This window comes from Salvelinus alpinus, chromosome 3 (genome assembly GCF_045679555.1).
Source record: "Salvelinus alpinus chromosome 3, SLU_Salpinus.1, whole genome shotgun sequence".
Taxonomy (NCBI): domain Eukaryota; kingdom Metazoa; phylum Chordata; class Actinopteri; order Salmoniformes; family Salmonidae; genus Salvelinus; species Salvelinus alpinus.
The window spans coordinates 20,396,719-20,467,709 of record NC_092088.1 but is presented as its reverse complement, the minus strand read 5'-3'; the positions used below and the strand labels follow the sequence as shown (position 1 = coordinate 20,467,709).

General features: G+C 43.1%; 4 protein-coding genes across 16 annotated transcripts; 1 reads left to right on the top strand and 3 right to left on the bottom strand.

Annotated features, from left to right (window-relative positions):
* Window positions 1–34,780: 34,780 nt before the first annotated feature.
* Window positions 34,781–37,370, bottom strand: LOC139570224 (ADP-ribosylation factor-like protein 4D). The gene is made up of 2 exons (XM_071391919.1): window positions 37,070–37,370; window positions 34,781–36,085 (listed from the first exon to the last, which is right to left on the bottom strand). Exon 2 carries the CDS (start codon window positions 35,957–35,959, stop codon window positions 35,354–35,356), a length of 606 nt encoding a protein of 201 aa, XP_071248020.1. The 5' UTR covers window positions 35,960–36,085; window positions 37,070–37,370; the 3' UTR covers window positions 34,781–35,353.
* A 3,106-nt stretch (window positions 37,371–40,476) lies between these two features.
* On the bottom strand, window positions 40,477–47,320 carry LOC139570223 (transmembrane protein 106B-like). Of its 6 annotated transcripts, none has more exons than XM_071391916.1 (8): window positions 47,153–47,320; window positions 46,165–46,396; window positions 45,847–45,907; window positions 45,533–45,686; window positions 45,282–45,422; window positions 44,906–44,949; window positions 44,407–44,460; window positions 40,477–42,309 (listed from the first exon to the last, which is right to left on the bottom strand). In XM_071391916.1, the coding sequence occupies exons 2-8, from the start codon at window positions 46,346–46,348 to the stop codon at window positions 42,183–42,185; spliced, it is 765 nt and encodes a 254-aa protein (XP_071248017.1). In that variant the 5' UTR covers window positions 46,349–46,396; window positions 47,153–47,320; the 3' UTR covers window positions 40,477–42,182. The 6 variants fall into 6 exon arrangements, 5 of the variants coding, with proteins under 5 accessions (XP_071248017.1, XP_071248016.1, XP_071248015.1 ...); XM_071391915.1 differs by having other exon boundaries at window positions 46,165–46,371; window positions 47,153–47,319; XM_071391914.1 differs by having other exon boundaries at window positions 46,165–46,368; window positions 47,153–47,318.
* A 1,824-nt stretch (window positions 47,321–49,144) lies between these two features.
* LOC139570220 (next to BRCA1 gene 1 protein-like) lies at window positions 49,145–58,177 on the bottom strand. Of its 3 annotated transcripts, XM_071391904.1 has the most exons (21): window positions 57,920–58,177; window positions 57,619–57,681; window positions 57,395–57,413; window positions 57,184–57,206; window positions 56,875–57,063; window positions 56,474–56,551; window positions 56,102–56,349; window positions 55,827–55,946; window positions 55,418–55,687; window positions 54,954–55,113; window positions 54,414–54,662; window positions 54,025–54,159; window positions 53,800–53,875; window positions 53,551–53,661; window positions 53,075–53,242; window positions 52,703–52,870; window positions 51,985–52,531; window positions 51,647–51,732; window positions 51,240–51,321; window positions 50,741–50,840; window positions 49,145–50,486 (listed from the first exon to the last, which is right to left on the bottom strand). In XM_071391904.1, the coding sequence occupies exons 1-21, from the start codon at window positions 58,019–58,021 to the stop codon at window positions 50,307–50,309; spliced, it is 3,174 nt and encodes a 1,057-aa protein (XP_071248005.1). In that variant the 5' UTR covers window positions 58,022–58,177; the 3' UTR covers window positions 49,145–50,306. The 3 variants fall into 3 exon arrangements, 2 of the variants coding, with proteins under 2 accessions (XP_071248005.1, XP_071248006.1); XM_071391905.1 differs by lacking the exon at window positions 54,025–54,159; XR_011674032.1 differs by lacking the exon at window positions 51,240–51,321 and having other exon boundaries at window positions 50,349–50,486.
* A 57-nt stretch (window positions 58,178–58,234) lies between these two features.
* LOC139570222 (proteasome activator complex subunit 3-like) lies at window positions 58,235–63,669 on the top strand. Of its 6 annotated transcripts, none has more exons than XM_071391910.1 (11): window positions 58,235–58,564; window positions 59,017–59,049; window positions 59,175–59,237; window positions 59,332–59,436; window positions 59,531–59,576; window positions 59,854–59,972; window positions 60,109–60,177; window positions 62,406–62,473; window positions 62,554–62,608; window positions 62,791–62,877; window positions 62,985–63,669. In XM_071391910.1, exons 1-11 carry the CDS (start codon window positions 58,523–58,525, stop codon window positions 63,063–63,065), a joined length of 768 nt encoding a protein of 255 aa, XP_071248011.1. In that variant the 5' UTR covers window positions 58,235–58,522; the 3' UTR covers window positions 63,066–63,669. The 6 variants fall into 6 exon arrangements, with proteins under 6 accessions (XP_071248011.1, XP_071248009.1, XP_071248013.1 ...); XM_071391908.1 differs by having other exon boundaries at window positions 58,300–58,564; window positions 59,528–59,576; XM_071391912.1 differs by having other exon boundaries at window positions 58,361–58,564; window positions 59,362–59,436.
* The last annotated feature ends 7,322 nt before the right edge of the window (window positions 63,670–70,991 follow it).

Here is a 70,991-nt window from a genome sequence, read left to right as displayed (position 1 = left end):
AAAGGCATTGCATGGTGTCCCAATAGCTTTTCTAACTTCCATAGCATTTTATCTTGGACTGGCTGATTACGTCCCAGCCCAATATTTCATTGGATTTAGTTATATGTTTTCTCTTTCCGTACGGGTTTCCTCGTGATTGTCAGTCATTATGAAAATGAGCCGGCCATGTTCCAATGTTCTGTGATCCACTCTACGTAAAGATATGAAGATTTGATTACTAATGTATTTATTTTTAACACTGGACTGACTTTGAGCAAATCACTGTCGAACCATTTGCAAGGGTAGCTGTAATACATTGTGTTAGTTAATTTTTTTCATTTGTGACCTCTATGCATCTATTTCACGGTACCTTTAGTCTATGCAATAGGATCCCGTTTGTTAAATATAGGCCATCCCACCAGAGCCGGTCCTGACCTCCCTGGGGCCCTAAGCAAAATTCTGCTAAGTGGCCCTCCTACCTGACCCGTGAGCTATGTAAACCATTTGCAATTGCCACACACTCACACCCAATGCTTCCACTACAATCCTCCCTCCTTTGAAACAGTTTGGTCCATCTGTCGGTCTAAGAATAAGTAGACAGGTACAGAACAGAATGAGGTATAAACAACCAATATTTATTGAATAGAATATTTTCTATAGAATCTTAAGATAAGTTAATATTAACATAAATAAGAAATTGTAGAAAATATAAAATGTGGAAAATAATCAAATATAACACTGAGCTTTGGCTCTGCTGCCTGGTAATTAGTCCAGTCCTCACAATATTATACAATTAGCTTTGTCTATACAATGTAAACATAAGCCTATAGGCTATGGCTGTAGCTATATGTCTTAAAGTAGTCAAATAAAAGCTATACAGCTGTGCGTTTAACTTTGGTTCCCTCTACAGCCTGGGCATTTTCAGCATCAGCATGGACACCAGTCTATCTGGACTGTCTGGAAGAAATTGAGAAAGTATGTCACATAGTTAGTTAAGCAGTCATTTACACAAATGCACTTCTGCCATACAATCTTAAATGTTATTAAGTGTGTAAACATTTGAATGTTTGAATTAAAATCTTAGCATCTGCACTTTCTTGAGGCAAAATCATCAATGATGTCATCATAGGACATGTGTTTCCCCACGTCATGATTTATGCTCATGATGGCCAGACCACTCAAACGTTCCTGTGACATGGAAGACCTCAGGCAGCTTTTGATGAACTTTCATTTTGAAAAGCTCTTCTCTGCCGATGCTACTGTTACTGGTAGGGTGACTGCAATTCTTAGGGCTGTCCAAAGGTTAGGATAGAGTTCCTCCAGGTTTTTCTCACAGAGAAAAGAAAGCAGCTCAAAGGCAGTCATCTTGTCTGATGGCAGATCAGGTCAATTCTGAATCTAGTGTGCCAGATCCATTCCACTGATGTCACAGTCATCTCTGAAGGTTAGAGTGTTTTCGACTTCCATGCAGTGATCCTTTAAAGATTCACTGGACATCTGAGAGGCAGTGCTGAAGTTCAGCAGCACTCCATATTTAGTTTTCACCTGGTTGAGTGTTTCAAATCTCTCATCCATGGATGTCACAGCAGAGTCGACCACAATGTTGAAGTAGTTGACTTCAAGGTTTTTCAGTGCGTCAGTCACTGGTTCATCAGGAGCCTCATAGCTGAAATGCCTCTTGCTGTTTCTCAGTCTCTTCTCTTTCAGAACAGTCTCCACATTAATTTCTTCACAACTGGTTTTGGCTGTTGTCTGGGCCTCAGAGAATCCACTTTCCCGGTATGTAGAGAGGGAGGCCTTTGCATTTGAGATTAAATTCACTGCATTGAGGCAGATTGGAGGAGCTTGTTCACCGTGTTTGTCATTGTCAGTATCTCACACCATACGACACAGCAAATCAAGAAGCGGTATGACCCAACTTCCTCTGCAAGTGCCTCCACTTTGGCCACAGGATCATTCATCATCTGTCTAGCTTCCAGTAATCCCTCCCGAACCTCAGAAGCCTGATACCTGATTGCATGAACACTTTGGAGCCTACTCTCCCATCTTGTGTCACTCCATGACTTCCTGGTTATGTTCACGTGTTGAAAAGCTGAAAAGAAAGTGAAGAGCTTTTGCACATGCCCGAAAAACCCAACTGCATCTTTTGAAAATTTGGCAGTATCTGCAATGACAAGGTTTAGAGTATGTGCTCCACATGGGACGAACACAGCTCTGGGACTTTTTTGGAGCAGTCTGGCTTGTACTCCTTGGTGCTTGTCCTTCATGTTGGCCCCATTATCATAAGCTTGCCCTCTGCAATCTTCAAATGGAATCTTCAGCTCGTTCAGTTTATCTAAGATGACAGTGGACAGATTCAAGCCTGTTGTAACCTCAACATTCACAAAGCCAAGGAAGTGCTCCTTGATCTCTGGCTTTCCCTTTAAAGCCACGCTTCTCAGAATAATGGACATTTGCTCCTGGTGACTAATGTCAGGTGTACAGTCCAAGTTAATGGAGAAGTACTTTGAGTCACTATTGCTTCCAGAATCTTGTCACTCACAATCTGTATCAGCTCATTCTGTGTGCTGGTAATGAGCATGTGTCTCTCCATCTTTAATTTTGCTGGGATAATTTTCCATAACGGGGTCAAATTTTGCCAGTAATTCAACCTCTTTTAGGAAGTTTCCATTATCTGGTTGGAAGAGTTTGTCTGATGAACCCCTGAATGCTACGTTTCTTTCAGCCAGGGACTGGGTGATACTTATTAAACGTGTAAGGACATATTTGTCATATGTATCTGGTCAAGAGTCTGTCCCCGACTTTGGCGCAGATCAAGTTCTCTCCACTTAATCATATTGTTTGTGTGTTCAGGACTACCCTCATGGTGTTTCACAATGGCGTTGATATCCTTTATCCTTCCTTTATCCTTCCTTTATTATTTTGTAGTCTTTTGTAGAAAAGAGCTTACAGCGAAAACAATACACAGCGTTGTTTTGACTGAGTATGAAAGCCAGCTCCTGGTAATATTTTCCCTATTTGACAGCTGTCTCTGTAATAAGCCTGAATGGAAACCTGTTCTAGTGTCACGGATCCCTCTGGAACTTTCATTGCGCACACCTGGCCCCTATTCCCACTGATTGTATTTGTATATATGTGCCCTTTGTTCACCATGGTGCTGTCCATTATTGTTACAATGTCCGTTGGTGCGTGTGAGTACCTGTGCTGTGTGTTTTGGCTTTCGTGCCATTGTGGATTGCGCAGATGATTACGGGTCTCGTCCCGTGCGTTAATCATTGAGCGCGTGTGTTATTTATTCGAGGTACTCCTTGCTCTTTGGTTTGGGTTTCAACCCTGTGTTTTGTTAAGTGTTTGTTTGGTCTTCGTCCCCGTGCCTTTACACGGCACGCCGTCATTTGGGTGAAATAAAAAGAACTATTGCGCATTCCTGTGTCTGTCTCCCGAATCATTCATACCAAAGTGACATCTAGACTTGTATTTAGGGTAAGAAGAATCCAGTCCTGGTTTGAATGGACCTCTGCGCACTAACTCAGTCCTCATAAAGTATGTTAAGACGGGGCCAATCTGCTGGGTCATTTGGTGGAGCAGCAAATGTTCTATTTGGGTCTGAGCTGCTTGTATCTGATGCTGGCTGTACACCTCTGGTTGTGCTAGTACTGGCTGAGGCTGCCTGTACTTCACCTGGGTCTGTGTTAGTACTTGCTGAAGATGGCTGTATTGTGTCTGTGTTAATATTTGCTGAAGCCGGCTGTACTGGGTCTGTGTTAGTACTGGCTGAAGCCAGCTGTACTGGGTCTGTGTTAGTACTGGCTGAAGACGGCTGTACTGGGTCTGTGTTAGTACTTGCTGAAGACGGCTGTACTGGGTCTGTGTTAGTACTTGCTGAAGACGGCTGTACTGGGTCTGTGTTAGTACTTGCTGAAGACGGCTGTACTGGGTCTGTGTTAGTACTTGCTGAAGACGGCTGTACTGGGTCTGTGTTAGTACTGGCTGAAGACGTCTGTACTGGGTCTGTGTTAGTACTTGCTGAAGACGTCTGTACTGGGTCTGTGTTAGTACTTGCTGAAGACGGCTGTATTGGGTCTGTGTTAGTACTTGCTGAAGACGGCTGTATTGGGTCTGTGTTAGTACTTGCTGAAGACGGCTGTACCGGGTCTGTGTTAGTACTTGCTGAAGCCGGCTGTACTGGGTCTGTGTTAGTACTTGCTGAAGCCGGCTGTACTGGGTCTGTGTTAGTACTTGCTGAAGCCGGCTGTACTGGGTCTGTGTTAGTACTTGCTGAAGCCGGCTGTACTGGGTCTGTGTTAGTACTGGCTGAAGACGGCTGTACTGGGTCTGTGTTAGTACTGGCTGAAGACGGATGTACTGGGTCTGTGTTAGTACTTGCTGAAGACGGATGTACTGGGTCTGTGTTAGTACTTGCTGAAGACGTCTGTACTAGGTCTGTGTTAGTACTTGCTGAAGACGGCTGTACTGGGTCTGTGTTAGTACTTGCTGAAGACGGCTGTACTGGGTCTGTGTTAGTACATGCTGAAGACGGCTGTACTGGGTCTGTGTTAGTACTTGCTGAAGACGGCTGTACTGGGTCTGTGTTAGTACTTGCTGAAGACGTCTGTACTGGGTCTGTGTTAGTACTGGCTGAAGACGGCTGTACTGGGTCTGTGTTAGTACTTGCTGAAGACGGCTGTACTGGGTCTGTGTTAGTACTTGCTGAAGACGGCTGTACTGGGTCTGTGTTAGTACTTGCTGAAGACGGCTGTACTGGGTCTGTGTTAGTACTTGCTGAAGACGGCTGTACTGGGTCTGTGTTAGTACTTGCTGAAGACGGCTGTACTGGGTCTGTGTTAGTACTTGCTGAAGACGGCTGTACTGGGTCTGTGTTAGTACTGGCTGAAGACGTCTGTACTGGGTCTGTGTTAGTACTTGCTGAAGACGTCTGTACTGGGTCTGTGTTAGTACTTGCTGAAGACGGCTGTATTGGGTCTGTGTTAGTACTTGCTGAAGACGGCTGTACCGGATCTGTGTTAGTACTTGCTGAAGACGGCTGTACCGGGTCTGTGTTAGTACTTGCTGAAGCCGGCTGTACTGGGTCTGTGTTAGTACTTGCTGAAGCCGGCTGTACTGGGTCTGTGTTAGTACTGGCTGAAGACGGCTGTACTGGGTCTGTGTTAGTACTGGCTGAAGACGGCTGTACTGGGTCTGTGTTAGTACTGGCTGAAGCCAGCTGTACTGGGTCTGTGTTAGTACTTGCTGAAGCCGGCTGTATTGGGTCTGTGTTAGTACTGGCTGAAGACGGCTGTACTGGGTCTGTGTTAGTACTGGCTGAAGCCAGCTGTACTGGGTCTGTGTTAGTACTTGCTGAAGCCGGCTGTATTGGGTCTGTGTTAGTACTGGCTGATGATCCAGCATCTCCTCTACTGATAAACGTAAGCACAGCACCTGTACATTATAGATAACAATACTATTATACCTTTTATCAGCTGCATCAGGCCCATTCAAACTGTCTCCCCCAGATATCCATTTGTACATTTTCAAATATAAAATACTATTTATACTATGGCTTGGCTGAATACTTGATGGTTATTATTTACTGAGAGATGTGTATCCATATTGTCCAGTATGCCCAGCTAATCAACATTTGAAATTCTAAATCAATAGTCAATGTCAATCCATTGCTTTCCATCTTGCATTAGTCCAGAGTTGTAACGTAACCTTGACTGAGAGACTAGATAATCATTGTCTTGTTTTAAAATGATGTGCGCCTATGAGGAGTGTCATCACGCCCATATATTGTCTGGACTTGTGTCCACAGAGGTTGCTGCTGGAAAGCGCGAGTTTCATTTCGTGCACGCGCATATGAACGCATGTTCATGCGCGACGCGGTTATCTTTTCCCGAGCTGCAGTTTATAAACACCGTTGCCTGTTGATCAAACGTAATAAATAGTTGAATTTCACTCTCACTTTTGTCAGGCACAAAGTCACAGAACACAGCCCTGGAAGTGGCAAGCAAGCAAGACACAGACAGACCAAGAGATGCACTGCCCAGCTAGGTTAGCAAGACAGACAGACTAGAGAGAGATGCACTGCAAGCTAGCACATCAACTTAACGTTACTGTTATTTGCTGACATCAAACTTGGAGAGGAGAGAACACAAGTTTACCTGATTGCTGTTCCCGCAATTCACTATCATGGTGTTTTTTTTCTCTCTCATTTCATGACCAGAGGGATAGTTCCGAGTCATCCTCTCATCGAAGTTGTGAACATTGACACCTGCTTTGACACAAGGGGGAGGCGGGGCCTTTGCGTAATTTGCGGGGCCCTACGCAGCTTGCGTAGTGAGCGTATTGGGCCGCCCGGCTCTGGCGGTAACTGAGAATAAGACTGGAGTGGGTCAAAGGTGAGGAGCGACTGCTAGACAGCTATCTAAAACAAGGTGTCTGAGTGTTTCTAAATAAATATTAGACTACCTGGCCAACACATCACACCACCACACACCTCAGAGGTAGCCACATCATCAACAGCAGCCACATCATCAACAGCAGCCACAGGGCCAGACCGGTGTCAGACGGATTATCAAATGTTTACCACCATAGCCCGATTTTGGAGTTGTTCAGTGCCAGTTCAGTTCTATAGCTCCACAAGCTAATCCAAAATCCAAATTAGAGCATGACAGACGTAGGTTTACCATGTTGAGAAATAAGGTGATGAAAGAAATCAGACAGGCCAAGGCAAACTTTTTTATTAATATAATTGGTGAAGCAAAGGGAAATTCTAAATTGATCTGGGAGAATCTAAACAAGTTAACAGGGAAAGACCATAGTAACACTGCAAAAATACTAGAAATCATGGTGAATAACAATCTAACACAGGATGCAGTCGAAATAGCAATAGCCTTCAACTCCTACTTTATTGACTCTGTCAGGGTACTGACACAGAACCCCTCCACTGGTTTCTTGGGCGCAGTGCTAGTAAATGACACTCAACCTGTCTTCATCATAAGGGAGGTTTCTGAGTCAAAGGTGAACAAGGTGATTAGCTCACTAAAGAACTCTAAAGCCAAAGATGTGTTTGGGCTGGACTCTACCCTTCTTAAAAACTACAAAGAGTCACTCATTGGCCTCATTACTAAGGTCACCAACACATCTACTGGTCTCGGGGTGTTTCCAAGGGTATGGAAGTCGGCCATAATAACGGCCATCTTTAAATCGGGCAACCCTGCTGACGTGAGTAACTACAGGCCCATTAGTATACTACCTGTGGTGTCAAAGGTTGTTGAAAAGTGTGTAGCAGAACAACTGATTGCTCACCTCAACAGCCCCTTCACATTACACTCCATGCAGTTTGGCTTCAGAGCGAAACACTCCACAGAAACGGCCAACTGCTTTCTTCTGGAAAATGTGAAGTCCAAGATGGACAAAGGGGGCGTTGTTGGGGCTGTGTTTCTGGACCTAAGGAAGGCTTTTGATACAGTTAACCATGAGATTCTCATTTCAAAATTGTCCAAGTTAAACTTTTCCCCCGATGCCTTGAGATGGATGAAATCATACCTTGAAGGCAGAACTCAGTGTGTCAGAGTGAGCAATGAGCTGTCGCCCACTCTTAGCTATGATGTGGGCATGCCCCAAGGGTCAATACTGGGGCCGCTCCTGTTCAGCCTGTACATTAGTTTTTCCCAATTGCTAAAACACAATTTTGCAAACTAGGCTGGTTTTATCAAAATACTTAACACAATTTACAAAACCACACACCCAAACTGCAAAATACCTCATATATCCTGCAAAATGAAGCACTGCAACCAAAACTACATATAGCATTATCAAAATCAAACATTTGCACGAAATGGCACACACTTCATTCATATTACCAGATTGTCTAACCAACATAATGACAAGCCCAACAGTGTATGCTTTGCCATAATACTAAAATAGTTCAAATTGTAGAAAATTCTTCAGATGCACAGAAATATTTGCAGATACACACACATGCTGTTGAAATATTTTATTTTTTACCAAATAAGTCAGTGAAACATATGCACAGCAGATATATTTACATTGGACTGAACAAAAATATGCTCACAAAAAAACAGTAAACTGAAATAGAAAATAGCAGAAAAAATGTGCAGGAAAAAAATATATAGAAAAAAAGAGTCAAGAAAAATAATTAAGCAGCATCTTGCCGCACAGCTGGGTCTGGCCACAACGCCTCGTCCACAATTTACAGGCCACAGCTGGGTCTGGCCACAACGCCTCGTCCACATCCCAGGCCACAGCTGGGTCTGGCCACAACGCCTCGTCCACATCCCAGGCCACAGCTGGGTCTGGCCACAACGCCTCGTCCACATCACAGGCAATATCTTCCCTTGCCAGACATCGAGGGAAGAAGCGCCTTGAGTGCCTTATCCATCCCTGAATCGCACCCACATCAATCTCATCACATGCCTCTTCCATAGCCTGCACAAGAGGCATGCGCACAAAGGACTGCCGGTCGTATACCTTCGACCGCCATGCCGAAAATAACTCTTCTATGGGGTTCAGAAATGGTGAGTATGGTGGGAGGTATTGCACAAGAAATGGTGGGTGGTCAGCAAACCAGTTTTGGACTGGGGCTGCACGATGAAAGCTCACGTTGTCCCATACTACAACGTACCGGGTTCTTTGATGGTCTGCATCATTCATACGCTCTGGTGGTATGAGAATGTTGTGGAGTCTGTCCAGAAATGTGAGAATATGGGCTGTGTTGTATGGTCCAAGGTTGGCATGACGGTGGAGGACACCATGTGTATTGAGATGACAACGCACCTAGAAGTAGTGTTGCCCCTTGCTCTGCAAGGGCCGCGGCTTTTGTGGACCGATGGGTAACGACGCTTCGTGGGTGACTGTTGATGTGTGCAGAGGGTCCCTGGTTCGCGCCCGGGTCGGGGCGAGGGGACGGCCATAAAGTTACTACTGTTACATTGATGCTGTTGACCCGGATCACTGGTTGCTGCGGAAAAGGAGGAGGTTGAAAGGGGGGTGAGTGTAACGGATGTGAAGTGGTTAGCGGGTACGCGCTACTAGCGTTTCAATCAGTTACGTCACTTGCTCTGAAACCTAGAAGTAGTGTTGCCCCTTGCTCTGCAAGAGCCGCGGCCTTTGTGGAGCGATGGGTAACGATGCTTCGTGGGCGACCGTTGTTGATGTGTGCAGAGGGTCCCTGGTTCGCGCTCGAGGTCGGGGCGAGGGGACGTACTAAAGTTATACTGTTACACCAGGAACATCTATAATGGCTCTGTGGCCAATGACGTTTCTCCCCCTTCTTCTGGTCTTTGCTAGGTTGAACCCAGCCTCATCTATAAAGATGAACTCATGTGGGATTGCATGAGCATCCATTTCCAGTACTCCCTGAAAACAAAGAACAAAAGCATTCAATATGGTGTTATCCAGTACACTGGGAAACAATGTTGCGTGGAGTGTACTGCAGTCAATATTGTACTTACATCCACATATGCTCGTCTTACCTCTTTGTTTCTTTGAGAGTTTCTCTCAAACGGCACCTTACAAAGTTGTTTCATTCTGATTTGGTTTCGCTTGAGAATGCGAGCCAATGTGGACAGACTGACTCGTTGAATGTTGTTGAATATGGTGTTGTCTTGGATGATGTGGCTTTGAATTTCTCGTAATCTGATTTCATTATTTTCCAAAACCAAGTTTACAATGGCAGCTTCCTGTACCCCGGTGAACATTTGGCCCCTTCCTCCACCATGGTTGCGTCTCTCAGTCCTTTAGAAAAACAAAAAAAACAAAAATATAAGGCTTGGACAATGCAGCCTAAAGATATTTCCCCCACAGTAGAGTAAATTCTACAGGAAATTTGTGCAGTTAGTGTATGACATCAGCCATTCATGAAGTAAACAGGTGTCACCCAACTGATACACTATGACATGGGGTGTACTACATAGTGTGAAAGAAATTTTGGTTACATACCCGTACTCCAGTCTAAATGTCCGGATGAGACAGGCGACAGTAAAACGGCTCAAGTTGGGCTGCACTCTCTGTCCAGCCTCTCACATTGTCAGCCCATGGTTGATGACATGATCAACTAAGGTTGCTCTGATTTCATTTGAAAGTTGTTGTCTTCTTTGGCCATGAACTCCTCTACCAGCTCTACCCCTACCTCTCACTCTTCCTCCCCCTCTCATTCTCACTCACCCTCCCTCTTCCTCTTCCTCTCTCTGCAACGGCTTCCATTGTTGTTGTAAAACAAAAGGTGCTCACCTGTGGTCTTTTCATAGTGCTTACTTCCTGATTGAAGTGGTAACAATTAACCATTGAGGTGTTTGGCCAGGTGGCACATGTATTGGCCAATTAGCTCATGTAGTGTCATTTTGAATGGCAGTGTTTTGAAATGGCAAACATGTGACTTTATGTCAGATTGTTGTGTCTTATGCAGTGCATTTAAAAATTTAAAAATTTTGCAATTTTGAATTGCAAAATGTGTGTAAAGCAGAAAATGTGTTTAGACTTTTGGAGACTTGAGAAGAGGTTTTGCTCTCTGTGTGTCAGTTTAAATAATTGTGCTGTGCATGTCATTTTAGTGTGTTAGCAATTGTAAAAAACTGTAATGATATGCCTTCTGTCTGTACTGGGTCTGAAGTTCAAATGTATGCAGATGATATAGTGATATAGTGCATGCAAAGAGCAAACAACAAGCTGCACAAGAACTCACTACTGTAATGGTCCAGGTTACAAAGTGGCTCAGTGACTCATGTTTGCATCTCAATGTGAAAAAACTGTTTGCATGTTCTTCACAAAGAGGGCAACAGATGCTACTGAGCCAGATGTCTATGTGTCAGGGGAGAAGCTCCCGGTGGTATCTGCTTTTAAGTACCTTGGCATGATACTTGATTCCAACCTCTCTTTCTTTTAAAAAGCATGTGAAAAAGGTAATTCAACCTAGTTAATTTCCGATTTATACGAAATTGTTTGACTACAGAGGTAGCAAAACTGTACTTCAAATCTATGATAGTCCCCCACTTAACATACTGCTTGACTAGTTGGGCCCAAGCTTGCTGTACAACATTAAAACCTATTCAGTCTGTCTACAAACAGGCTCTCAAAGTGCTTGATAGGAAGCCCAATAGCCATCATCACTGTTACATCCTCAGAAAGCATGAGCTCCTGAGTTGGGAAAATCTTGTGCAATACACCGACACATGTCTTGTATTCAAGATCCTAAATGGCCTGGCTCCCCCTCCACTCAGTATTTTTGTTAAACAGAAAACCCAAACATATGGCAGCAGATCCACAAGGTCTGTCATGAGAGGTGACTGTATAGTTCCCTTAAGGAAAAGCACCTTTAGTAAATCCGCTTTCTCTGTGAGAGCTTCCCATATCTGGAATACACTGCCATCAGACACACATAACTGCACCAGATATCACACTTTCACAAAATGCATGAAGACATGGCAAAAGGTCAATCAGATTTGTGAACATAATCCCTAGCTGTGTATTGCCGCTTTCCATGTTGTCTGTTGTCTGTAGCTTGTGAGGTGTGGAAACACTTTGTTGCTTTTATGAATTTTGTGTACTGCTTTTTGTTCTATGTTGCTCTGTCTGTATGCTACGTCTTGCTTGTCCTATGTTGCTCTGCGTGTGCTCACTGTTCAATGATTGTTTATATTGTAATTGTTTTTAATAACCTGCCCAGGTTTAATAACCTGCCGGCTGGCTAAAACCGGCACTTTTACTGAAACGTTGATTAATGTGCACTGTCCCTGTAAAAATAAACTAAACTAAACTAAATCACAAGCAGGTTACGTAATATTTCACACAGCCAGTATCAGTCAACCATGTATACAGTCGTGGCCAAAAGTTTTGAGAATGACACAAATATTAATTTCCACAAAGTTTGCTGTTTCAGTGTCTTTAGATATTTTTGTCAGATGTTACTATGGAATACTGAAGTATAATTACAAGCATTTCATACGTATCAAAGGCTTTTAATGACAATTACATGAAGTTGATGCAAAGAGTCAATATTTGCAGTGTTGACCCTTCTTTTTCAAGACCTCTGCAATCCGCCCTGGCATGCTGTCAATTAACTTCTGGGCCACATCTTGACTGATGGCACCCCATTCTTGTATAATCAATGCTTGGAGTTTGTCAGAATTTGTGGGGTTTTGTTTGTCCACCCGCCTCTTGAGGATTGACCACAAGCTCTCAATGGGATTAAGGTCTGGGGAGCTTACTCAAAATATCGATGTTTTGTTCCCCGAGCCACTTAGTTATCACTTTTGCCTTACGGCAAGATGCTCCATCATGCTGGGAAAAGGCATTGTTCGTCACCAAACTGTTCCTGGATGGTTGGGAGAAGTTGCTCTCGGAGGATGTGTTGGTACCATTCTTTATTCATGGCTCAGTTCTTCAGCAAAATTGTGAGTGAGCCCACTCCCTTGGTTGAGAAGCAACCCCACACATGAATGGTCTCAGGATGCTTTACTGTTGGCATGACACAGGACTGATGGTAGCGCTCACCTTGTCTTCTCCGGACAAGCTTTTTTCCGGATGCCCCAAACAATCGAAAAGGGGATTAATCAGAGAAAATGACTTTACCCCAGTCCTCAGCAGTCCAATCCCTGTACCTTTTGCAAAATATCAGTCTGTCCCTGATGTTTTTCCTGGAGAGAAGTGGCTTCTTTGCTGCCCTTCTTGACACCAGGCCATCCTCCAAAAGTCTTCGCCTCACTGTGCGTGCAGATGCACTCACACCTGCCTGCTGCCATTCATGAGCCAGCTCTGTACTGGTGATGCCCCGATCCCGCAGCTGAATCAACTTTAGGAGACGGTCCTGGCGCTTGCTGGACTTTTTTGGGCGCCCTGAAACCTTCTTCACAACAATTGAACCGCTCTCCTTGAAGTTCTTGATGATCCGATAAATGGTTGATTTAGGTGCAATCTTACTGGCAGCAATATCCTTGCCTGTGAAGCCCTTTTTGTGCAAAGCAATGATGACGGCACGTGTTTCCTTGCAGGTAACCATCGTTGACAGAGGAAGAACAATGATTCCAAGCACCACCCTCCTTTTGAAGCTTCCAGTCTGTTATTCGAACTCAATCAGCATGACAGAGTGATCTCCAGCCTTGTCCTCGTCAACACTCACACCTGTGTTAACGAGAGAATCACTGACATGATGTCAGCTGGTCCTTTTGTGGCAGGGCTGAAATGCAGTGGAAATGTTTTTGGGGGATTCAGTTCATTTGCATGGCAAAGAGGGACTTTGCAATTAATTGCAATTCATCTGATCACTCTTCATAACATTCTGGAGTATAGGGAAATTGCCATCATACAAATTGAGGCAGCAGACTTTGTGAAAAGTAATATTTGTGTCATTCTCAAAACTTTTGGCCACGACTGTACAGTACATTCCTGAATTGTATACTGTAAGCCCACCATTAATTCTGTGAAGCCTACTCTCCGACCTGCAGTAGTTCTACATCAGCAATTCAATGAGGGCCCTCAATGTAGAAGCCGTGTGTGTGTGTGTGTGTGTGTGTGTGTGTGTGTGTGTGTGTGTGTGTGTGTGTGTGTGTGTGTGTGTGTGTGTGTGTGTGTGTGTGTGTGTGTGTGTGTGTGTGTGTGTGTGTGTGTGTGTGTGTGTGTGTGTGTGTGTGTGTGTGTGTGTGTGTGTGTGTGTGTGTGTGTGTGTGTGTGTGTGCTGTAACCTTGAGAGAGCCTATGGTCAGAGTGACTGGGAGCGCATGTGCTATCTTTAGCTTTTGTAGATTGTTTTTCTACTGGCCTCTTCCTCCTGTACTCCTCCTCCTCCATCTCTTTCCCCTTTAGCCTACATCACTCACTCGCTGCGAACAAGACTGAACTGTTACCGGGCAGATTAGCAGAAAGAAACCCACTTATGTGGGGAAACACGTGCCACATTATTATTTTTTTTTTCAGAGTGAATGACTCAGCACTCGCACTCACTGGCCTTGATTCCTGCCAGCAGGCATCTGTCAGGCCTGGCCAGAAGATCCTCCTATATACAGTAGGATCTGAAATTATTGACACCTTTGATAAAGATGAGCAAAAATGTTTTTCAAATACTGACATATATTGTATAATATATTATTTTATACTAATAAAATTGTTCAGAGAAAGATAAGTTGTTTAACAAGTAATCTTTTCTTCTTAAAAAGGTAGGGTTAAAAAATATTGACACCCTGTTTCCAATACCTTTCAATACCTCACCTTGATCTTAGGCCATTCCTCCATACAGAATCCTTCCAGATCCTTGACATTCTTAGTCTGCACTTATGGACTGCCCTCTTCAATTCAAACCACAGGTTTTCAATGGGTTTTAGATCCCGGAGACTGAGATGGCCATTGAAAAATGTTGATTTTGATGTGTGCTTGGTGTTATTGTCTTGCTTGAAGATCCACTTGCAGCCTAGCAGAGGCAACCAGGTTGGGCTAAAATGTCCTGGTACTGGGTAAAGTGAATGATGCCGTTGACCTTAGCAAGATCCCAGGACCAGTGGAAGCAAAATAGCCCCATAAACATCAAAGATCATGAATTATTATGCGTTTTCATTTCAATTCTAAACCCACCACTGGTGTGTGGCCACAGAACTCTATTTTAATGTCATCTGACCAACGCACCGGTTCCAGTCCAAGTGCCAATGCCTTTTTACAAACTCCAGGTGTTTGGATAACATGAAAATACAGCTCTTTGGCCACGCACACCAGTGGTGGGTTTGGCATCGAAATGAGAATGCATGAACAGAAAATAACCACATACCTACTGTAAAATATGGTGGTGTATTTTTAATGAACGAGAAAGGGAGACATGGGAAATGTCCAGCATCTCAAGGGGTACACATTATTTTACACTAGCACTACACAGCTGTTCCAACTATTTAAAGCTTAATGATGAGTTGATCATTTAAATCAGCTGTCTAGTTCTTGGGCAAAAACCAAAATGTGTACACCTTGGGGTCCACAGGACCGAGTTTGGAAAACGCTGGGCTAGAGACTGATTCATTTCCTATGCCCCCTTTTCTCTTTTCAGACCTGCCTGTCTGATATAAGTACTGCATTTCAAGTGGTTATCAGAATGTGTGTTACGAGAGCTTGACATTCCCCTGAGCTACATAACTTTTTTTCATGTAATGTCAATCTGACTTTGACATCCTTTCGGATATACAGTGCATTCAGAAAGTATTTAGACCCCTTGACTTTTTCCACATTTTGTTACGTTACCGCCATGTTTTTTCCCCCTCATCAGTATACACACAATACCCAATACCGACAAAGCAAAAACTGGTTTTTAGAAATGTATTAATAAAATATACAGTATATATGACATTTACATAAGTATTCAGACTCTTTACTCAGTACTTTGTTGAAGCACCTATGGCAGCGATTACAGCCTTGAGTCTTCTTGGGTATGACGCTACAAGCTTGGCACAACTGTATTTGGGGAGTTTCTCCCATTCTTCTCTGCAGATCCTCTCAAGCTCTCTCAGGTTGGATGGGGAGCATCGCTGCACAACTATTTTCAGGTCTCTCCAGAGATGTTTGATCGGGTTCAAGTCCGGGCTCTGGCTGGGTTACTCAAGGACATTCAGAGACTTGTCCCGAAGCCACAACTGCGTTGTCTTGGTTGTGAGCTTAGGGTCGTTGTTCTGTTGGAAGGTGAACCTTCACACCACTGAGGTCCTGAGCGCTCTGGAGCAGGTTTTCACCAAGGATCTCGCTGTACTTTGCTCTGTTCATCTTTCCCTCGATCCTGACTAGTCTCCAAGTCCCTGCTGCTGAAAAACATCCCCACAGCATGATGCTGCCATCACCATGCTGCACTATAGGGATGTTGCCAGGTTTCCTCCAGAAGTGATTATTAGCATTCAGGCCAAAGAGTTCAATCTTGGTTTCATCAGACCAGAGAATCTTGGTTCTCGTGGTCTGAGTTCTTTAGGTGCCTTTTGGCAAACTCCAAGCGGGCTGTCGTGCCTTTTACTGAGGAGTGGCTTCCGTCTGGCCACTCTACCATACAGGCCTGATTGGTGGAGTACTGCAAAGATGTTTGTCTTTCTGGAAGGTTCTCCCATCTCCACAAAGGAACTCTGGAGCTCTGTGAGAGTGACCATCGGGTTCTTGGTCAAGGCCCTTCTCCCCCGATTGCTCAGTTTGGCCGGTCGGCCAGCTCTAGGAAGAGTCTTGGTGGTTCCAAACTTCTTCCATTTAAAAATGATGAAGCCTGTGTCGAGGCACAGATCTGCTCTGTCAACTGTGGGACCTTATATAGACAGATGTGTGCCTTTCCAAATCATGTCCAATCAATTTAATTTACCACAGGTGGACTCCAATCAAGTTGTAGAAACATCTCAAGGATGATCAATGGAAACAGGATGCACCTGAGCTCAATTTCGAGTCTCATAGTAAAGGGTCTGAATACTTATGCAAATAAGGTATTTCTGGTTTTTCTTTTTAATAAATTAGCAAAAATGTATGAACCTGTTTTTGCTTTGTCATTATGGGGTATTGTGTGAAGATTGATGAGGAAAAAATGATTCAATCCATTTTAGAATAAGGCTGTAACGTATCCAAATGTGGAGAAAGTCAAGGGGTCTGAATACTTTCCTAATGCACTGTAACTAGTCGGAAACAGCTGAGCACGATATCCATTCCTGACCTAAAAATGACCCAATATCTATTTCAAGTACCTTGGTTAGGTGTCAATCATGTCGGTGTAGAATTGCATATCAGAGTTCACAGAGCAGAATAAGACCCTGTAGGTTTTCTGTATCAATTGGTAATACCTGTGATAATATGTTCCACTTCCTGTCTCTCTTATCTTCCCTCTGCATTGCAGTAGAGTGTGGAGCTGTCAAGAAAGCATATGCGCCGGCTGTATCTGTGGCCTCTGCCTGTCATCTCTGCCCTAGCCACAGACAGCACATCAGTAATATGATACACAGACCCTTTCCTTTGTCCTTTCGCTTCACCTTTTGAGCAGTGCTCCCCTGGCACGTATCTGAACTGAATTGTGAGCAGTACTACTTGCCGCAGTAGAGAAGAGAAAAGAGAGAGTCTTGTTTTGTTTTGTTGTTTAGCCAATCAAATCAAATCAAATGTTATTTGTCACGTGCACCGAATACAACAGGACTAGTAGACCTTACTGTGCTACAAATGCTTACAAGCCCTTAACCAACAATGCAGAGTAAGAAAATATGTAATATTTAAATAAATAAACATGATATAAATAAATTATATAAAGTAACACAATAAAATAACAGTAATGAGGCTATATACAGGGGGTACCGGTACCGAATCAATGTGCAGGGGTACAGGTTTGTTGAGGTAATTGAGGTAATATGTACATGTAGGTAGGGGTAAAGTGACTCTGCATAGCTAATAAACAGCGAGTAGTAGCAGCATGCCACAGTGGCAAAGAGAAAATAGATATTTGTGTTTTGTTGTTTAGCCACCCAGCTACTGTATGATTGTAGTATAGGTCTGTTGCTCTTCTCTATTGCCACACAATATAATAAGGTGTTTTAAAATGTCTGGAATTTTCTGGTGAATTCAATAGGTTTTTTTATAATATATTTTTTAACTGTAGTCATGGTGAATGGTACAGTGTAGACCAGGTTTGAGCTATTATCACAGTGATATTATTCCTGTTATGTTGAATGTCGCGAAAATGAGTTTGTGTCAGGGCAAAGCAGGTCATGTATTTCAGAGCACTCCACACCAGTGATTTACAGAGCTGTAGTCTGCCATTGACAGTGTCTCTGGGTACTAACTGACTTTCAATGGTTGCCAAGGGGGACTGTTTCATATCCTTTCCACTTTCCACTCAGGTTTATAATGAGAAAAAGAAGGGAAAAGTTCAGACTAACCATGTCACTAACGATTACAGCTCATTGGGCCTTACATGTGAGTGTGCAGGAGGACACGCTCAGGACATTCACTCAGAATGTCCAGAGGGTTTCCGGTAACTTTCTGTTCTGTTACAGTAATAGGGAAATGGCTGCAATAGACAACATGATGGTGCATTTTGTCTTAGGAAATGGCATATTGTAGTGATCTTAACCCAACACCTAGCAACAATGTTGACAATCGCTGGATTGGGCTTTGAGTCCCAGTAGGGGCTACCTCTTTTTTTATATACAATATGATCAGTGTCTACAAATGGCTGTCCCAGCATCAGTCCCTACCACTAACAAATACTGTGGATCCATGACATTTCTCACATTTTCCTTGTACTACAGTATCTTTCTGATGTTTGCCAGAGCTTTGGACTGCCTTGCACACTGTCTCGGAGAGTTCACAATCCATTGGTTCCCTGGTTTAATTCATGGTCATTTTTAACCCCTGGCCCCTGACTCCCTGCTCTGAAATCAGTGATGCCTGGCAACACTCATCTGTGTAATATAATAGGATTAAAGGAGGATGGGAGTGCTCTGTACATGTCACACATGGACACAGAGGTCAAATACCAGCCACACCCAGAATGCTAATGTATAGTATAACCATGTAAAGACAAGACGGATGAGGCCATAGTAGCCTAATGAGTGCTTTTATAATATCTCTTGATGCTCTGATGAAGGCGTAACTGCCAAAACGCATCAGCCTGCCCGGCGGAAAATAAAAAAGTGAAATGAGGTGACGTCTTGTCTTTTAAATTTTTTTTATTGTAGTTTCAATCGAAATCTTTTATATATAATTTAGTCATCTGAAATAAAATAATGAACAAACCCTTTTGAAAAACTAAAACTATGCTGAAACTATTATCTTTGACACCAAAACTAACTAAAATAAAATAAAATAAATCGTCATGAATTATATCAGTATTAGTTTTCTTGACCTTTCATCACATGACTTTTGTAAAGTTCATGCAGTTAACCTTTTATCCCCAGAATGCAACACACTTTGAAAGGCAGTGACCAATGATGGTCACCAACTTGACAAAAGTCATCAGCTCTACCATGGCCATTGAGATGAGCCACATGCAAGACTTTGCTCTCACACAATCACACAGAGTATCTGCGCATGTGCACAAGTGCACTGTCACAATGTGGTAGCTACGGGACCAAAACAGTGGAGAAGTTTAGCCTCACGCTTCAACGCTCGTGGTTGTTGTGGAAATCGACCCACCACTACTTCGTGCATCTACGTCCTCTCGCTGAGTCTACCTTTAAATCTAACTAAACCTATAACCTGTCCCATCACCTCATCACCTCATACTGCCCCACAGTGGCAAGAAGTGACATCCCCAAAAACACAAAAACGATACAACATATAAATGGCTTCTAGCCTCTCACTGTCACGTCCTGACCATAGAGAGCCTTTATTTTCTATGGTGGAGTAGGTCAGGGCGTGACTGGGGGGTTAGTCTAGTTTATATTTTCTATGTGGGGTTCTAGGTTGTTTTTTCTATGTTGGGGTTTTGGTATGATTCCCAATTAGAGGCAGCTGGCTATCGTTGTCTCTAATTGGGGATCATACTTAAGTAGCATTTTTTCCACCTGTGGGTTATGGGATATTGTTTTGTTTTGAGTTTGTGTTGTAGTCACGGTTCGTTAGTTGTTTGGTCTTTGGCTAAAGTTTCACTTCTTTATTAAACATGTGGAACTCTACGCATGCTGCGCCTTGGTCCATTAATTCTACAAATGATCGTGACACTCACATGTTCTGTCACTGACACTAAAACTGAAACTAAATAATATAAAAAAACAAATGTTTTGATAAATCTTAAACTAAATTAAAACCAGTGGTGGAAAAAGTAGCCAATTGTCATACTTCAGTAAAAGTTTTAAAAAATACCTTTTAATAGAAAATGACTCAAGTGAAAGTCATCCAGTAAAATCCTATTTGAATAAAAGTCTAAAAGTATTTGGTTTTAAATATACTTAAGTATCAAAAGTAAATGTAATTTCTCAAATATACTTACGTATCAAAAGTGAATGTAATTTCTCATATATACTTACGTATCAAAAGTAAATGTAGAAAATAGTCAAAATAAAGAAAACCCCTTGAATGAGTAGGTGTGTCAACTTTTGACTGGTACTGTAGATCACAGTCAACAGGAGCCCAAAAAACAGTAGAGTATGGTCCTTCTCCAGTCTAGGGTAAAACGTGATGTCCAGTCTCTGAACCGAACCAACTGGCAGTCTGTTCCAAAACCCTCAGTACAATCATTGACTGAACAATCAAAAAGGAGACCAAAACAGAGCTTAATGGCCTCTAAAAGACTGGAACGCAACTGTGATGAACAAAGAAAGCACTATGGATGTCTCCTTTGAGAGAGAAGGGGAGACAAGGGCCCAAATACCAGATCTTCTCCGCATGGATTCCCCTTCACAGTCCAGGCCAGAAACCCTGGGTCTTACCACAAAGTCTAATTCAGTCCTGACACGCTACACTCACAGGATGTAGAGCCACTGTACCTGAACGGTTGGTTTGTCTCCTGACTCAATCACTCAGTTACTCAAGGATGTGAAGGAGCAGTACTATTGTCAAATGATGAAAAGGTCATTTCAAAGAGGATAAAACAGGACAGCATTATTCTTTGCCTATCAGCGTAAGTTAAAGTGTTAAGAATTCTAACGTGCTTTTACTAGATGTTCTGCATTATCTCCTAGCGTGTTTGCACTTGGAGCTACTGTATTTGTTTAAATCGCAACAGATCCATAAGGCTGGTTTCCCCCATGTCAGGGCCCAAATATTGCCAATAATATATGTAAAAGCCGCTAGTTTACAAAACACCCCGATCGCTACTGCTACCATCCTCTGCATTTAGCTTTCATCTACAGAACACAGTGAAGGTCAGAAATAGATCTAGTCCGGGGCAATGGTAGATGTTTAAGTAACAGCGAGGCGGTATTTTTAATCTAACCAGGAAAGGGTGAGAGGTTCCCTCCAAAGTTGCTGACAGCCAGAGTTGTCCTGTGAGCTCCTCGGCTCACGTGGGCGCTCCTTCACACGTGCACTCCCGTTTTCAACAAAGTCCCGCTCACCCACCAGTATTCACGGCTGACGGAGCATGCAGAGGCGGAGTGTGCACTAGTACTACAGTGTGCATGGCTAGCAAGGCTGTAGCACTAATTGAAGTGACAGGATCCTGGGGGAGATGAGAGAAGTCACATATTTCTTCAGTCAGGGACGGTCGACACAGTAGAGGAGGGATGGAGGGATTACACACGGGATGCTGTGGTGAGCCTGATCTCTCAGACAGAGACCAGTGAAAACAAACGCCACGTGGAGAGGCACGGGATAGAGCCCAAGGCAGGTGCATTCATTTGGATTACATTCATTTGTCTCTGTGCAAGTCATTATGTGACTTCATTCATCATTGTTATGCACATACAGTGCTTACAGGTATATTATATGAGTAAAATATGTGTATGTACAGTGGGGAGAACAAGTATTTGATACACTGCCGATTTTGCAGGTTTTCCTACTTACAAAGCATGTAGAGGTCTGTAATTATTATCATAGGTACACTTCAACTATGAGAGACGGAATCTAAAACAAAAATCCAGAAAATCACATTGTATGATTTTTAAGTAATTAATTTGCATTTTATTGCATGACATAAGTATTTGATACATCAGAAAAGCAGAACTTAATATTTGGTACAGAAACCTTTGTTTGCAATTACAGAGATCATACGTTTCCTGTAGTTCTTGACTAGGTTTGCACACACTGCAGCAGGGATTTTGGCCCACTCCTCCCTACAGATCTTCTCCAGATCCTTCAGGTTTCGGGGCTGTCGCTGGGCAATACGGACTTTCAGCTCCCTCCAAAGATTTTCTATTGGGTTCAGGTCTGGAGACTGGCTAGGCCACTCCAGGACCTTGAGATGCTTCTTACGGAGCCACTCCTTAGTTGCCATGGCTGTGTGCTTCGTGTCGTTGTCATGCTGGAAGACCCAGCCACGACCCATCTTCAATGCTCTTACTGAGGGAAGGAGGTTGTTGGCCAAGATCTCGCGATACATGGCCCCATCCATCCTCCCCTCAATACGGTGCAGTCGTCCTGTCCCCTTTGCAGAAAAGCATCCCCAAAGAATGATGTTTCCACCTCCATGCTTCACGGTTGGGATGGTGTTCTTGGGGTTGTACTCATACTTCTTCTTCCTCCAAACACGGCGAGTGGAGTTAGACCAAAAAGCTCTATTTTTGTCTCATCAGACCACATGACCTTCTCCCATTCCTCCTCTGGATCATCCAGATGGTCATTGGCAAACTTCAGACAGGCCTGGACATGCACTGGCTTAAGCAGGGGGACCTTGCGTGCGCTGCAGGATTTTAATCCATGACGGCGTAGTGTGTTACTAATGGTTTTCTTTGAGACTGTGGTCCCAGCTCTCTTCAGGTCATTGACCAGGTCCTGCCGTGTAGTTCTGGGCTGATCCCTCACCTTCCTCATGATCATTGATGCCCCACGAGGTGAAATCTTGCATGGAGCCCCAGACCGAGGGTGATTGACCGTCATCTTGAACTTCTTCCATTTTCTAATAATTGCGCCAACAGTTGTTTCCTTCTCACCAAGCTGCTTGCCTATTGTCCTGTAGCCCATCCCAGCCTTGTGCAGGTCTACAATTCTATCCCTGATGTCCTTACACAGCTCTCTGGTCTTGGCCATTGTGGAGAGGTTGGAATCTGTTTGATTGTGTGTGGACAGGTGTCTTTTATACAGGTAACGAGTTCAAACAGGTGCAGTTAATACAGGTAATGAGTGGAGAACAGGAGGGCTTCTTAAAGAAAAACTAACAGGTCTGTGAGAGCCGGAATTCTTACTGGTTGGTAGGTGATCAAATACTTATGTCATGCAATAAAATGCAAATTAATTATTTAAAAATCATACAATGTGATTTTCTGGATTTTTGTTTTAGATTCCGTCTCTCACAGTTGAAGTGTACCTATGATAAAAAGTACAGACCTCTACATGCTTTGTAAGTAGGAAAACCTGCAAAATCGGCAGTGTATCAAATACTTGTTCTCCCCACTGTATATTCTACATTAATTTCAGTACAAATCCATGACGTGGATTAAAAGTGATTACAGGAATGCATACTTTCCCCACATATTCAGCAGATTTACAAACCTGCCTGTTCCAATAACACAACAACAACAAGATAAAAAATAGCAACAGATCACACCCAGTCCAGAGCAATCCTCTTGTGAATCAGCCCCTACAGTTCCTCCGGTCTGCATATAATTAATAGCAGAGATTAACAGTTGTGGTGTTTCTGCCAGGCAGCAGCAGTCCTACACACACCACTGTGGTAGCCAGGCAGGGCGGCCATGCTCCAGATGGGTTGTCTGTAGCCCAGTCGTGGGGAGATGAGACCTCTGGGGTGCTGGCTGGGTCCCAGCTAAATTTGGATTAAGTAAAAACATAATATCATAAACCTCCCAAAACCTCCCAAAACCATTATTCTAGGTAGCCTCAGCCAGACAAAGATAAGTCCCAGGCTAACAGTGTCTGAGTAAGAAAGCCTCCCCTGAGCGATGAATCACACCCAGCCAACAGTACGCAGAGGTACAAGTTGTGTTTATGAATATGAGTGTCTGTGCCTTGACTTCACGTAGCAATATCAATTATTCATATGAAAATATTTTGTGTCAGTTACCTGTGGCCAAAGACATGGAGAAGGAGACAGTTGAATCCATGTGTTGTGGCTCTGGGTAACCTATTTTCTTCCGCCGCAGGCAAAGGCAATGGGTTGACGCAAACATTCAATCTCTCAAGGAACATTGAAGTACCAACATTGTGTTAAAGCTCGTTTTTCAAGACCAATAAATATGGGCTTGGGTGCTTTCTCTTGCCTTCCTCAATAGACACTCAGGCAAAACATGTCATACGGAACATATAACGAATACGCTCATGGTGAATGTATGACCCAAGCTCCCAAGCTCCTTTGGGACTCTTTTTTTCCTCCATCACTCCTTCCCGTACTGGCTATAGTCCCTACACTCTTAGAAACGAGTCCCCGTAGTAGAACCCTTTTTTGGTTCCAGGTAGAACTCTTTTGGGTTCCATGTACAGTAGAACCCTTGTGGAGAGGGTTCTACATGGAACCCAAAAGGATTCTACCTGGAACCAAAAGGGTTCTACCTGAAACCAAAAGGGGTTCTTCAAAGGGTTATCCTATGGGGACAGCTTGAAGAACCCTTTTTGGGTTCTAGGTAGCACCTTTTTTTCTATGAGTGTACTCTCATTGAGCCCAGAGTGGCACTTTTATGGGCCTTTGGGGAAAAAAGCTAGGATTAATCCAGCCTTCTAACGTCAGCCACTGAGTGATGAACCTCAGTGTCCCCCTCTCACCCTGAAAACCCTTCACTACACACAAGCTGTCATACAAGACCACTTTCACCACCAGCTCTAGTCAGCATGCTTTCTTCAATTCCAACATCAGTGAAATCCAAGATATTTTCGCATAGATTTAGACCAATATTACCACAGGATGGAGGAGTAGGGGTTTGCGTATTGATTGGAGCTCATTGATAACCCCGACTGAAATGGACCATTTTGAAATCCAACCACAAAATCAATTCAACTCTTGCCTCTGCCCACTCAGATCACCGATTGGCGAGTGCCTCACGGTTGCCGTGGTAAATTAGAATGAGGTCTAGGCCGGTTGTAGTTTTTTTGCCGTTCCAAAGAGGGGCTCCTGTGAAACTTAGCAGCCTTCGTGTGATAAAACACTCTGGATAAAACACGGCATACCATTGAGGTGCTCAAGTTTACATGGTGTTGTCTCCAAATGCACACTGCTGTCTGGGAACTTAAACGCTGGACTTGCTGCACTGAGTAACTGCATATCCTTACAGAGCTTTTGTGCCAGAAAATGTATTTTATCTTAATTTCTTTATATTCGTTATTTACCCAGGTGAGTCCCGTTGAGATTCTGATACTGCATCTTGGACAGGCTTGTAGAAGACAGCACCACAACACAATGCAGTGAACTAAACCTGAGGGGAGAATACAGTATGACAGAGGTGGGCGATAGATGGGGAATACCAAGGTGAACCCTTTGGATATTGGATAAGCCGGTCTTCGAAGAGTACAAACTTATTTTAGGGATCCACCTGTCAGCTCGTGATTCCTCTGCTTAATCTCCCATAATCCCGCAAACACTTGTGTTTGTCCTAGCAAACGAGCCAGCATTGGAAAATGAAGGAGGTTGAAGGAGAGAGAACATATTTACATCCGCCGCAGGATCCCTTTCTCATTAGAAGCATTAACTAAGCCAGCCATGCGTATAATATTGAAATGATGCTACCTTTTTTAAGAGGCATTCATTTCTCCTGGATTTATATTAAAACTAGTCATATCCATACATTCAAAATGCTAATATTTGCCATTTGTAGTCATTGAAGTTTCCATAGTCGAGAAATACTCTGTGTCAGTTTAGCAACTTCCTTTCTGAGGTTAGGCTAATGAATTCCAGTTACCAGCTGTTGTGTCAGGATGACTCCACAAATACCCCTCAGAAGTTTTAATGAACAGATTGTTGTGAATAACTTGGTGTGTAAGATCATGCAGGTCACAGTCATGGTTTGTGTCAATGTGCAGAGGCCCAGACTCTAGAGACTGTTGTTTGGCAGCCAACAGACTTTTGCGTTTCAAATCAGCGTCCGCTAAGGTTGTTATAAGGTTGTGGTACGGTTGAAATAAGGTTGTGGTAAGGTTGCTGTATCTTACTGTATATCTACGGATGGTACATACTCTAACTCCTTATCAGTCGTTATCAGAGACACATGTACAGTGTTCTATAGAAGCTGGAACACTTAGTTGGCAGAATACACATGATCATTGCATGGGAATGTAGATTGTAGATTGGTTCATTGTTCATTGCATAACTTCAAATTTGGAAATTGGCCAATGGGCTTGCAGTACATTATGGAATCTGGGACAGACCCAAATGGATTTTTAAAAAAGAAACCCTTTAGGAGAAAACAGTGACAGAAAAGTCAAAAAATAGCAAACATTTTCAATTGGGAGTATTGTTGAGTTTGCTGGATTTCCCTCTAGAATCTCTATCTTGAGAAAACCTTCTTTAATTTGATCAGGAAATCAACAGCTTCAACCAATGTTCCATCTGCCAAATATTTCTCTATAGTTGAGTGCACTCAAACAAAACAACATCTTCGCAATAATTAGGACTGAATAATATGAAATATTGTTGTTGTTTCTTCATTAAGGACTATTTCCAAAATTGTAGTTGGATTAAGAATAAAGCATATTTATTTGGCAGCCAGTATGTATCTATATCTAGCACAGAAGGGGAGGGAGAATGCATGTTTGTTTGCTCCAGGCCTTAGAGACAGTAGTGTCTCTTCTTAATTGGACTTTCTCAGCAGGTGGCTTGTGTCTTATCCGCTATAAGATAACATTCAATTAGCTGGTCAATAAAATTTTACCCCTAGTTTTAAAGGTAATTTTCTGCTATTCCACACATTCTGCCATGAGGCTGAGAGAATATTTAGCCGTTTTAAAACTAATTTCCTGCAATTATACACACGTGCCCTGTGTGCCCCTGTCACGTTCCTGACCTTATTTCCTTTGTTTAGTCTTTGTTTAGTTGGTCAGGACGTGAGCTAGGTGGGCATTCTATGTTTTGTGTTTCTATGTTGGGTTTCTTGTTTGGCCTAATAGGGTTCTCAATCAGAGGCAGGTGTTTGTCATTGTCTCTGATTGGGAACCATATTAAGGTAGTCTGTTTTCACTGTTTGTTTGTGGGTGATTGTTCCTGTTCGTGCGTTCATGTTTTATATGTTCTCAAGTTCAGGACTGTAGCGGCGTTGGTTTCGTTCTGTTTATTGTTTTGTTCGTATTTAAGAGTATTCAAATAAATATGGATACATACCACGCTGCGCTTTGGTCCTCCTCTCCTTCAACCAACGATGAGTCATTACAGCCCCTTTCGGTAATCTGCCCCTGTCCTTAAAGTCCTCCTTTAATTCATTTTCACTATTGTATTTATAATTAAGTATACACAAGATCTAAAGTGTACACTTTCGTCTGATTAAATCCAAAGCCTCTACTTGAAGTATGCAATCTTGCATTCGATGCATATTGGTGAGTCAGATCTATAGACTGACCAATCACATTCATTACTGACTCAAGAGGTTCCCTATGTCACGACTTCCGCCGAGGTCGGTCCCTCTCCTTGTTCGGGCGGCGTTCGGCGGTCGACGTCACTGGTCTTCTAGCCATCGCTGATCCATCTTTCATTTTCCATTGGTTTTGTCTTTATTTTCTACACACCTGGTTTTCATTATCCAATTACATGTTCATGTATTTAACCCTCTGTTTCCCCCATGTTTGTTGTGCGTGATTATTTCTATGTTCGGTTCATGATGGCTGTTTTTTTCGACGGGTGCTGTGTTCACCCGTGCGTAATATTTACCGTTGGTTATTGGTCAAGTGTATTTGTTTACCTTGTGCCTTTATTTTTTGAGTAAAGTACGTTGCTCACTCATTTTGCTCTCCTGCGCCTGACTTCATGCACCAGCTACACGCACCTTCTGACACTATTGTAGCTCTGCCATAGTCGCCAAAGCCCACTGCTATCCATCTTTATTATTCCCCGAAGCTGTTTGATTCTGCCCACTAGTTGCCACAACCACACTACTAATTGATTTAATTACAATGTAAGCAGCTGTCACCCTAGCTGAGTGGAAATCAAAGTAAATGGATTTGGACTGGGGGTGGGTGCTGCTCTCCATAGCCCACTTTCTGACTCAGCCATTAATAGAGGAGAAGAGATACTTGAGGCAAAGAGCCCTTCATGTCATTATTACCGGTGTCTTTATGTCAAGGAATATAATGCAAATAGTGGAGAACATACTGGAGAGCAGTAGGAATGCATATGTAACAGTAAAGAACAGTAGCGCTTGTTCTTTTATGCAATATTACCTATTCTTTCTATGGGATTATGGTGAACTTTGCTCTTTCAGTGCTGGCTGATTTGCAGTAGGACATTCCCTTTTCCCAGGCACTGGTAGTGAGACTATCATAAAGAGAAGTTATATGACGATTACCTATAGTACAGAAGTGAAAACTAGTCAAGTTCTGTACATCACCTCAGGGCAGGATTTGAGTTTTGAATAACCTTTCCATCATGCAGCTCTCAGCACTGTGCATAAACCAAATTAGAATCATACCTGAAGGATATTTTTGCCTCAGCCTACTACACATTAAAATGTCTAGGGTCTAAAGTTCTGCTCTTAATTTGACCAGTTTGACCACAGCAGGAAAATAATCCTGCTGTCACGACCGTCGTAACTTTGAGGAAGAGTGGACCAAGGCGCAGCATGATAGAACGACATCTTCTTTTATTTATGAAGACGAACAAAAACAACAAACAGACGACCGTGAAGCTATTCAAACAAATAGTGCTAACACTACACATAGACAATTCCCCACAATAGCCTACTGCCTATGGCTGCCTTAAATATGGCTCCCAATCAGAGACAATGCATGACAGCTGTCTCTGATTGAGAACCATTCAGGCAACCATAGACTTACCTAGACACCTACACTCAACACAAACCCATACACTCTACCAAAACCCCCTATACCATACAACCACCCAATACAAGACAAATACACACAAACATACCCCCTGTCACACCCTGACCTAACCAAAATATTACAGAAAACAAAGAAAACTAAGGCCAGGGCGTGACAGTACCCCCCCCCCCCCCCCCCCAAAGGTGCGGACTCCGGCCGCAAACCTGACACAGAAGGGGAGGGTCCGGGTGGGCCTTCCTACGGCGGCGGCTCGGGTAAGGGACGTGGCCCCCACTCCACCATAGTTAATACCCGCTTAGGTGGCTCTGGCAGATCCTGGCTGACCGGCGGCTCTGGCAGATCCTGGCTGGCCGGCGGCTCTGGCAGATCCTGGCTGGCCGGCGGCTCTGGCAGATCCTGGCTGGCCGGCGGCTCTGGCAGATCCTGGCTGGCCGGCGGCTCTGGCAGATCCTGGCTGGCCGGCGGCTCTGGCAGGTCATGGCTGGCCGGCGGCTCTGGCTGGTCATGGCTGGCCGGCGGCTCTGGCTGGTCATGGCTGGCCGACGGCACTGGCTGGTCGGGGCTGGCCGGCGGCTCTGGCTGCTCGGGGCTGGCCGGCGGCTCTGGCTGCTCGGGGCTGGCCGGCGGCTCTGGCTGCTCGGGGCTGGCCGGCGGCTCTGGCTGCTCGGGGCTGGCCGGCGGCTCTGGCTGCTCGTGGCTGGCCGGCGGCTCTGGCTGCTCGTGGCTGGCCGGCTGCTCTGGCTGCTCGTGGCTGGCCGGCTGCTCTGGCTGCTCATGGCTGGCCAGCGGCTCTGGCTGCTCATGGCTGGCCGGCGGCTCTGGCTGCTCCTGTCTGGCGGAAGGCTCTAGCGGCTCCTGTCTGGCGGAAGGCTCTAGCGGCTCCTGTCTGGCGGAAGGCTCTAGCGGCTCCTGTCTGGCGGAAGGCTCTAGCGGCTCCTGTCTGGCGGAAGGCTCTAGCGGCTCCTGTCTGGCGGAAGGCTCTAGCGGCTCCTGTCTGGCGGACGGCTCTAGCGGCTCCTGTCTGGCGGACGGCTCTGAAGGCTCAGGACAGACGGGCGGCTTTGAAGGCTCAGTACAGACGGGCGGCTTTGAAGGCTCAGTACAGACGGGCGGCTTTGAAGGCTCAGCATAGACGGGCGGCTTTGAAGGCTCGGGACAGACGGGCGGCTTTGAAGGCTCGGGACAGACGGGCAGCTTTGAAGGCTCGGGACAGACGGGCAGCTCAGACGGCGTTGGGCAGACGGCAGACTCTGGCCGGCTGAGGCGCACTGTATGCCTGGTGCGTGGTGCCGGAACTGGAGGTACCGGGCTAAGGACACGCACCTCAAGGCTAGTGCGGGGAGCAGCAACAGGACGCACAGGACTCTGGAGACGCACAGGAGGCTTGGTGCGTGGTGTAGGCACTGGTGGTAATGGGCTGGAGACACGCACCACAGGGCTAGTGCGTGGAGGAGAAACAGGGCTCTGGAGACGCACAGGAAGCCTGGTGCGTGGTGTAGGCACTGGTGGTACTGGGCTGGGGCGGGGAGGTGGCGCCGGAAATACCGGACCGTGCAGGCGTACTGGCTCCCTTGAGCACTGAGCCTGCCCAACCTTACCTGATTGTATGCTCCCCGTAGCCTGACCAGTGCGGGGAGGTGGAATAACCCGCACCGGGCTGTGTAGGCGAACCGGGGACACCATGCGTAAGGCTGGTGCCATGTATGCCGGCCCGAGGAGACGCACTGGAGACCAGACGCGTTGAGCCGGCTTCATGGCACCTGGCTCAATACTCAATCTAGCCCTGCCAGTGCGGGGAGGTGGAATAACCCGCACCGGGCTATGCACACGTACAGGAGACACCGTGCGCTCTACCGCATAACACGGTGTCTGCCCGTACTCTCGCTCTCCACGGTAAGATCGGGAAGTTGGCGCAGGTCTCCTACCTGACTTCGCCACACTACCCTTTATTTTTGGGCTTGACTAACCGGCTTCCAGCCTCGCCTCCGTGCTGCCTCCTCATACCACCGCCTCTCGGCTTTAGCTGCCTCCAGCTCTTCACGAGGGCGGTGATATTCTCCAGGTTGAGCCCAAGGTCCCTTACCATCCAGTATCTCCTCCCATGTCCAGAAATCCTGTGTAGGTTGCTCCTGCTGCTGCTTAACACGCTGCTTGGTCCTTTTTTGGGTGGGGAATTCTGTCACGACCGTCGTAACTTTGAGAAAGAGTGGACCAAGGCGCAGCATGATAGAATGACATCTTCTTTTATTTATGAAGACGAACAAAAACAACAAACAGACGACCGTGAAGCTATTCAAACAAATAGTGCTAACATTACACATAGACAATTCCCCACAATAGCCTACTGCCTATGGCTGCCTTAAATATGGCTCCCAATCAGAGACAATGTATGACAGCTGTCTCTGATTGAGAACCATTCAGGCAACCATAGGCTTACCTAGACACCTACACTCAACACAAACCCATACACTCTACCAAAACCCCCTATACCATACAACCACCCAATATAAGACAAATACACACAAACATCCCCCCTGTCACACCCTGACCTAACCAAAATATTACAGAAAACAAAGATAACTAAGGCCAGGGCGTGACACCTGCAGAAACAGGACATGTGAATTATTATGTGGATTATAATGAATGGACATTTTTCTAGGGGTTGATACATTTTCAGTAAGGATAAATCCAGTCTGACAATTTAATGTGGCAATTACAAACTTTCAAAGCATTCTGCACCTCAAAAACACTACAATTCGCATTTCCTAATGCGTGATCAAATGAAGACAACTAAATGCCTTCTATGCTCTCTTCGAGGCAAGCAACACTGAACCATGCGTGAGAGCACAAGTGGATCCAGACGACTGTGCAATCATGCTCTCCGGAGCCGATGTGACCAAGACCTTTAAACAGGTTAACCTTCAACAGACGGATTACCAGGAGGCGTACTCAGAGCATTCGGCAGTGAACTGAACAGCTGGCAGTGTCTTCACTGACATTCAATTTTTAACCACTCCCTGACCCAGTCTGTATTGCCTACATATTTCAAGCAGACCACCATAGTCCCTGTGTCCAAGAACGCCAAGGTAACATTTCTGAATGATTATCGCACTCACATTTGTTGCCATGAAATGCTTTGAAAGGCTGGTCATGGCTCACATCAACACCATCATCCCAGAAACCATTATCCCAGACACAACTCCAATTCACATACCGCCCAAACAGATCCACAGATGACAAAATCTCTATTGCATTCCACACTGCTCTTTCCCATTTGGACAAAAGGAACACCTACGTATGAACGCTTTTCATCGACAACAGCAAAGCGTTCAACACCAGTGCCCTCCAAGTTCATCACTAAGCTTAGGACTGAACACCTCCCTCTGCAACTGGATCCTGGATTTCCTGACGGGACACCTCCAGGTGGTGAGGGTGGGCAACAATGCATCCGCCACGCTGGCCCTCAACACGGGGGCCCCTCAGGGGTGAGTAGTTAGTCCCCTCCTGTACCCCCTGTTCACCCACGACTGCGTGGCTGTGCACGACTCCAACACCATAATTACATTTGTTGACCACACGACGGTGGTAGGCCTGATCACCGACGATGATGAAACAGCCTAAAGGGAGCAGGTCAGAGACCTGGCACTCTCCCTCAACTTAAGCAAAACAAAGGAGCTGATGGTGGACTACAGGAAAGGGAGGGCAGAGCACGCACCCATTTACATCGACAGGGCTGTAGTGGAGCGGGTTGAGAGCTTTGTGTTCCTTTGTGTCACATCACTAAGGATCTATCATGGTCCAAACACACCAACACAGTTGTGAAGAGGGCACGACAATGCCTCTTCCCCCTCAGGAGGCTGAAAATATTTGGCATGGGTCCTCAAAAATATCTACTGCTGCACCATTGAGAGCATCTTGACTGGCTGCATCACCGCCTGGTATGGCAACTGCTTGGCATCTGACAGCAAGGCGCTAAAGAGGGTAGTGCGTACGGCCCACTACATCAGTAGGGCCGAGCTCTCTGCCATCCAGGACCTCTATACCAGGCGGTGTCAGAGGAAGCCCTAAAAATGGTCAAAGACTCCAGCCATAGACTGTTCTTTCTGCTACCGCACAACAAGCGGTACAGATGAACCAAGTCTGGAACCAACAGGACCCTGAACAGCTTTTATCCCCAAGCCATAAGAGTGCTACATACCAGTCAAAAGTATGGACACACCTACTCATTACAGGGTTTTCTATATTTGTACTATTGTCTACATTATAGAATAATAGTGAAGACATCAAAACTATGTAATAACACATATGGAATCATCTAGTAACCAAAAAAGTGTTACACAAATCAAAATATATTTTATATTTGAGATTCTTCAATTTGCCTTTGCACACTCTTGGCATGCTCTCAACCAGCTTCATGAGGTATTCATTGTAGTCCACCCAATTTGTAAGTCGCTCTGGATAAGAGCGTCTGCTAAATGACTTAAATGTAAATGTAATTCACCTGGAATGCATTTCAATTAACAGGTGTGCCTTGTCAAAAGTTAATTGGTGGATTTTTTTTCCTTCTTAATGCGTTTGAGCCAATCAGTTGTGTTGTGACAAGGTAGGGTTGGTATACAGAAGGTATCCCTATTCGGTAAAAGACCAAGTCCATATTACGGCAAGAACAGCTCATATAAGCAAATAGAAAAGACAGTCCATCATTACTTTAAGACATGAAGGTCAGTCAATCCGTAAAATGTCAAGAATTTGAAAAACCATCAAGCGCTATGATGAAACTGGCTCTCATGAGGACCGCCACAGGAAAGGAAGACCCAGAGTTACCTCTGCTGCAGAGGATAAATTAATTAGAGTTAACGGCATCTCAGATTGCAGCCCAAATAAATGCTTCACAGAGTTCAAGTAATAGACACATCTCAACATCAACTGTTCAGATGAGGCTGCGTGAATCAGGCCTTCATGGTCAAATTGCTGCAAAGAAACTACGACTAAAGGACACCAATAATAAGAATAGACTCGCTTGAGCCAAGAAACATGAGCAATGGACATTAGACCAGTGGAAATCTGTCCTTTGGTCTGATGAGTCCAAATGTGAGATTTTTGGTTCCAACCGCCGTGTCTTTGTGAGACAGAGTAGGTGAACGGATGTTCTCCACATTTGTGGTTCCAACGTGAAGCATGGAGGAGGAGGTGTGATGGTGTGGGGGCTCTTTGCTGGTGACACTGTCAGTGATTTATTTAGAATTCAAGGCACACTTAACCAGCATGGCTACAACAGCATTCTGCAGCGATACGCCATCCCATCTGGTTTGTGCTTAGTGGTACTATCATTTGTTTTTCAACAGGACAATAACCCAAAGCTCACCTCCAGGGTGTGTAAGGGCTATTTGACCAAGAAGGAGAGTGATGGAGTGCAGCATTAGTTGACCTGTCCTCCACAATCACCCGACCTCAACCCAATTGAGATGGTTTGGGATGAGTTGGACTGCAGAGTGAAGGAAAAGAACCAACAAGTGCTCAGCATATGTGGGAACTCCTTCAAGACTGTTGAAAAAGCATTCCAGGTGAAGCTGGTTGGGAGAATGCTAAGAGTGTGCAAAGCTGTCATCAAGGCAATGGGTGCCTACTTTGAAGAATCTAAAATCTAAAATATATTTTGATTTGTTAAACACTTTTTTGGTTACTACATGATTCCATATGTGTTATTTCATAGGTTTGATGTCTTCACTATTATTCTGCAATGTAGAAAATAGTCAAAATAAAGAAAAACCCTTGAATGAGTAGGTTTTCTCCAAACTTTTGACTGGTACTGTATGTAGTTAAATAGTTAACCAAATAGCTACCTGGACTATGTGAGTTGACCCTTTTTGCACTAACTTTTTTTGACTCATCACATACGCTGCTGCTACTGTTATATGTGCATATCTACCTCAAATACCTTCTACCACTGCACATCAACTCGGCACTGGTACCCCTTGTAGATAACCAAGTTATCGTTACTCATTGTGTATCTATTATTACTTTCATTATTACGTATTATTACTTTTCTATTATTTATTTATTTTCTTTCTCTCTGCATTGTAAGTAAGCATTTCACTGTTAGTCATCATCTGTTGTTTACAAAGCATGTGACGAATACAATTTGATTTGGAGATGGCTTCCTTTTGCCATTCTTTAACAACATACAGCTAAATACATTTAGTCCAAGCCCCATTAAAATGCATGCTGTGTTAGCTTTACACTATGATATTGTCTCAATAGATATCAACATATATTTAACACAGTGTGCTGATTTATTCATTATTCAGTGTTACAAACATTTTACAACTTCTGAAAACAGTGTGAATCCAACTGAAACTTAACCTCTGTGGCGTAAGTGCAATGCACTTGGAATATTTAAAAAATATATATAATACTGTAATAGCCTTGGTGTCCCATTTGATATTTATACCATTTAGCTTCATATCATGTAAATGTGTCTTTGTTCAAATCCAGAGTACAGAGTTCAAAGTTCAGTATCATATTTCTAATGTGTTGTGGTGTAAACAAGTGAGTTCAACTTTGTGTGATAAAATATGTCATAGGCAGCTACATCCTGTCGTGGCTATTACGTATTTCTTGCATCCACATGGCAGCTGTGTGGCTAATACAAGGTATGAAAGATACAGTGTATCAATACTGCATGTCACGTAAAGGCCAAATCCATTTCTCCTGACCCCTGGGCCATCTGGAGTTGGTCCTTTGTTGGCCAAAAAGCCCTCCTTTTTATTTAAAGGGGCGGGACTTCCGCTCAAAGAGTCACACAGTCAGTACATAAATATCCCTGTAACTCAGGACAACCAAAGGCTTATCTCTTTCTATGTTTATTGTGTTTCACCATCTTCTTCCTCATCAGGATCATCTCGTAGAGTTTCTCTAGGCCTGGTTGTAAGCCCTGTCCATCCACGGCGCTGCAGCTCTGTACGTGGTGCAGTGTGGAGGCATTCAGTTCATGGACAGCCAGGGCCTTCTCCACCTCGTTCACAGACAGAGCCGAGGCCAGGTCCTGCTTGTTGGCCAGCACCAGGACGGGCACCCCCTGGTTCTCCGAGGTACGGGTGATCTTGTGAAGCTCCACCTTGGCCTCCTCCATACGTTCGGTCTCGGTGGAGTCCACCACGAACACCATGCCGTCGGTCCGCCTCGTGTACGACTTCCAGAGGGGCCGTAGCTTCTCCTGGCCTCCTACGTCCCAGACCTGGAAGGTGATGGCACGCGAGCTGCCCACCGCTACTTTGATCTTCTCCGTGTTAAAGCCCTTGGTCGGGATGGTCTTGACAAACTCCCTGAGTTTCAGTCTGTAGAGCAGAGAGGTTTTGCCAGCCGCATCCAGGCCGATCACCACAACGTGCAAGGACTGGAAGTTTTGCAGGAAAGGGGTGTTGGGGGCTATCTCGGTCAGCTGGTTCCCCATGGCAATGGGATGTTCTCACCTCTTTATGTGAGGTAGCAAATTCTGGTTAATCCGTTCTAATAGGTTGGCATTGGCACCCTCTTCAAAGGTGAAGGTGACAGACTGGATGGCTGCAGGACTGTGGACCTTATCAAAACACAAACACAAAAATGAGTTACTATTTAAAGACTAGACAATGCGATTGACAGGTATCACAACAACTGAGGTGCTATTACACAATAATAAACAATGACACAGACAGGAAATGTCATTAGACACTGTAATACAACACATTAACGATTGCTTCTATGGTTAGTTGATCTGTTTGCAAACAATGAGACTGATCAATGATTAATGCAAGTTCTTATTGAATTGAATTGCAACAAGCCAAGCAACAATTGAGACCAATTGGTTATCCTTTGTTGGAATAAAACCACAACCATAACAGCCATAGCCCAAGACAAGGTCAATTTAATTGTTGGTCATAGGAAATGTCCAGACAGCACAATTTCATTCTGAATTGATCAAGATAAATGATGGTTTGGGTTTAAAAGTGTAAGGAGCGGTAGGGCTGACAGCATTTTAATTGATGGCTGGTTGTTATAGTTGTCTTTTTTGCCACTATTCTAATCCTCATTATGCAGTCAAATCCCAATGGCTGTCTTGGGGCACATTGCTTACAAGTTTAATATGAATGAGGGAATATCTATGCATTTGCACACTGAATGCAGTTAATGCTGGGATATGATTGCGATTATAATCCAATTGTTTTTATGAGGCTTTGGTTTCTAAAGAAAAACAGACAACTTCAATAAACACAACCCATATTTTCTCCATGGGCTGTTATAAAAAAAGAAAACGTCTTTGCTGCCATCCCAACTCTTTAATTGTGAGAACATCAAATTGAAGAAAATAGCCTGACTGTAATTCTGGCATCATTCTGAGGACTGAAATATGTGATAAAACTGCAGATTTGCCTTCTATGAGTGAGACATTTTACTGGAATGAAACTGCTGTAACCAACCATGTGCATAGCATTACAACTCAGATGGCATTGCTGTAAGATACCCTATCTCTATCTGCACAAAATCGTATAATAACCTGATAAAAACTATTGTCAAATATATTTACCTTCTAGACCTCTTGAATGTACAAATATGGCATAATCCTAGCGCAGCGACCACATCCATATATTCATACATCCAAATATAGTTTATCTCTGCGCGCTCATATCTGTCCGTCTGCTCCCTGCACTGGTGGAGCAATAAACAGTGGAGTGGAATAGCGCGCACAACTGCTAGAACGACAACCCGAGGTGACGTCCCTCAATAATCTATTCCCCTGCTGAGTGTATGGACCATAGAGATCCTATAAATTAGAATATTCCTAATTCTATGGTATAGACAGACTTTGGCGCCACCTTGTGTCAAACATAACCACTGCCCACACACTGGGTAAGAATGGGATGGAATTCATTGAACAAAACAGTTTTGTTCAAATCTTGCATTGTCATTATAATGTTATGATGTCACAATCAGAAGCACAGTCAGATAGATCTGTCTTCAGTAAGGGCTGTTGATGTTGTCCTGTTGTTGCTGTCTGGAGAGCTCATTGGCAAGTGCATTTTTTTATATTTAGGAAAGTAATAAATTACAATTTTGTCTTTGTTTTTAAACAGAGGAAAATATGTTTTAGTATAAACATAATCAATGCAGTTTGTGAATTGATCTTATGTATTATTGCGCAAACAGTTATTCTATTATATTAAACTCGATTCTGTGATTAGATGTAGCTAGTCTGTGCATGCAGTTTTTATGCCTCTTCAAATGATTGCGTCATAGGGGGCGCGTTCGAGTGGATCACTTTTGTGAAGTTCACGGCCTTTCAAAGTGTATTTGCATTACTAGGATAACAATTGTCCGACTTGCACCTACATGTTGACTGCATGAACTTTGCAAAGTTCATATTATCAAAGGTCATTAAGTATTTTTACAATAAAACTGTGGATGGAAACGTGGTTACTGGCAACACTAATGCCATGTTGCACTGAGCCTTGCTGTTGGAAAACCCCATCAGTAACTAGTTTTGCGTTCAATTGGCGACAGATTTTCATGTGAATATTCTAAAATCTGCATAAAAACAATATGTGCATTTTCCTACCAGAGATGTTTCTATCAAATTGATTTGTTGCAGATAAAAGCCTGTGCATGATGATATAGCGAACATAAAAATTACTTTTGCAGTTCAATTTCAATGTAATGGATAAAATATACAAGTTTGGGTTTCCTCCGCCATTTCTCACATAATTAATTTCACAGGCGCAAAATGATCCCACCATGTTTAAGGAACAAATTATCTATAGGCATTGCCCATAGCTTCCACATCATTTGAACCAACGTGGAGTTGAATTGAGGTCTGTGCCCAGTGGGTAGTGTCCGACTGTTTCATTCGCCTTACCACTCAAACGAGCCCAGGTTGTTAAGTACTCATCAATCAGGGTAATTACCATACGCAGATTACGCTGTGTGGTCCAATACTCTAAACGTCCTCCTTCTTCACAGCGTGATGTACTAACATGACAGCCATGCAGTGGGAAGCACGGCGCAGGCAGAACGCCGCGTGACTATCACTCATAAGACAGGGAGGGCCATTGTTCTTTTAATTATCGATGACATTAAAGTAGGAGACATTATAGGACAGTAGGACATTGTTGATACCGTAGCTATTTCAGTCAAGGTTACAATGTTACTCCAGTGGTAGACTAAATCACAGAGCCTTAGCAATGTGTATAAAGAGAGGATTTCTCTCTTGGATTTATAGGATGTGAAGTGACCTGCTCTGATGGTAGAGAGCCAGCCTGAGGCGCCAAACATGCCAGTCCTACCCATTGTGCTGGATGTGCCGCTGAGTTAAACTATTCTCATCCCTTGCTAGAGGTTATAAATGTCTATGCAATTAACTGAATCTAACTTCTTTATAGCCCTCTCTCTATGCTTTTCTCTTTATAGCAGGTTAAACTGTGCACTGCAAGTGTTGTGGGGTTTTGCTAGGCTTAGCGTGCTAAAATAACTATAAACTAGAAGGATTTTACATTAATTAAAGTTTGAGCTACTGACACATGTAGGCCTGACAATTTGTCTTTGTTCTCAGGAGTAACAAGTTCTCATAGCCTAACCATGAGGCCACAGCCTGAAATGTGTGTGTGTATGCAACATTGTACAAGGGCATAAGATATGAACAAGCAGTGTAAAATGTGTGTGTGTTAAGAAGGGCGCTGTACTGTGGGACCGAAACTGTGCTAATCTTAGAGAGGCACAGGAGGGGTGTAGAGGGAGGGGGGGGAATCAGGAGACTGCTGACTATGGTGTACAATAGACAATAATAGATAAACTATACACACGAAGATCATCTGTGAGGTTCTGAATTATGCACTATAACCCAATACTATAACACATGTGATTGAATATTGTTGCAACTGTTGGCCTGGGAGCCTGTGTGTGCTGGAAGTAACAGTTAGCCCCAGATAAGTGTGCTGGGAAGCTGTGAGAGCGAGAACAGTGGGCTTTGTATACAGGTGCAAATAGCTCAGACAATATTGCAGAGCTGTCTGACCTCAGTCTTTGGGGTGAGGGAGCGTAATCTACACAGCAACAGCGTCGGGACATCACATGCGCTAAGGGGCCAGGACTGGCTTAAAGCGCCAACACCAACGATAGGCTGGGTGAGTCTAAACCACGCCCAGTCTCTACTCTGACAGGCCGGCTCAGAAGTGGGAACTATCTCTGTCATGAGTATATTATCATATCTTTGTCAGGAACAAGTGTCTTCTCTGTTTTCATCCTGCGTGATGTTACAGTGAACCCGTATATACGGAAATTGCATTTGCCATTTATTACTTAGTTAATAAAAAGTACTTAGCATACAATTAATGACTATTGTCATACTTGTCCTTATACCAGATTGAATTGACGCAACCCTAACAGTGTGCACACTAACAAAGACAGCTACAGTGCCCAGATTGACAACAGATAGTGAGTTCAGTTCTTGCATCACACACTGTTGAGTTATGGGGACAACCTTAGCCAAACATGTTCATTCTACTACCATAGGACCTCTAGTTATCAGGGGCTCAGCTTTCATGGTTTCAATCTAAGAAATTGAGAGTAGAATATGGCCTATTTATTTTTACTAATCATGTTGTGACGATTGACAGGGAAATTCAATAATATTATAGAAACTTGATTTAACCTCCAAAGTTGGGATCTCCCCCCCCCCCCCCCACACACACACACATCTCATGTCAGTGTCTTCAAAGAAAGACTTTTAAAAGCTGGTAAGGTTCTAGGTATTTCAGCCATGTGCCTCAAAAGTTCCAAGTGTGCAAATAGTCAGAGTTCAACACCCTGTCCAGGAAAGTTGTCACTCCACTGCACCATTCCTCTCACAGTCAAATCATGGCAACACTTAGGAAATGTTATTTACCTTGTTATATACTGTAAGGTTGATGGAGGTTAATGGAATTACAAGCCAATCGCATACTGAATATCAATGCAGTAAACTTTAAAATACACATAACATGACTTGTGGAATTTAATTTGTATTCACACATCTCATATACAGTGGGGAGAACAAGTATTTGATACACTGCCGATTTTCCTACTTACAAAGCATGTAGAGGTCTGTAGTTTTTATCATAGGTACACTTCAACTGTGAGAGACGGAATCTAAAACAAACATCCAGAAAATCACATTGTATGATTTTTAAGTAATTAATTTGCATTTTATTGCATGACGTAAGTATTTGATCACCTACCAACCAGTAAGAATTCCGGCTCTCACAGACCTGTTAGTTTTTCTTTAAGAAGCCCTCCTGTTCTCCACTCATTACCTGTATTAACTGCACCTGTTTGAACTCGTTACCTGTATAAAAGACACCTGTCCACACACTCAATCAAACAGACTCCAACCTCTCCACAATGGCCAAGACCAGAGAGCTGTGTAAGGACATCAGGGATAAAATGGTAGACCTGCACAAGGCTGGGATGGGCTACAGGACAATAGGCAAGCAGCTTGGTGAGAAGGCAACAACTGTTGGCGCAATTATTAGAAAATGGAAGAAGTTCAAGATGACGGTCAATCACCCTCGGTCTGGGGCTCCATGCAAGATCTCACCTCGTGGGGCATCAATGATCATGAGGAAGGTGAGGGATCAGCCCAGAACTACACGGCAGGACCTGGTCAATGACCTGAAGAGAGCTGGGACCACAGTCTCAAAGAAAACCATTAGTAACACACTACGCCGCCATGGATTAAAATCCTGCAGCGCACGCAAGGTCCCCCTGCTCAAGCCAGCGCATATCCAGGCCCATCTGAAGTTTTGAAGATGGGTCGTGGCTGGGTCTTCCAGCATGACAACGACCCGAAACACACAGCCAGGGCAACTAAGGAGTGGCTCCGTAAGAAGCATTTCAAGGTCCTGGAGTGGCCTAGCCAGTCTCCAGACCTGAACCCAATAGAAAATCTTTGGAGGGAGCTGAAAGTCCGTATTGCCCAGCGACAGCCCCGAAACCTGAAGGATCTGGAGAAGGTCTGTATGGAGGATTGGGCCAAAATCCCTGCTGCAGTGTGTGCAAACCTGGTCAAGAACTACAGGAAACGTATGATCTCTTTAATTGCAAACAAAGGTTTCTGTAGCAAATATTAAGTTCTGGTTTTCTGATGTATCAAATACTTATGTCATGCAATAAAATGCAAATGAATTACTTAAAAATCATACAATGTGATTTTCTGGATTTTTGTTTTAGATTCCGTCTCTCACAGTTGAAGTGTACCTATGATAAAAATTACAGACCTCTACATGCTTTGTAAGTAGGAAAACCTGTAAAATCGGCAGTGTATCAAATACTTGTTCTCCCCACTGTATGTTCTAAATCCCTACAGTTATGTTAAAACAACCAACATGTACTTTCACAGTTCACAAATCATTCACAAAACTACTTTAGAAGAATATTGCACAGCAAATAATGTGGGCACAGTTCACAAATCATTCACAAAACTACTTTAGAAGAATATTGCACTGCAAATAATGTGGGCACAGTTCATAAATCATTCAGAAAACTACTTTAGAAGAACATTGCACAGCAAACAATGTGGGCAGAGCATAGGACAATACTAGAATGAATTATATTGTCTACTACAATACGTATACATATTTTCACTTTGGGAATCCCTCGTTGCCAGGCTTTCATTGTTCCAAAATCATTTGCCCGATAGAGTGGGGAATGGTGGTGTTGGCTCCACAGTCAATGTACTCAAAGGTGTCTTTGGACAGCTGCTCCGAGTGAGCCAGGTAGGACACATTCATTGTCATTCTGTGAAAGACGAAGAGGGAATATTAAGGCGGACATTTTGAAATCTTCAACTGCAAGTGCACAGTCTCCTGTTTCAAAATGTGAAAAATGGTCAAAGTTCAAACATTTGTTATTCCCGACTACCTTTTTCGGTAATAATAAATGCAACGACTGTACATTGGGTTGGTTTATGAGCTCTAAGGAATGACTATAGTGACACTGTTACTAGGTTAACAGCCCGATTAATCCCAAACGGACATGAAACAAATGAGTGACATATTTTGAACACGTGGCTTGAAAAGGGGAATTCATCCACGTTTTGAAAAGGCTAAAAAAATTCCTATATTGGCTCCAGTAGCATTAGTGTTGGGTCTTGAAAAGCAAAATTCAGATTTTGTCTAGGTGAAAAGAAGTAAGGTCAATACATGTTTACTTCGCCAAAGGTCTTCAAGGCCACTGACAAGAATAGTCAGCAAAACTACTTTGTAAATCATTCTTAGAAGTACAGGATATGTATGTTTGAGTGTCTCGGCAGTTCCAGTCGAGATATGCTACATGACCAAAAGTATGTGGACACCTGCTCATCGAACATCTCATTCCAAAATCATGGGCATTAAAATGGAGTCGGTACCCCCTTTCTTGCTATAACAGCCTCCACTCTTCTGGGAAGGCTTTCCACTAGATGTTTCTGCAGGGACATCCATTCAGCCACAAGAGCATTATTGAGGTAGGGAACTTTGTAAGTCCCAATTTGTAAGTCGCTCTGGATAAGAGCGTCTGCTAAATGACTTAAATGTAATGTAAATGTAAATGGAACTGATGTTGGGCGATTAGGCCTGGATCGCAGTCTGCGTTCCAATTCATCCCACAGGTGTTTGATGGAGTTGAGGTCAGGGCTCTGTGCAGGCCAGTCGATCTCGACAAACCTTTTCTGTATGGACCTCGCTTTGTGCACGGGGGCATTGTAATGCTGAAACAGGAAAGGGCCTTCCCCAAACTGTTCCCACAAAGTTGGAAGCACAAAATTGTCTAGAATGTCATTGTATGCTGTAGCGCTAAGATTTCCCTTCACTGGAACTAAGGGGCCTAGCCCGAACCATGAAAAACAGCCCCAGACCATTATTCTTCCTCCACCAAACTTTACAGTTGGCACTATGCTTTCAGGCAGGTTGCTTTCTCCTGGCATCCGTCGGACTGCCAGAGGGTGAAGCGTGATTCATCACTCCAGAGAACGTTTCCACTGCTCCAGAGTCCAATGGCGGCGAGCTTACACCACTCCAGCCGACACTTGGCATTGCGCATAGTGATCTTAGGCATGTGTGCGGCTGCTCGGCCATGGAAACTCATTTCATGAAGTTCCCAACGAACAGTTATTGTGCTGACGTTGCTTCCAGAGGCAGTTTGGAACTTGTAGTGAGCGTTGCAACCGAGGAAAGACAATTTTTACCCGGTACGAGGAAAGACAATTTTTACCCGGTACGTGTTTCAGCACTCGGCAGTCCCGTTCTGTGAGCTTGTGTGGCATACCACTTCGAGGCTGAGCCGTTGTTGCTCCTAGATGTTTCCACTTCACAATAACAGCACTTAGCAGGGCAGAAATTTGACTAACTGGAATGCTGGCATCCTATGACGGTGCCACGTTGAAAGTCACTGAGCACTTCAGTAAGGCCATTCTACTGCCAATGTTTGTCCATGGAGATCGCAAGGCTGTGTGCTCGATTTTATACATCTGTCAGTAACGGGTGTGGCTGAAATAGCTGAATCCACTAATTTGAAGGGGTGTCCACATTCTTTTGTATATATTGTAATGAAACAGGCAGGGAGCAGGTCTCGAACCCTCAACCTTCTAGCCCGAAGTCCAGCGCGCTATCGACTGTGCCCCAAAAGCATGCTCAAGTGGCAGAGTCGATATCCGCGCTTATAAACCCAGGGTCGTTACACTATAGTGTATGTTGAAATAGGAAGTCAATGGGGCATACTATAGACAAGCACTGAAGCTAGGCATGCTACAGCCTAGTAGTCAGATGCTGAAGTGTCTTGAAGTGTATGTAGTGAGACGGATGTGTTTATGGTTGGTCCTTTAATTAACATATCTTAAAATAAAAGTGTGATACCCACTGCAAAAGTAAGAACAAGGTGTGAATCCTTATGGAGGTTGACTTGCAGTAATTACTGAAACAGAAGAGTTACGAAGACATTTATTAGCCTATACATATAACATAAGGAAAATCATATTTTGAAAACAAAACCAAGACTGTACTGTAAGTTTAATTCATATACAGTGCATTCGGAAAGTATTCAGACCCCTTGACTTTTTCCACATTTTTTTGCAAACATTTCTAAAAACGTTTTTTTTTTTAGCTTTGTCATTATGGGGTAGTGTGTGTAGATTGATGAGGGGAAAAAACAATTGAATCAATTTTAGAATAAGGCTGTAACGTAACAAAATGTGAAAAAAGTCAAGGCGTCTGAATAGTTTCCGAATGCACTGTAAGGCCTAGCCAAGAGTAGTTAATGTACCATAATGTACACAGATAATACTATATTTCCTTCCTAATTTAGAAGTAGTGATGGTAATGATATTGAACATATAAGTGATAATAAACATCATGCTTACTTTAGGCCTGGGTCCTCAATTATAATGGGTATGACAACAGTATACTGTACGAACATAAAAAAGGAGACCGGAAAACTCAATTAGATCGGGAATTAAGGTCAAATTGTTTTATATAGGACCTTAAAGGAAAGTGCTTTGCACGACAGTACTACAATTGTGTCATTTTACATTTTAGTCATTTAGTAGATGCTCTTATCCAGAGCGACTTACAGGAGCAAATATGGTTAAGTGCCTTACTCTAGGGCACATCGGCAGAGTTTTCACCTAGACGGCTCGGGATTCAAACCAGCGACCTTTCAATTACTGGCCCAACGCTTTTAACCGCTAGGCTACTTGATCCATTATGATTTATATTAAACAACAATATCAAACTCACCAATTTCTCTGAACGTGATTTGACCGAGGTCATATTAGATATCTTGATTCTGCCCATCACTGTTTCATCGATCAGCACTTGCATATCAAAGTCCAAGACTTTCATCTCCGCAAAATTGTCATTGGTGAAGTTGAAAACATTCTAGAAGAGGAAACGCATAGTTTGAACACACTGACCTCATGCAATAGACCAATCAATGAGCGACCACATGTTGTCTTTGATGTCTACGGGAGTGTGGCATGTATACTTACAGTGACTTGCATTTCAACTTTGTCTGGGGTGAAGAAGACCATCACTGATTGGACGGTGACAGGGGATAGTGAGATACTCCGTGGGAAGAGGAAGAAGAGGATCAGAAAGCAGATCAGGAGACACAGCACCACCGAGATACACACGTAGAGTTTCCTGGAAAATTTGAGTTAACAACTATGAGGCAAAATATTATATTTTGATTAAATTCACAAAGAATCTTACTGTATACAGTGTCACATATGGGTAAAACACATCACACAGTCACTCAAACACACACAATCAGACGCACAAAAACAGACACACACACACTTACGTGCGGCTGGGCCTCAGTCTTTTGTCTGAACATGAGATGACTGCCACTAGCTGATCATGTTCTATACAGAGAACAGTAAGGAGGGTTACTATTTCACAGTTAGAGATATGGCTCTATTGGTATGTCAGCCTTCCTGCACACAACACACAACATCACTTCTCTTAAATCAAGTGTGGGTTATCAATAGTTTAAGGAAGACACTTCCCGAATCCCATCAGCAAGTCTTAGAATACCAACATGGAAATAGTCACATTGTTGAAATGTAAGTTAATCACAGGAACAACTAAGCAGTCAGTCTGGCAGAAGTGGGCCACCTACTTCTTGGAATACGCCCTATTCCCCGACAAGTCGGGCAGTTATCTCCTAGATTGCCTATGCTGTCCCCGACGGCTCCATATAGTTGGGAGTGGGACCGAAATTTTCTCTTCTCTGGTTCTTGTTCCTGAGGCACGATGGCCTCTGTGCCCTCCTTGGGGGCACTGGGGTATCCAACAGTGACCATGGTCTGAAACACCGTCCTATCTGCTGGGAGAAAAGGAAACACAACCCCCTGTCTGCTGTTAAAAGGTGGCATCAGCCATGCATTCTCTCACATGAACAAGTATGACTGATATTGTCTAAAAATGTATTGCTCTTTCTATAAAGCACCTTGGTGTTGGACCTCTTTGTGAAACCTGAAAGAATATTGATTTGCTCTTTATAGTGCAACACTATAAACCTTCAACCTGCCTCTATAAAATAATTTCCCTGCATTTGATACACACGAGGAGAGAAAGACATAGGAGGAGGCCAAAGTCCTCAACATTGCTGTAAAGACAAGACCGTAGCATCACTGTATCTTGTCTATGATTGCCTGCTGCTGGATTAGATAAAGCGATACCATATTCTTATACGTTCTGTTAGATGAATTAGCTTTTTTTTGCCACAATATCGCTAAGGGTGTAGGCCTTCGTAATTTCATGTAACACTTTCTCCTTTATATAGATTTGGAGTACAAACCAGGAATGCCACTTTATAACAGCATTTACGCATTGTATCTGTCATCCTTACTATACATTCCTTACATAAATGTTGTTTCAAATTACAAATCTTCATAATTTTGAAAATATATAATATAACTGTAATTAAAATAGGCTACCTGAATTAGACAATGACATACACATTAGATGGCCTATCAATTATTTAAGCATTGAAAACATGACATTATTAAATTATGATATACAGTATTCAATTTGAATTTAAGGAAAATGACAAAACATTAGTTCAGCTGACAGTGTAGAAAGTTGATATGCTTCTGCGCACTTACCTTATAACCTGATGTCCGTCAGGTTTTCAGTGCGGATAATTGTTATATGGTAAATACTCACAGCCAAACATGTTTATACCAGTCAACGATTAACGAATATTGGATTTTCTCCAACATAGTTTGTCTGGCGAAGTGACGAATTCACTTCCTACTTGAAGCATTTGAAAGGCGGACGTCATGCCTGAATGATGTATGCTGCCACTTGGTGGTAAATTACTGGCATTACCCACAACAACGCTTATTAGCTGCACCTAGATTTGGATTCTGATTAAGACTTGGCAAAGCAAAGCAATACATGACAGTCGGTAGGCCTATGTCAAATTTCTAAAGATACTGAGTGAACATAACAATTTTTTCCCGTGCAACCAACGGGCAGAATTTAAAAGGATAGTCCACCCAAATTACATATTGGTTTCCTTACCCTGTAAGCAGTCTATGGACAAGGAATGACAGCAATCCATGTTTTGGTTTTGTTTACCAGGCCACTGTTTCAAATGCTAACTTTTAAGCATTTGTGGCACAAATCCAAGTCAATTGTACCTAAATTCAGCAAAAAAATAAATGGCCCTTTTTCAGGATCCTGTCTTTCAAAGATAATTCGTAAAAATCCATATAACTTCACAGATATTCATTGTAAAGGGTTTAAACACTGTTTCCCATGCTTGTTCAATGACCCATAAACAATTAATGAACATGCACCTGTGGAACAGTCGTGAAGACACTAACAGCTTACAGACAGTGGGCAATTAAGGTCACAGTTATGAAAACTTAGGACACTAAAGAGGCCTTTCTACTGACTCTGAAAAACACCAAAAGATGCCCAGGGTCCCTGCCCATCTGCATGAATGTGCCTTAGGCATGCTGCAAGGAGGCATGAGGACTGCAGATGTGGCCAGGGCAATACATTGCAATGTCCTTACTGTGAGACGCCTAAGACAGAGCTACAGGGAGACAGGACAGACAGCTGATCGTCCTCGCAGTGGCAGACCACGTGTAACAACAGCTGCACAGGATCGGTACATCCGAACATCACACCTGCGGGACAGGTACAGGATGGCAACAACAACTGCCCGAGTTACACCAGGAACGCACAATCCCTCCATCAGTGCTTAGACTGTCCGTAATAGGCTGAGAGAGGCTGGACTGAGGCTTGTAGGCCTGTTGTAAGGCAGGTCCTCACCAGACATCACCGGCAACAACGTCACCTATTGGCACAAACCCACCGTCGCTGGACCAGACAGGACTGGCAAAAAGTGCTCTTCACTGACGAGTCGCGGTTTTGTCTCAGCAGGGGTGATGGTCGGATTTGCGTTTATCGTCAAAGGAATGAGCGTTACACCAAGGCCTGTACTCTGGAACGGGATCGATTTGGAGGTGGAGGGTCCGTCATGGTCTGGGGCAGTGTGTCACAGCATCATCGGACTGAGCTTGTTGTCATTACAGGCAATCTCAATGCTGTGTGTTACAGGGAAGACATCCTCCTCCCTCATGTGGTACCCTTCATGCAGGCTCATCCTGACATGACCCTCCAGCATGACAATGCCACCAGCCATACTACTCGTTCTGTGCATGATTTCCTGCAAGACAGGAATGTCAGTGTTCTGCCATGGCCAGCGAAGAGCCCGGATCTCAATCCCATTGGGATCTGTTGGATCGGAAGGGTGAGGGCTAGGGCCATTCCCCCCAGAAATGTCTGGGAACATGCAGGTGCCTTTGTGGGAGAGTGGGGTAACATCTCACAGCAAGAACTGGCAAATCTGGTGCAGTCCATGAGGAGATGCACTGCAGTACTTAATGCAGCTGGTGGCCACGTTTCTTTTTTTGCTGAGTTTATATTAGCATTTTCGTTCTTCTTGTCCAAATCATCCTAAAGTATCTTAAAGGTATTGTGAAGTTAATGAAGATTACCTCCAGAACAAGACTCATTACAAAAAATGCTGACCTGCCATTCAAACAGCCATGTTGAAAATACATTTCAGTCACTTAAAGGAGAATTGTGCAAGTTGTTTATTGGCTAACTGACAATTGCATGGTACTTACTTACATGCTGAATGAAAGGAAAGCCCTTAACCAAGCACAGGTAAAATATTCCGCAATTCTTCCAAAGCATGCTCCTTTAAAGTGTGAGTATTTGAACAAATATCACAATCATAATGTGTCCAGTTACAAATCTAATTTTTCTTTAAATGAGAAAATAGAGCGAAAACTATCAAACATAACGGGATTATACAATGATTAAAACCTACGCACTCACATGAGAATTCATTTAAAATCACCGTAGTAACACAGGAACCAGTCACTACTGATATGCATAAAAATACAACAAAAACTATGAGAAACTCAGTTCCATGAACAAACTTAGGAATGTCTCTTATAGATGTTACGGTTGGATATACGTAGTGTCGTATGATGTAAATATATGAACAAGGATGATCCTTACAGGGTGAAAGTTTGAACATGAGGATGTGTGTGACGCAGAGCCAACATTTATAGCTGTGACTCCTATAGTACAGCTACATGACTAATATATACTTAAACCTGACATGCAGGCGTCTCTTAAAAAGAAACAGCTTATTTCCTTAATATGCAGTGCCTGTTCATAACATAATCCACAGGTCAAATGTTGCTTGTTGCGTAACATCTAAAATAACAGTACTTTTGATACATACATACAAAAAGATTGCAGAAATCAAAAGGAATCTGACATCTGCTTTCTTTAGCATTCCTATGTAATTGAATTCCCCTGTGAATCAACCCTGTAAGTCCTTCAAAACAACAAGAGTAGTCCCAATACCGTCCGCGACGGATAAAAGTGGACTTTTAATTCTGGTTACATTCAATACCAATACCCTCCATTCTCTTTGGACAGAGTATCTACCCTAGCCCTGTCAATATGTCGCATTCAGCAGCTAGTCGGAACTAGGAATCTGACATTTACGACATGTTAACTGGTAGTAGTTATACACGTGCCGCGTTCAACGAATCAGGAAGTTGGAAATCTTAGAGTTTCCTAGTTCCGAGTAGCATATGAACGCGGCAATATGTAGGGCCCATTACCTAACATGTCAGTGACAGCAGTGCCATTATGTGAACCCCTCTCTCTCATTGGGTGTCAGAGGTCAGGGGTTGCGTAGAGGCCCGGCTTATTGGCCCATCAGTAGCGTGTGGCGGCGCCCCATTCGTAGTCGGCCTTGGCGACCAGCTCATTGACAGTGTGCAGCAGGTTGTGTTTGTGCTTCCTCAGCAGCTGCTGATTGAGCCGCTGGTCCCCGAAGCCCATCTCCAGCAGCACAGCCATCATGGAGGCGTCCTGGCTGGCCGGGTCCACACCACGCTGCAGGGGTGAAGGGGATAGGGGAGCCAGGTCAAAGGTTAGTTCTGGTTTGTCATTTTAAAAGTGCACAGGAAGTCAAGAAGATATGCCAACATGTAAAGACACTTTAAAATGGATAAATAACTCACAATTGTATGTAATAATCACTTCATGATATTATAACCATTTATCATACAGCATATTCAAAGCTGAGTCAAGTTTATCTCATGGCAGTGTGCGACAAGGTGTTTGACTGGGCTGTATGTGGGACTTACCTTTGTGGAGCAGCTCTGTCCAGTGAAGAGAGCCTTGTAGGCAGACGCTGCCACTGACAAAGCCCCCTTGACAAGTCCCTCTGTCATACCGCCTTGGCCCCTATAGAAGAGGAAGGATGTGGTCAGCCACTATACTTAACTGGAACAATCTGTTCCAGGGCCAGAGGTTAGCTTTCACAAAATGCCACAAAACATGTATCAACAAGAGTTGTTAGATCACCGATGAGATCACTCAAAAGGTCTTTAAATATCTTCTATTTAAAGCGGTTGTAGTGTTGTAGCGTGGTATCATACTGTAGGGCCTATTACCAATGAAAGACCAGTAGATTTTAAAACTTTGCATTCAAATAGTGATTTGTTGGTCGAAAACCAAGCATCCCATCTAGCACAAATGAGGAACATTTATTATTATTATTATTATATATTTTTTACGGCAATAGATGTTTAGATCATTTCTAAAACGAAACTAGGCTTAATATTGTGTGGGAAGGCGTTTCACCTTCGGTGGGGGTAGCTGCGGGGTCTGGAGTTGTACGTCTCCAAGACACTGTCTGAGCCTGCCAGTCTGGTTTGACTAGATACTGAAATATAGATTGGGGGGGGGGGACACACACATACTGGATGAGAGAGCTATACATTAACACAGTCAGATGTTTTGCTGAAGTAAGAAGCCTTGAAATAACATCTAGTTCCCCGTTCTTCAAAGAGAGACGCATGTTTCCTTTCTGGCCAGTGGCCACAGACGGTAAAGCGGTCCATAAGACTAGCTAAAAAGCTGCCAAGACTCATGCATGTCAAATGAGTCCTTTGTGTGATCAGAGCTTCCAAAACATTGTATGTCTGCTTCATGCAAGGAAAAGGCTGTATTTTGCAGACACTTCCCGGCCCGTCATATCTAACACCCACCATTTAAATGGACCGCTGGTTCGCATGGTTCTACTGGTCCAGAAGCTTGTTGACTCGTTGGCTCTGCAACATGGACCGCTTCAGACCTGGGAAACAGAACAAAAACATCCTAATATACTAATCGAAGAGAAGGGAGAGTGGATAACAGTATAGTATAATTCCAATAGACCTACCAATTTGCACACTTCACTTCAAAATAAAACACATTGCAAACGTGTGTGATACAACTGTAACATATCATCTGTCATAATATCATTTTCCCCTGTTCACCTATATGTGTGTTGAGCCCTGTAATATCTAAGCTAATAGACTACTGTTGCATCAGAGAGCCCTCTCACCTGTGTGTGTACAGGGCCTGTGGGGACAGGAGAGGGACGGGCGGGGGCACCACCTCGGGGGTGAGGGGCACGGCGTCCAGTGTCTGGGAGGCACACAGCATCTGGTTGACACTGCTGTGGATTGGAGCCTCCGTGACTAAGGCTGCAGCCCCGGCCGCTTCTTGCCTCTCCCCCTCTGGGGTGGCCCTGTCCAGTTCCTCACGCTCCGAGTCGGAATCCTCCTCCTGCTCCGCGGCTGCAGTAGTGACAGGCTCCGAGAGGGCGGAGCTGTACATGGACTCGCCCAGCGGCCGACTGGTGTCGAAGCAGTCGGGCAGAACGATGACGTAGTCCTCGCAGGAGGACGAGGACAAGGTGGAAATCTGGCTGCTCACCTCGTCCCAGTCTGCTGTCTCGTCTTCTTCCATCTCATCGTAGTTCTCATTCTTTTCATCTTCTTCATCCTCCTCGTTCACATTATTTCTGGCTTTTTTGTCTTCCTTGTCCTCCTCCTTCAGTTCATGCAGCTCCATGTACACATTTTCAACCTCTGGGGCCAGAAGCACCTCTGAGGACAATGCAATGAGGAAGAAAATATGCATTAACCAAAACAAATTCTGATTATGTCTTGTGATAATTTACAATTGCCAATGTGTAATTGGTGCATTTTGACTTGAGTTACCACTAGTTACTGAGTGTAAACAAAAGCAGACTGACTGTATTGAGAGTTGTTTCTTACCTGGGACGGTCTCCTCCTCTGACAGTGTGATCTGGGGAAGGCCTGGAGGTGAACCTTGACCTCTCATAACCCCCATCATCAGCACATCTGGTCCTGCCACTCTTACTGCAGTGTCAAGTACTTTCCTCTCATAGTCAAAGACAGGTCCCAGGGCTACAGCTGGGAGTGCTTCAAACATTTAAAAAAACAACTGGTGTTACTTTAGTTTTTAACTTCCCCCATTTACACAGTCAGATAACAAGACCAAGAGCACAGCTAGTGAGTGGACAGAACAGCCATACTTTATCGTTCAACTGAGTCTCATATCATGGTCACTCAGTCATGCTTTCCCATTTTGCTGGGAAATTCAACCAAACAAGATGGCCGCCTCACCTTTGGGCTTGCAGTAGCTGGGTTGATGTCTGCGCGGGGGCTTGTGGTCGGGAGCCTCCTCCAGGGCGAGGGAGCGGATCACCGTCTCATACACAAACTGGGACCCGCTGATGTCCCCCTCGTCCCCATCCTCGTGGCCAAGGGGGTCCGAGTTCTCCCTCTTCACACCTGATCACGACACACACAATACAAAGACAATACAAAGATTAGGGCTGTGTATGATATGACTGATCAAAGATTTTTCTCTCAACTTCTTTTACTCAAGCTGACACTTGCCTTAGAGCCTGTCATAAAGCCTCAGGTCTAGCATATTTATATTCTTAAATCCATAGTTGTTAATAATAAACAACAAAACTCACAATTTGATATAGACTTGTCACTTATTTACTGGATAAAAGAGTAAAGTGAAAGACACTTATTTACTGGATAAAAGAGTAAAGTGAAAGAAAAACATTGGCCTCTGCCCTCTGTCTTACCCAGCAGGTTATTGACCCTGTTCGTCTCAGTGATGTCTTGGAACAGAGCGGGGTCTGGGTTCTCCAGAAGAGGGCCGTCGTGGGGCAGAGGGGACATACAGGGGGTCAGATCTACCAATGGAACAAAAACAAACTCATCTCAGTCATCAACACACAAGCATTAGGTCTTGAAATTCTCAGAATATCTGAAAAAAGCCCCACAAAAATATATCTTGCCATGCGTTGTGGTGATATTATATTGTTTCTTACCAACTGGAGTGTTGTTTGGTACTTTCTCCAACTCTTGTACAATGTTCATATCCAGCAATTCAAAGGACAACAGATCCTAAAAAAACACAAATAATACAAATATTGTTGAGTCATTGAAAAAAGCAGGAAGTTGCCCTGTGGTGTATGGTGATATCATACTACTGAGTCTACCTTTGTGGCAAAGCCAACATGCCTTGACTTGCCCGGACCTTAGTCTTTCCCCACCTGTGCAGTGAGCAGGTCTACAGAGGGTAAGTAGTAGTCTCTGTGGCAGTAGTCTACAGACATGGCCAGACCATTGTCCCTGGAGCTGGACCTCCCCTCCACCTTCTCCACAACCACAGGCCTGGGCTCGTCCTTCTGAAGCACCGTGGGAGGAGAACGTCAATCACAAGATATAATGACACCAATAGTGGTGGAAATAGGCTGGATTTTGATGTTTTATTCCTGTAACTTTTACCTGATACTTAGTAAATCCATCCCTGTATCAGGGTCTGCAATCGCAAAATATTCTTGCTTTGTACCTGATGTCAAATTTGCTTAGTAGATCTGGCCCTGTACTAGTGTGTAGCTTGGCTAAACAAATGTGAATGGGACAGAGCTGGTTGACTTGCCAGGCATTTGCTCTGAGGACAGTTGGTGTTTCTGCTGGTGCTGGGGGCCACCACGATGCTGCACCACACGCGGGGGCCAAACTGCTCTCCGCAGTGCGCCAGGCGCCAGTGGGAGGTGTAGGGGCCCTCCATCACCGGGGCAACGAAGGCCACACTGACCACGCCCACCTGGCCCGGCTGCAGCAGGGGCACGGCCACCTCGCGCTTTTCCTCCGACGCCAGGGCCAGGTTACCCCACATGCACTTCAGCTAGGGACACAGACACACACACAGGCATGCAAAGAAGACACACATACATTGACACAAGCACAAGGACCCAGACAAAAACACTTCAACAGAAAACTTAACACTGTATTCACACAGAGAATTTACACTGAATTCACAAAGGGCTGTAGCACTGGTTGGGTTAATCAGACAGTAAGTACTAATTACACGTAATAGTTACAATTATGTGTAGTTAGTTCTAGTATTCAAGTTAGGGATTGAGATCGTTCTAGTATGCAGGTTAGGGACTGAGATGGGTCCTCTTGGGGGGGGTACCTTGGTCTCCGAGGTCCAGTTGATGGTGCCCGAGTTCCTCATCTTCCAGTACTTGATGAACTTGGTGCCGGGCTCTAGGCAGGTCCCATCAGGCAGATTTTCATCCAGAAACAAGGCAGCCATAGTGGGCACCAAGGTGGTGTGGGAGACCTCGGGACCCCTAGTGTTTCAAGTGTACAGAGCATTGTTGAAAACAGCCCCGGCTTCAGACCCATCCCTCTTTTTTTTCTATGAATCATAAAAGCAGCAGGATCCTTTTTGCAGCTCAAAGCTATTTATTGTTTAGAAATCTATGAAGCAGCAGCAGCAGTTTCACACGTGGGGTAGTTCCATCATCCACCAGCGATAAATTCTATTACAACTATTACAAAGATGGCCTATTTCTTGAGAAAATATTTGCTTTTTTCTCCATGCTGGGCCTAGAGACACCCAGCACTCTGACGCCCTCCCAGGGTGGCGCTTACTCTGGACTGGAGGCCTGGGAGTCTGGGGCAGGACCTGGGGATGGTTCTGGGGCCTGGGTAGCAGCAGGATCAGGGGCCAGGGCTGGAGCCTGGGTGGCAGCCATATTGGATCTGGCGAAGGTAGTGGCAGGGCTGCTCCATTGCAGGCCCCTCTTTTCCAGCCTCAGCTTCTTCTTGATCTCCTTCACCTCGGCCTTGAGCTGCCTACTCTCAGCTTTGAGGCGCTGACGCTCAGCCTTGCGCACCGTCCTGTCTCCTCGCCTTGGGAACCTGAGTACAAACGAAATACAGAAGTTTTTTAATTTTTTTAAAATACACTGGGAAGTGTGAAAGCTGAACATCTCCTGACAATACAAGTAACACAGACAACATCACAGTAAGGGCAGGCTTCTACATCCAGCAGACTAACCTTAATTCTCCTGACATGCCATGCTCAGGGATGGAGAGGGGCGTTTTAGTTCTCACCAGGTTGTGGCTGGGGTCGTGGCCATGTCGACACAGCTCACATAAGATGCAGGATGGACACACACTGGAGAAAAACAGGACACCAAAAAGAAGGTAAGGACACTAATTGAAAGTGACATTTCATGAGAAATCAGCAAAATAAACCTTTTATTTTATTTCAACTCATGAGCTCATTAATAACGTAATAATATTGATCTATTATTGTTGTGATGGGTCTACCTGCACTGATACGCTCCATCAGAGGCTGGTCTCTTGCATTTGCTGCAGTCAGGAGTATAGCCCAATGAAGTGTAGGAAGGGGGCCCGGTGGAGGAGGAGCTGATCTTTGGCCCCTTGACATTGACTCCACCTACAGCTCCAAGGGCCTCGAGGGGCCCGTCGGGGTCAGGAGCCTTGTGGGTGCAGCACTGGCCAGAGAAGTCGTTACACATTTTCTCCACTACCTCCTTTACCACCTCATCCTTGAACTGACAGGAGAGAGGGATCCCGTTAAAACGAGTTCTACATTTTTAAAAATGTAAGTCGATTTTTGGGTTTATTATTCTGAAATATAAAGAAACAATGAACAATCTAATTTCAATATGGACTTACTTTTTCCATGTAAGATCTGAACCAAGCTGGGGGAGGCTTATCCTCTGGCTTGGTCAATTTGTTGTCCTTCACAACCACCTATAAAATCAATTGATTGACATTAAACTCATATTATGATTTGTCAAAGTCATACTATGAAACCAAAGAGTGTGTATTTTAGTATTACATTTTCACAACCTGTCCTGAAGAAAGTGAAAGTATCACTATCTTCAGGAAAGGTTGTGAAAATGTGATAATAAAATACAAACTCTTTGGTTTCATAGTATGACTGACAAATCATAATATGAGTTTAATGTCAATCAATCACTCATGCAAAACTATACCAACCTGACTATGATATAACTTCTCTTACATTCAGACAACATTTCATCAACATTGAAAGCCGTGTGTGGTGCTCTTACAACATCTCGCTCAGGGGTGACCTGTGTGCCTTTGTCCACAGTCTTGACCCTGGAGGGGTACGGAGGGGCCGGCCGGAGGTCACCCTTCAGCTCCTTCACATCTTGGGCCTTGACCGGCCCAGCGGCAGCCGGACCCTGCTTTGCCTTGTAAACGTTCATGTGCAACTGGTTCCCCTGCTTCTCTGCACTCTGGAGGAAATAGCACGTTCAGCAATTCCATATAGGATTTTACAGACTGGAAGAACTAGTTCACAGAATGATTTTTTTGCCTTTGAAATACATTTTTAAAAAACATGTAAGTTTGAATACCTTCACCGCCTCCTCATATTCCTCTGACAAATATAGACAAACAAAAGAGATCAGAGAATACATTTGTGTTGGTGTGACCTCTCAATTATGAACGGGAAAGCTTTAACTAATAACCATCACATTAAAGATGGAGAAAAGTAATGGCATATCATTGTGATTTAGCTGAGAATAATTTCCCCCCTATATTAAGATTATCACTTAATTTACACACCTTGACTGTTAATGGAAACCTGAAACAAAGAGAGTGATTAGTGTTACAGAATGCCTTCTGAAAAAACATATTTTGAATCTGCTAACGTATCCCATGTCCCATACTGTTGTTGCTGTAACGTTACATCAGAAATGTTGGAACAATGTGAATGATCGAGCAGAGTGAGGACTTTGCCCTACATTCGAATAATAATACACAATAGAATAAAATACTTTTTAACTCACCTCCTCATTGTCCTCATCAAAATATTTCACTTGGAAATTGCTTATGCCAAACGATGCATTTATCTGTAGATTCAATTCAAAGAACATAGCATGATGATTCAGGATCAGCATAACAGGATCACATCACATATAATAATAATACTCTAATTTGTTGCTAGAAAGATCATTTGCAGACAAATGTCTAAATGGTCCAACGTTTGTGGTAACTAGGCCATGGCTAGGCCTGCTAGGCTCGAAGAATGCAGCTAACTTCTCTTTAGCTAAACTGCGCCAGCGCTAGATAGCTAAACTAGCTACTTGCCCAGGCTTCAACCGACTCCCATTCCGATTTATCCAAATCTGGAGCCACAAATTTCTTTACATTCCCCCTGAAATTCACTTTAATCGTAACAGGTAGCCCCATGGCTGCTTTTTGTGATTAAAAAAGGAGAATCATTGAAGATTATAGTGGACAAAACGAGTTCTCGCATTCGCCAATCCTCTTGTTTACATCGTCAGCTGAAAAATACGATTGCGCGTTCAGTGCATAAATATGCAGCGTTCAAAACAACTGGGAACTCGGAAATATCTTCAGTACGTTCAAGATAACTGGGAACTCGGGAAAAAAACCGAGCTCCGACTGGGAACAGGTGTTTGAACGGTCATCCAACTCGGAATTCCAAGTCGAAAACTCGGGTATCTTTCTAGAAGTCGATCGCTGACGTCACGATCTGACTTAGTTTTTTTCCTTCTTCCCATTTGTCTTGAAAGCACCATTAATGTGCATGCGTGTTCGAATGTGATGTTGTCTCATGTTGAAAACTTCATTTTTAAGACAACAATTGTGGCTGACAGGAGTGGGAAAGCTGCACGTTTAGTCCCAAATTGAGGACAATCGTATTTCCTCCATTTGTGGTTAAGGAAGATGAATTCACTCCTCAAGGTGGACAATGAACTTAATATTAAGGTAACACGTAATTTACGTCCACAATTCATGCGACATCTTGGGAGAAGTTGCTTGTAATGTTAGCTAGCTAGCAATTATTAGTCAGTGATGCAAAGTGCTGAAGCTAACTTGCTTTCTTCCCGTGCCTGGCATAACAGACAAGGGAAACTGTCTAACAGGTGCACTTCCTTACATAAAAGGGTTATTGCGTGTGCCGCATGTTTCATAAGGGGCGAGTATTGGTAGCTAGCTAGTTCATAACTAACGGTGTCAAGGTAACCCGGTAGCTCAATTCAACACAATTTTTAGACGTAGACAGATACCATATTGAATTGACGTTGACTGATGATTAGCAATGTCTTGCAGACAGTATCCTAATCGAATCCCAATCACATGTTGTATTCAAACATGCCTGCTGGTTATTGAATATTTAATTATTTTCCTGTAATATGACAGTTGTTGTTTTTGTACAGGTTGATGCTTTCAGACAACGAATTACTGGGGAGGTGAGTTTCCTTTCAGTTGTTTACTGTATTCAGTGGGGGACCAAAGTATCTAGATATTGTAGCTAGCTACCTGTAGGTAATTTGGCTATGAATGTTATTTTCCAACTAAACTCCTTGTTTCACAGGCGGAGAACCTAGTTGCAAGTTTTTTCCCAAATAAGTTATTGGAACTTGACCATTTTCTCAAGGTAAGCTTATTTATTTAATCATAATGTAAATGATTAGTCAAATGTCCTACAATTTCCCTTTTAGAGTGTATGTGTTGTGGGCCATCGTTTGCAGGATCCCATTTTAAACATCTGTGAACTTAAGGAGATACACTCAGAAATCAACTTGGCAGTGCCAGACCCCATTCTACTCTCAAACCTCCACGATGGACTTGAAGTGGTGAGACTTGGATTGGAATTAAACACCCTGTGATGACCAAATGCAATCTGTACTTGTAACAGATGTAAGCAACTTGATATCCTCTTCGCAGCAGAATGCCAAAAAGAGGAAAATGGAAGATGGTACTGGGGAGGACAAGGGTGAGTAACACTACATGCATATTTTGAGTGTTTTCTTTATTTTCTGGGATTTACTTCTGGTCAAGCCTACAGTGGTAAGAGGTATGTTCTCTTGTTCATCTTACACTTACATTGTAGTCATTTAGCAGATGCTCTTATCCGGAGAGAATTACAGTAGTGAGTGCATACTTTCTTGTACTGGTCCCCTGTGGGAATTGAACCAACAACCCTGGCATTGTAAGTGCCATGCTCTACCAACTGAGCCACACGGGAACAATCTTCTCTTCCTGTCCTACAGTGGCTGGCACCAAGGTCTTTATCATGCCTAGTGGGATGATGAAGAGCAACGCCAAGCTGGTGGACTTGATCGAGAAGGTCAAGCCAGAGATCAGGACACTCATAGAGAAATGTAACACGGTACATCGTGCTTTCCCACACAGTCTCTTCCATAATCTATCCCACAGGCTTTGCCTTAATCTATACCATACATTTAGGTGAGTACATATTACCCATTATCTGCAGTCCCTAATAATTTGTCTGTCTTGTTCTTCAGGTCAAAATGTGGGTTCAGTTGCTTATCCCAAGAATAGAAGATGGCAACAACTTCGGGGTTTCAATTCAGGTGCCACTTTTACTTTATATGTATTAAAGAAGATGAGTAGGCTGCCAGTACGTTGCAATAAACAACGGTGAACTATTAAGAGTACATTTACAAAATAATATATGCAGGAGCAGTCAGCATAGTACATCAGAACTAGAGGTCGACCGATTATGATTTTTCAACGTCGATACCGATTATTGGAGGACCAAAAAAAGCCAATACCGATTAATCGGCTGGTTTAAAAAATTATATATATAAAAAAATTAATATTTGTATTTATTTATTTGTAATAATGACAATTACAACAATACTGAATGAGCACTTTTATTTTAACTTAATATAATCATCAATAAAATCAATTTAGCCTCAAATAAATAATCAAACATGTTCAAAAACTAAGTGTTGGAGAAGAAAGTAAAAATGCAATATGTGCCATGTAAAAAAGCTAACGTTTAAGTTCCTTGCTCAGAACATGAGAACATATGAAAGCTGGTGGTTCCTTTTAACACGAGTCTTCAATATTCCCAGATTATAAGTTTTAGGTTGTAGTTATTATAGGACTATTTCTCACTATACCATTTGTATTTCATATACCTTTGACTATTGGATGTTCTTATAGGCACTTTAGTATTGCCAGTGTAACAGTATAGCTTCCGTCCCTCTCCTCGCCCCTACCTGGGCTCGAACCAGGAACACATCGACAACAGCTACCCTCGAAGCATCGTTACCCATCGCTCCACAAAAGCCGCGGCCCTTGCAGAGCAAGGGGAACAACTACTTCAAGGTCTGAGCAAGTGACGTCACCGATTGAAACGCTATTAGCGCGCACCCCGCTAACTAGCTCGGGAGTTGATAGGCTTGAAGTCATAAACAGCTCAATGCTTGAAGCACAGCGAAGAGCTGCTGGCAAACGCACGAAAGTGCTGTTTGAATGAATGCTTACGAGCCTGCTGCTGTCTACCACCGCTCAGTCAGACTGCTCTATCAAATAATTTACTTAATTATAATATAATAACACTCACAAATACGAGCCTTAGGTCATTAATATGGTCAAATCCGGAAACGATCATTTCGAAAACAAAACGTTTATTTTTTCTGTGAAATACGGAACCGTTCCGTATTTTATCCAACGGGTGGCATCCATAAGTCTAAATATTCCTGTTGCATTGCACAACCTTCAATGTTATGTTATAATTACGTAAAATTCTGGCAAATTAGTTCGCAACGAGCCAGGCGGCCCAAACTGTTGCATATACCCTGACTCTGTGTTCATTGCACGCAGAGAAGTGACACAATTTCCCCAGTTTAATATTGCCTGCTAACCTGGATTTCTTAACTAAATATGCAGGTTTAATAAAATATACTTCTGTGTATTGATTTTAAGAAAGGCATTGATGTTTATGGTTAGGTACATTCGTGCAACCATTGTGCTTTTTTCACGAATGCGCTTTTGTTAAATCATCCCCCGTTTGGCGAAGTTGGCTGTTAGGAATAAATAGTCTTCACACAGTTCGCAATGAGCCAGGCGGCCCAAACTGCTGCATATACCCTGACTCTGTTGCACAGAACGCAAGAGTGACACAATTTCCCTAGTTAAAAGAAATTCATGTTAGCAGGAAATATTAACTAGAAATGCAGGTTTAAAAATATATACTTGTGTATTGATTTTAAGAAAGGCGTTGATGTTTATGGTTAGGTACACTGGTGCAACGATAATGCTTTTTTTCGCGAATGCGCTTGTTAAATCATTAAATCACCCGTTTGGCGAAGTAGGCTATGATTCAATGATAAATTAACAGCCACCGCATCGATTATATGCAACCCAGGACAAGCTAGATAAACTAATAATATCATCAACCATGTGTAGTTAACTAGTGATTATGTTAAGATTGATTGTTTTTTATAAGATACTTTTAATGCTAGCTAGCACCTTACCTTGGCTCCTTGCTGCACTCGCATAACAGGTAGTCAGCCTGCCACGCAGTCTCCTCGTGGAGTGCAATGTAATCGGCCATGATCGGTGTCCAAAAATACCGATTGTTATGAAAACTTGAAATCGGCCCTAATTAATCGGCCATTCCGATTAATCGGTCGACCTCTAATCAGGACGCACACCTGCAATGGATTTAGACTACTAGAGTCTATATGTATTAAAAGGTGCACCATTTTTATTGCTGTCTGTACCTAAGGTCTCATCTAAGTGTATGCTACATTGAACCATGGCTCCACCACTGATTTGTTGTCTGCAGGAGGAGACAGTAGCTGAACTCCGAACAGTGGAGGGGGAAGCAGCATCATACCTCGACCAGATATCTGGGTACTAACCTCAACCCGGTCTTTACAATTAGTCTTACTGTGGTAGGCTACATAACCATCTTGTATCCTATCTGCCCATAGATACTACATCACAAGAGCAAAGCTAGTGTCCAAAATAGCAAAATACCCACATGTGGTAAGTGTGATTGCTAACTGCAGGTCTGGTTGGCAAGCTTCTTCCAGACAAACCTGTCCCTACACTGTGCATTTACTGAGGGCAAAGCAGCATTATGAAAATCTGGATATTGTCCAACCCTAGTATGCATTATTTACATGCACCTACATTACTATTTACCTTAAGTCTCTTTCTCTAAACAGGAGGACTACCGGCGCACAGTGACGGAGATTGATGAGAAGAAATACATCAGCCTCAAGGTCATAGTTTCAGAGCTGAGAAATCAATACGTGAGTGAAATATCCTGTTATGCACAGGAATAGTTTTCCTCACCATCCATTTCTACCCACAAGATAACACATTGTGTTTTTTTAATCCTGAATCTGCTCTGCTACAGGTAACGTTACACGACATGATCTTGAAGAACATTGACAAGATCAAGAAGCCTAGGAGCAGTAATGCTGAAGCATTGTACTGAGACTGACCCAGCCACCCTTCCCGTTCCCTTCCTCTGCCAGCTGTCAAAGTAGAGGAAAGAGTAGAGCTAGACCATCATTACCAGATCAGTACAGTCCAGGAAACCATGGTCCCCATATCTTTTCGTTTGATTTGTAAAATATGGTCATTGTTTTAAAATCCTTCGAAGAGTATGTTATGAGGTCTATCGACGAACCGTGAGCAATGGCTCCGGGAAAAGAACGCTATGTATTTTTTATTAAATTAAAACAATTTTGTCCATGCATCTCGCTGTCTTTTCTGAAACTTTTGAAATGGTCTAAGACCACTTTTACTGTTTTGTCTACTGCTTTATTGCATGTTCTATGGCGCGATGGGAGACAGTCCTATGTAGGTCACTGCAGAAGTGCTTTTTAGTGGCTGGGTTTTCAATTACCCTGGTGATGGTGGTAACGGCTGACTGACTTTATGCTGAATATTATGGACTCGAATCAGAACAGTTATTTCAGAATGTCCGTAAAATTGTTTAGATTGTTCAATGATAATGAGACATGACCTTTTAATGCTGCCAACTCCGAAAAGTGTTTCTTCAACTCATTTTACTGAATAAAATGTTTTTTTTAAGACATTTTGGAAGGGTTTTACTTCTAAACACTAATGTTTCATCATGCTTGATATTCTTCAGAGGTAAGATATGCCAAGTAATACAGACATCGTTACACTCATATCTGCTCACAAACCATTGATGTAACCTTTTGGTCTGATTGTGCCGACAGATATGGCAGCTCTGCTTCTAGCTCCTAAGTATACATTTTTTTTGTGTTATTTCTTACATTATTAGACCATCATTTTTTTGTGTTATTACATACAGCCGGAAATAACTTTTGTATATCAGAGTGGCGGTAACTCACCAGCATTACGACCAGGAATACGACTTTCCTGAATTGGATCCTTTGTTCGTACCCCCCAGTGCAATTTAACTTCCAGAGTCTGCTCCAAAACACCCCCGGTGGAGAAGAGGTATTCGGTGTGGATTTCTAGTCTGACTCAGGAGGCATGCACACCATCCACCACTTCTGAGTATATTACTCACTGATGTCCAGTCTCTGGACAACAAAGTAGATGAGCTCAGGGCGAGGATCTCCTTCCAGAGAGACATCAGGGATTGTAACATACTGTGTTTCACGGAAATATGACTCGAGATATACTGTCCCCGTCCATACAGCCAGGTGGGTTCTCAGTACATCGTGCAGACAGGAATAAAGAACTCTCTGGGAAGAAGAAAGGGCGGGGGTGTATGTTTCATGATTTATTACTTGTGGTGTGATTGTGATAACATATAGGAACTCAAGTCCTTTTGTTCACCCAGCCTAGAATTCTTCACAATCAAATACCGACCTTATTACCTCCAAAGAGAATTCTCTTCGGTTATAGTCACAGCCATGTATATTCCCCCTCAAGCCGATACCATGACGGCCCTCAAAGAACTACACTGGACTTTATACAAATTGGAAACCACATATCCCGAGGCCGCATTTATTGTAGCTGGGGATTTTAACAAAGCAAATTTGAGGAAAACGCTACCGAAGTTCTATCAACACATTGACTATAGTACTTGTGCTGGAAAAACCTTGGACCACTGTTACTCAACTTTTCAAAATGCCTACAAGGCCCTCCCCCGCCCTTCCTTTGGCAAATTTGAACACGACTCCATTTTGCTCCTCCCTTCCTATAGGCAGAAACTCAAACAGGAAGTACCCATGCTAAGGTCTATTTAACGCTGCTCTGACCAATTGAAATCCATGCTTCAAGATTGTTTTGATCACGTGGACTGGGATATGTTCCAGGTAGCCTCTGAGAATAACATCGACGAATACATGGATACGGTGACTTGAGTTCATCAGGAAGTGTATAGGAGATGTCGTACCCACTGTGACTATTAAAACCTACCCAAACCAGAAACCGTGGATAGATGGCAGCATTTGCAAAACTGAAAGCGCGAACCACCGTATTTAACCATTGCAAGATGACTGGGAATATGGCTGAATACAAACAGTGTAGTTATTCCCTCCGTAAGGCAATCAAACAGGCAAAACGTCAGTACAGAGACAAAGTGGAGTCGCAATTCAACGGCTCAGACACGAGACATGTGGCAGGGTCTACAGATGTCGTGGAAAATCATTTTCAAATACAACGCTTACCAGAACTTTTAAAATCAAACATGCTCTTTATTACAACTGTACAGCCCACTGGCATGTCCCCGCGGAACACACCCCGCGGAACACACACTTTCTCAGAACTCCAGCTACTCTATTTATACACACAGTATTGTCCGTCCCCTATGAAGTCATTCACCACCATCTGCTTTCAATTTGTTTATAATAGTGGCCGGACCCTCTATCCCAGCGTGTCCAATTACCTCTAGGCGTCACTCTGTCTGACATGTATGTTTGTAATAGAATTGTCAGACCATATGTCTAGTGTCCAATTGCTTTTAGGCGCCACTCTTTCTGACATGTATGTCAGCACAATGGAGAATTGTCAGACCATATGTCTAGTGTCCAATTGCTTTTAGGCGCCACTCTGTCTGACATGTATGTCAGCACAATGGAGAATCTACAAGGGTCAGAGGGTCAGAACATCCCTTAGTAGACCTCCATCACCACAGTCCCATGACCCATGTTAACATGTGGTTCGTTACTTTAATGTTCAGCTATCATTTATATTTATATGTTATCCATGTATCTTATGTTACCACTACACTACTACACCATCTGCTAATCTTTGGTTTCCTGTATTTACCAGAATGGCAAATGCACTCACATCTGCTCTCTTATACTACCTTCCAGTATACTCCTGTCTACTTGTCCAACAGTGTGATATCTACCCACATATGTCACCTACTCCTACATAATCCCTCCTCTTGAGGGTATTAACCTCAAAAACCATACTAAAAATGACATATAGAGAGTAGATATCAATACCAACAATTGACTAAAACATTATCAAAATAAAGCTTACAAATCACTTGTACCAAACATCTCAAATTATTAAAACTAAAATAGGAGTACAAAATCCAATTAGAAACATTAAGAAAAACCGAACTAGACCAAACATCTCCAGTTGACATAAGAGTAAAAGATCTAATTAGAAACATTAATAAAAAATAAAAATAATACAATGAATATAAGAAGAAATTGAATGAGAAAATCAAAGACCTACATGCAGTTACAAAAGAAAATTGACACAACATCATTCTAAATTTAAGCATTTCAACATGATCCTCCTTGCAGACATGAATTTGGAAATACAGCATATACAGGTAGACCATCCTTACAAAAATCATGGCAAGCATAACTACCTCCAGGAACTACTCTATATAGACAGTTTGGATTCCCAAAGGGGCAGTCCAAAGGTCCACCGACCGCATTACAAGGCTTTCCATACTTATTAGTATACTTGCCTGGGCTACTCGGTACAGGATCAATCACCACAGGAGGGTCATCTCTCCTTACAGACATCTATTTAACTGCTGTCTGAACCACCATTGACTTTACCAGGGGTATAACACAACAAAATGCAATACCCAAAGCCAACAACCCTCCTCCTAACATGATGGTCATCCTAGCAAACATGACACAAACTCCACCCTTCTCCACTAAGAGACAATTAAGTATAGTTAATGAATCCCTGTTGATTATATCATATATAATTAATCCATTCTAAGTTCATATTTGGTGTTATCCACAGAAATATAGATTCAAATCCTGATTTAACCTCCTCTCTGGCCTTGAAATCCCTAAGTAGACCTCTAAGCAGTCCAATTACATTAAGGTATACCTCAGGATCCTTATCATAAACCCTTTTAACTCTAGGTTTTAACATAGTCATCATGGAGTGATTCAATAATAGTAACCTATTTAATTGCTCTAACTAAGGCACAAAGACCAATCCATCCATCAGGCAATACATTCAACAGTTAGTTTTTTCCACACATCCAGAAACTATCAGCAATACCTTTGTCTTGATTTTTCAACATATTAAGAGATGACGCAACCTGAGTTATGTGACCACACAACCCTTTATCATTATTTTTACGAACTCCCACATTCTCTAAAACCCAAATAGTATCACATTCTACAGTGGTGTTTCCTACATCAATTCCTTCGGTGTCATGGCTGTAAAAACATTCATATTTTCCTTTAACCACGGTACCTCTGTCTAATTGAGGTACATTTAATTCAGTTCTAATATTATAGGCAACACAATCATTGTCTCCCAGCATGGTCTCATTCAACATAGTTTTACCCCTCGTACTTACCCAGAACAATCCTACATTTTATGTCACACAAGGGAATAGAATACTTTCTATTGGTACAATAGTCATTTTTACAACTTACACAGTTTTTACATGATGCTGGTTCAGAGACTATTAAAAGATCAAACAAAGGTGATTTTCTTCACAAAATACAATTGTCCATTCTGTGTCTGTTTGCCATATACTTAGCCCATTCGTATCACTCCTTCTTCACTACTTCTTCTCATGTAGTGTCCCTGAGTGGTTCTGATTCTGATATATCTAATTCTGTTGCTTTTTCAATGTTCTTATCTTGAGGTAGATCATTAGAGTTTATCAGAAAGTTTCAAATATCAGTAAAAACTCTCCTGACTGATGTCTCAGGTTGCTTTGTTGGCACGGTGGTCTGCTTGGTAAGGGCAGTCGATGTCATCTAGTGGTAGCTACTGTGGTCGTCACAGCAGCCGCCACCCTTGTTGTTGTCACAGGTTCTTCCTGTTCAGGTGCAGGGGTAGGTCTTCACCTTCCACTGGTTCAATCTTGTTCATGATGAGCACCTACTCGTCTTTTTCTTTGATTCATATCAGGTCACATCCTTTCGGGTCCCAAACGACTTCTCCCTTTGTTTGGTGATGTGTCCATCCACAGAGTGCAATCTCCGATAAGGGTTTGATCCTTATGATTGAGATAGACTTCAGTTCTCCTGCTTCTGTTATACATTGAGGTGGAACATAGATTCTAACCTTGTCAGTCTTTTTGGATTGTTCGGCTGATTCCATTCTTCTCTTCCTGCTCCCACCATACATCTTGATTGTGCATTAGTCTGTTGTTTCTATACTAGCATTCACTGTTGCTTCTAGTATGTCAATGTCATTATTCTTTTGTTGTTCTAACATCAATTGTCTGTAAAGGAGGCCATTCAAAAGTTTAAAAGTCAATTGTGGGGTAATCCCCATTTTCTTCAGCTTGCGGGACTTTTCCTCCTCTTTCTTCACCTGAAGCTCCCTCCTCAGGCCGGACTTAGCTTCCATCTGGAAGGGTTTCAATTTTAGGAAAGAAACGTTCTTATTCTGTTCCTTGTGAGGCCTCTCCTCCTCTTCTGGGTGCATTAGTCGGTGCACGTGTCATATTTTGGCTTTCACTTGATTTACTGTTTTCTTGGCTCCTCCCTGGCATCTCAATCGTTTCCGCTGCTCCTGCTCCCTCCAGGCTCCCTCCTGGTGAATCAGCATCCTCAGTGTCCTCATCTCTATGTGGTTGTATCCTTCTCTCTGTTGGGACTCAGCTGCAGTGGTTCAGATGGTACCACGTCTGGCTTCTTTTCACTTGGACGGCCGTTCTTGTTGCTTTGGCCACCTCATAGGGTCCATCTCTCCTCGGTTGATCCCACTTCCTCCGGATCCCTCCAAAGTGGACTAGATCTCCTGGTACCACTGAGAGAGGTCCTTCTAGTCCCCTTGGATCATCAGACGCAGAACCTCTCATCCTGGTTCAGGTTTCTGCCTACTTTCTGTGAAGCATTCATACTTAGAGACTTATGGCCTCTGTTCTAAGATTGCACCATACATCCTCTTACTTCCATCACTCATCACACAACAAACAGACATTCCAGCTGAAGCTGGCAAACCCCTCTCCTTCTGGTTTCCTAAACATAAGACTTGGAAAACAACAGACAAAACATAACAGCATTGACAATGTTATGTGTTATGCATAAATATATTCATGCAAACTGAAATCTGAGACCATGACAATTCCCACTCTCTCTTTACCTGACTCTATGCCTCCAGGATACTTTTCTGCTGGACTCCACAAAAATAAAAGCCCTAAAAAGCTTCCTCATGCTTCCACCCAGTCTTCCCCTTTCGGCCACAGGTTCTGAGAGGTGTTCCCAAATCATGTCATTTTTACTTAGTTTCCCATCTACTCCATTTCAACTGATAATCATGTGCATAACCTACAATTAACATTCTCTCTTCTTGAATTAATTCAACACTGTATATGCTTTCATATCAATCCCTTTAACATGTTTGTTTAGAGTATAATATCCTATTATCCATTCTCTTTCACATGATGTATTAAAAATAAAACAAGTAGCCTCCAAACTCAACCCAGTATGTCTATAGTGGAATCTAATCTCTCTCTCTTTCTCTCTCTGATTCCACATCCTCTGTCATGGTGTTTTCAAGCTCACCCATTATTCAGCTGGACCTTACTTCTCGTGAGACTTATGCACCCACCAAAGAGAGACATAAAGAACTTTACCACTGCAGTGTTGTAAGAAGTATACCACCAGCCTGGTGTATCTTGATGTACACTCAGTCTCCAGAATGCAGCCCAAGCCCTTCCATTTCTGGCTGTTTTTTCCTGAGGACATACACACTAACACATGGGTTATTTCCTGACAACATTAGCAAGATCACTAAATCTTAATTTTTAATAACAGCCCTATGTAACCATTCTGCCTCAAATACCTGGCCTCCTGCCACAGAAATATTCAATGATAATCAAATGATGTTCCCTACATCAACTGCTGTAAAATAACATGTAATCAGTCAAGCGTCTTCCAGTTGGAAGAATATCCAATCCTAACAAAACTATGTCATAAGTTTCTTAAACTTTTGCTCTAATGTTCAAAATGCCACCACTTATTCTTTTTACCATATCTTTAGATATGTGAATTGTTCTATTTACTTTTAGAATTGTCCCTATATTTTACACAGCCAGCTGTCTTTCCTTTTCTGTGAATTATCTCTATTTTTATACATATTTCTAGAAATAACACCCCTTTACTACCATTACCTTCATTTATAAGTCCCCTAACCCATAACTGCCATTGTTTGATACATACTTAAAACATCCTTAAGTCAATTTATATATCATTTATATCAGTCCCTCCTCAGGAACATATACACAACCTTATGTTCCTCAAAACAAAAATAAATTGACCAAACGAGAAAAAGAGAAAAAAAAATAAAAATAAAATTATAATAATTATTGCACATGTGCAATATTATCACTATTTGTAAAGAAATGAAACCTGGAGAAAACATCCATCCGTGTCATTCTATGCCCAAGTTATTGTTGGTCTCTTTCTTCTTCATTCATGGGTATCTTCGCACAACAGACTACCTTTTTATTCAATTAAACATTACATTTTATCATTCCAATTCCAATGACATTATAAAACGAAAGAAACAAAAAACCTTTAATCTAAAATTCTGTAAGTTTTGTCAACCACCTTGTCTCAGGATTAGTTTCCAGAGCTTCCCTAGGCCTATTAACGTTAAACAGTTCTATATCCAAATAACTAAACAGTTCTTTTTGAAATACTTTTCCCAATCCAATATTCAGGATAACAGTCCTTAGTGTTTACTTTAACTCAAATTTGACCTTATCTATTCAATACACAACATCCCTTTAATAATTAACATTTATACTAAACACTTTTATTACCAGTACTATCTATTTTCCCAATAGCCCTTTTGTCTCAGTTTCTCTCATGAGTGGCCTGATAATAAAAAAATCAGTACCCCAATAACCTTAAGTCATTATTCTCCCAACAAATATAACATAATTTCAGCATGTCTTTTTTTTTTTTTAGATACAGTTCACAGGTCATCAGACACAGTTGTCCCTCACTATTCAGTCGAT

Excerpts from the sequence above, each read along its gene's own strand:
- LOC139570224 (XM_071391919.1), bottom strand. The coding sequence starts at position 35,959 with ATGGGGAACCAGCTGACCGAGATAGCCCCCAACACCCCTTTCCTGCAA.
- LOC139570223 (XM_071391913.1), bottom strand. Across the intron at positions 45,687-45,846 it reads AGACTGAGGCCCAGCCGCAC|GAAACTCTACGTGTGTATCT; the intron begins GTAAGTGTGTGT and ends CAAATTTTCCAG. Across the intron at positions 44,950-45,281 it reads AATCACGTTCAGAGAAATTG|TATACTGTTGTCATACCCAT; the intron begins GTGAGTTTGATA and ends ATGTTCGTACAG.
- LOC139570220 (XM_071391904.1), bottom strand. The coding sequence starts at position 58,021 with ATGGGGCTACCTGTTACGATTAAAGTGAATTTCAGGGGGAATGTAAAG. Across the intron at positions 55,947-56,101 it reads GATGGAGCGTATCAGTGCAG|TGTGTGTCCATCCTGCATCT; the intron begins GTAGACCCATCA and ends GTTTTTCTCCAG. Across the intron at positions 50,487-50,740 it reads GACAGAGCTGCTCCACAAAG|CGTGGTGTGGACCCGGCCAG; the intron begins GTAAGTCCCACA and ends TCACCCCTGCAG.
- LOC139570222 (XM_071391906.1), top strand. The coding sequence starts at position 58,523 with ATGAATTCACTCCTCAAGGTGGACAATGAACTTAATATTAAG. Across the intron at positions 58,565-59,016 it reads ACAATGAACTTAATATTAAG|GTTGATGCTTTCAGACAACG; the intron begins GTAACACGTAAT and ends GTTTTTGTACAG. Across the intron at positions 62,609-62,790 it reads TAGCAAAATACCCACATGTG|GAGGACTACCGGCGCACAGT; the intron begins GTAAGTGTGATT and ends TTCTCTAAACAG.